Genomic DNA, 70,398 nt, shown 5'->3' on the forward strand with positions numbered 1-70,398 from the left:
CCCTGATAAACACCAATGAAAGGCCCGCAGGATTTGAGCTGCCGTGTAAAGAAGGAAGATGGCTAATAGAAAACAAACAAGCTTTGGCAGTGGTGCAGACCAGTTGTTTAAATAGCGCAAGGTTCCAAATGTTTCTGGTGCAGCCCACCAAACTATTTTCCATCTGTCACAGGCTTTTTTTGTAGCAAGAACTCCTTTGCATATTAGGCCACACACCCTTGCTGTAGCCAATCCTCCAAGAGGTTACAGGGCTCTTCTTACAGGGTCTACTGTAAGCTTCCTCCGTCTTCACTGTGGAAGATGAGAACTTTTTGCCCGCCCCAGAACCACTAATTTTGGAAGGGGTGTTGAAAGACCTGAGTCAGATTGAGGTGACAAAAGAGGAGGTCCTACAACTGATAGATTAAAAACTAATAAGTCACCGGGTCCGGATGGCATACATCCGAGAGTTCTGAAAGAACTCAAAGTTGAACTTGTGGATCTTCTAACAAAAATCTGTAATCTTTCATTGAAATCTGCCTCCGTTCCTGAGGACTGGAAGGTAGCAAATGTCACCCCCATCTTTAAAAAGGGTTCCAGAGGAGATCCGGGAAATTACAGGCCAGTCAGTCTGACTTCAATACCGGGAAAGTTGGTAGAAACCATTATCAAGGACAGAATGAGTAGGCACATTGATGAACACGGGTTATTGAGGAAGACTCAGCATGGGTTCTGCAAGGGAAGATCTTGCCTCACTAACCTGTTACATTTCTTTGAGGGGGTGAACAAACATGTGGACAAAGGCGACCCGATAGATGTTGTTTACCTTGACTTACAGAAAGCTTTTGATAAAGTTCCTCATCAAAGGCTCCTTAGAAAACTTGAGAGTCATGGAGTAAAAGGACAGGTCCTCTTGTGGATCAAAAACTGGCTTAGTAATAGGAAGCAGAGAGTCAGTATAAATGGGCAGTCTTCGCAGTGGAGGACGGTAAGCAGTGGGGTGCCGCAGGGCTTGGTACTGGGTCCCATGCTCTTTAACTTGTTCATAAATGATTTAGAGTTGGGAGTGAGCAGTGAAGTGGCCAAGTTTGCGGATGACACTAAATTGTTCAGGGTGGTGAGAACCAGAGAGGATTGTGAGGAACTCCAAAGGGATCTGTTGAGGCTGGGTGAGTGGGCGTCAACGTGGCAGATGCGGTTCAATGTGGCCAAGTGCAAAGTAATGCACATTGGGGCCAAGAATCCCAGCTACAAATACAAGTTGATGGGGTGTGAACTGGCAGAGACTGACCAAGACAGAGATCTTGGGGTCGTGGTAGATAACTCACTGAAAATGTCAAGACAGTATGCGTCTGCAATAAAAAAGGCCAATGCCATGCTGGGAATTATTAGGAAGGGAATTGAAAACAAATCAGCCAGTATCATAATGCCCCTGTATAAATCGATGGTGCGGTCTCATTTGGAGTACTGTGTGCAGTTCTGGTCGCCGCACCTCAAAAAGGATATTATAGCATTGGAGAAAGTCCAGAGAAGGGCAACTAGAATGATTAAAGGGCTGGAGCACTTTCCCTATGAAGAAAGGTTGAAACGCTTGGGACTCTTTAGCTTGGAGAAATGTCGACTGCGGGGTGACATGATAGAGGTTTACAAGATAATGCATGGGATGGAGAAAGTAGAGAAAGAAGTACTTTTCTCCCTTTCTCACAATACAAGAACTCGTGGGCATTCGATGAAATTGCTGAGCAGAAAGGTTAAAACGGATAAAAGGAAGTACTTCTTCACCCAAAGGGTGATTAACATGTGGAATTCACTGCCACAGGAGGTGGTGGCGGCCACAAGTATAGCCACCTTCAAGAGGGGTTTAGATAAAAATATGGAGCACAGGTCCATCAGTGGCTATTAGCCACAGTGTGTATGTGTGTATATAAAATTTTTTGCCACTGTGTGACACAGAGTGTTGGACTTGATGGGCCGTTGGCCTGATCCAACATGGCTTCTCTTATGTTCTTCAGGAGGACTGGCTACATCAGGGGTGTGTGGCCTAATATGCAAAGGAGTTCCTGCTACAAAAAAAGCCCTGGTCATAGAATGTTAATGTTGTGCTTTCCAGTGAGACATGATGAGCTCTCCCCAGAAATGATTGAGTGGATAGAAAACTTATACATCAGTATTTTGGAGGATCACTCAATCAACCAGCATACCTATTCCATAAACTTGGTTATGTATTTTATATTATATACTTCCTGTGAGTAACTCTGCCATATGATAATAAATGTTTGTGACAATGTATGTCTGTGAACAGCTCTTTCTGTAATAAATTTCCATAACTTAAAAGTATATTTGTTGTATAAAGAAACACAAACAGCATATTTAAGATTGCTACAACAAAGACTCTGATCCAAATTTACAAGCAAAAATTCAGAGCAAGATACGCCAGTTATCAAAGCCTGTTAAATAAAGGAAATATTGTAAGGCTGTTTGATTACTGAGTAAAAATAATATTGTTAATTGGATTTGCATACATCCTTTTTAAAGTTTATACCCCTGGTACGCACATGGCATTACATTCTTTCATATACATGGCCCAGCTTGAAAAAAAAATGACATTTCTGTCAGATTTTGCCCTCATAATAAATGAATTTGACAATCAGAGTTAAGTACTCATATGGTTGCTCCTTATAGGGGCTCTTAGATGCTGTTGAAGAGCCCCACTTTGAGAGAATCTCTACCCACACTCTGAGCATTCAAAGGGCTTCCCCTCTGAATGGCTTCACGGATGCTCTTGAAAATGGCCCCTCTAACTGAACCTCTTCCCACACTAAGCATTCAAAGGGCTTCTGCCCTGTGTGGGTTTGTTGATGCTGTTGAAGAGCACCATTCTTGTTACATCTTGTTCAAAATGCTTCTCCCCTGTATGGGTTAGTTGATCCTGTTGAAGAGCGCTGTTATAACTGAATCTCTTCGCACACTCTGAGCATTCAAAGGGCTTCTCCCCTGTGTGGGTTCTGAGATACTATTGAAGATTGCTACTCTGATTTAATCTCTTTTCACACTCTGAATATTCAAAGAGCTTCTCCACTATGTGGTCTTGATGCTTATGAAAATGTCCACTATGACTGAATTTCTTCCCACACTGAGCATTCAAGGGGCTTCTCCTCCCCTGTATGCGTTTGTTGATGCCACTGAAGATTGCTACTTCCACTCAATCTATTCCCATACTCTAAGCATTCAAAGGGCTTCTCTCCTGTGTGGGTTCGTTGATGCTTTTTAAGAGCGCCGCTCCGACTGAATCTTTTCCCACATTCTGAGCATTCAAGGGGTTTATCCCCGGTGTGGGTTCGTTGATGCCGTTGAAGATTGCTACTGCAAGTGAATCTATTCCCACACTCTAAGCATTCGAAGGGCTTCTCCCCTGTGTGGGTTCGCTGATGCTTTTTAAGAGTGCTACTATGACTGAATCTCTTCCCACACTCTGAACATTCAAAGGGCTTCTCCTCTGTATGGACTTGTTGATGCAGATGAAGATTGCTAATCCGACTGAATCTCCTTCCACACTCTGAGCATTCAAAGGGCTTCTCCCCTTTGTGAGCTTGTTGATGCTGCTGAAGAGTGCTACTCTGACTGAATCTCTTCCCGCACTCTGAGCATTCAAAGGGCTTCTCCCCTGTGTGGGTTCGTTGATGCTGCTGAAGAGTGCTATTTTGACTGAATCTCTTCCCACACTCCGAACATTCAAAAGGCTTCTCCCCTGTGTGAGTTCGTTGATGCCGCTGAAGATTGCTACTGCTGCTGAACCTCTTCCCACAGTCTAAGCATTCAAAAGGCTTCTCCCCTGTATGCGTTTGTTCATGCCGCTGAAGATTGCTACTATGAGTGAATCTCTTCCCACACTCTGAGCATTCAAAAAGGTTCTCCGCTGTGTGGATTCGTTGATGTTGTTGAAGAGTGCTACTATGACTAAATCTCTTCCCACATTCTGAACATTCAAACGGCTTCTCTCCTGTATGGTCTAGTTGATGTAGATGAAAACGTTCAATGTGACTATATCTCTTCCCACACTCTGCACATTCGAAAGGCTTCTCCCCTGTGTGGGTTTGTTGATGCCGCTGAAGATTGCTACTGCGACTAAATCTCTTCCCGCAATCCAAGCATTCAAAAGGCTTCTCCCCTGTATGGGTTCGTTGATGCCGTTGAAGACTGCTACTGTGACTGAAATTCTTTCCACACTCTGAACATTCAAAAGGCTTCTCCCCTGTATGGATTTGTTGATAGTGTTGAGGAGTGCCACTCTGACCAAATCCCTTCACACTCTCTGAGGATTCAAAACGTTTCTCTCCTCTGTGGATCTTTTGGTGCACATTGAATTGTGATCTGTATCTGAAGGACTTTCCACACTGAAAGCATTTATGTTTCTTCATTATACTGTTCTTTTGGAAGTGTACTTTATGCTTTCTTCCATCAGAGAACGCCATTCCAGTCTCTGAGCAGATATACAGCTTTTCTCCTAAGTTAATCCTTTGGTGATGAACAAGATCTGATTTCTCTGAGAAGCTCTCGCCGCCTTCGGAGAACCTGTGAATCATGGTCTTTCCACCCTCCAAAGACTGATGGGTCTTTTTTCCACTGTGCATTTGTAAATAGACATGATATGGGATTTGATCTGAGACATTCATTCTGCACTCCAAGCCCTTGTCTGTTTCCCCCACCATGTGAATGATTTCATGGAAATCTGCTCCTTGGCAAGGGATGCGTCTACCCATCTTCTTGATCATGTGGCTGCCTTTCTGCCTCTGTGGTCTTCCTTGATTCCTAAAGTTTCCCCTCACCTCTTCATTCTTGATTTCATCAGGCGGTAGAAGATGCAGTTCCTCATCCCTCTGATCATTCCCTGTTGGAATAAAGAGATGCGATGAGAATCCATACAAAGAAGGTCTAATCTGCACCTGAAGTTCCATAAAGATTGCAACGATTTCAGTGGTTTCTTCCTGCTGAACACTGAAGCTTCCATTCATATACACACTGAAAGTACATTACACCTCCTGCATCAGAGATGTTTGTTTCAGACTGACCTTTTCTAAGGCTCCCTAATTCTGTGATTTCTTAGACGTGAAATAGGAAAAAATACATTTTTGGATGGAGGTTTGAACTAAAGCCTCCTTTCTGAGTTTAAAAGGCTTTTTATCTCTAAGCAGAGAGCAGTCAAGAGACAACGGGATAATCAAATTCTCTTCCCCTATCCCCTCTGGCTCACACTTTTTAGTCTTAGGTTCTGAATCAAACTTTGCTGGTCATAAAGGTGCACTTGACTCCTTCTTTGTTCTACATTTTTGTCTTAGCTCAGGGAGGATGATCCCAGAGCACATAATTTATGCAGTAGCTCACAGCTTTAATGCCAGTAGCTCACAAAGTAGAATTTTTGCTCACAAGACTCTGCAGCTTAGAGGGAACATTGGTCCTGACCCTCTCAGTGGGCAATTCTTACAAAGGTCCTGACCAGAGAAAGAAAAAAGTCCCTCCAGGTTCTGAGGAAATCCTACATGGTAGGGTGGAAGAGAGCCTGCAGGCTGAGGTAGAACCATTCTGCCAAATGGAGGAAGGACCGTTTTGTGACTGAAGCTGTTTCTGCACTCCAAGCAATTATACAGTTTCTCCTCTAAGGGAAATGCTGTCTGTGAAATGTCATTCATTCTCTGACTGAAGGTCTTTGCAAAGGACACACTTTCATTTCCCTTTTCCCAGTAGTTAATTCTCTGATTCATATGCAGGCCTTTCCTCCCTTTTTTCTGACCGTTCTTCTTCGCAAGGAATGGGCTTATCCCCCTTCTTACCTGAGGGGCTTTCCTCCTGCCACTGTGGTCCATCTCCATCTCCAAAGTTTCCTTCAGCATCTTCATTCTTGACATTTTCCAAAGAGAATCCCTGGAATTCCCCAGCTGTCTCCTCTACATCTGCTGCTTGATTAAAGAAAGAGTTCCCATCAGCACCAAGGCAAGAAGTCAGGTCCTGCTCATGAATGGGTGAGCAATGGGGTGAGCTTGCAGGGAGAGTGGGATATACAGTATGTCACAGAAGTGAGTACATCCCCTCACATTTTGTAAATATTTAGGTATATCTTTTCATTTGACAACACTGAAGAAATGACACTTGGTTACAATGTAAAGTAGTGAGTCTACAGCTTGTATAACAGTGCAAATGTGCTGTCCCCTCAAAATTATGCAAGACACAACCATTAATGTCTAAACTGCTGGCAACAAAAGTGAGTACACCCCTAAGTGATAATGTCCAAATGGGGCCCAAGTAGCCATTTTCCCTCCCTGATGTCATGTGACTTGCTAATGGTACAAGGTATCAGGTGTGAAGGGGGAGCAGGTTATCGCTCTCACTCCCTCATACTGGTCACTGGAAGTTCCACATGGCACCTCATGGCAATGAACTCTCTGAGGATCTGAAAAAATGAATTGTTGCTCTACATAAAGATGGCCTAGGCTATAAGATTGCCAAGACCCTGAACTGAGCTGCAGCATGGTGGCCAAGATCATACAGCGGTTTAACAGGACAGGTTCCACTCAGAGCAGGCCTCGCCATGGTTGACCAAAGAAGTTGAGTGCCAGTGCTCAGCGTCATATCCAGAGGTTGGCTTTGGAAATAGACGTATGAGTGCTGCCAGCATTGCTACAGAGGTTGAAGGGGGGCGGGGTCAGCCTGTCAGTGCTCAGACCATATGCCACGCACTGCATCAAATTGGTCTGCAGGGCTGTTGTCCCAGAAGGAAGCCTCTTCTAAAGATGATGCACAAGAAAGCCCGCAAACGGCTTGCTGCAGACAAGCAGACTGAGGACATGGATTTCTGGAACCATGTCCTGTGGTCCGATGAGACCAAGATAAACTTATTTGGTTCAGATGGTGTCAAGCATGTGTGGTGACAACCAGGTGAGGAGTACAAAGACAAGTGTGTCTTGCCTACAGTCAAGCATGGTGGTGGGAATGTCATGGTCTGGGGCTGCATGAGTGTTGCCGGCACTGGGGAGCTACAGTTCATTGAGGGAACCATGAATGCCACCATGTACTGTGACATACTGAAGCAGAGCATGATCCCCTCCCTTCGGAGACAAGGGCCGCAGGGCAGTATTCCAACATGATAATGACCCCAAACACACCTCCAAAATGACCACTGCCCTGCTAAAGAAGCTGAGGGTAAAGGTGATGGACTGGCCAAGCACGTCTCCAGACCTAAACTCTATTGAGCATCTCTGGGGCATCCTGAAATGGATAGTGGAGGTGCACAAGGTCTCTAACATCCACCAGCTACGTGATGTCATCATGGAGGAGTGGAAGAGGACTCCAGTGGCAACCTGTGAAGCTCTGGTGAACTCTATGCCCAAGAGGGTTAAGGCAGTGCTGGAAAATAATGGTGGCCACACCAGATATTGACACTTTGGGCCCCATTTGGACATTATCACTTAGGGGTATACTCACTTTTGTTGCCAGCAGTTTAGACATTAATGGCTGTGTGTTGCGTAATTTTGAGGGGACAGCACATTTACACTGTCATACAAGCTGTAGACTCACTACTTTACATTGTAGCCAAGTGTCATTTCTTCAGTGTTGTCACATGAAAAGATATACTTAAATATTTACAAAATGTGAGGGGGTGTACTCACTTCTGTGACATACTGTAAATCCAATGAATCAATCAATCCTTGGCCAGATCTTCTTTCCTCTGAAACTCAGCCACTGTCACACCCTATCCCTGCCAGGTCCTCCCGTAGATGATATCATGTTCTGCCTATCCCTCCCCTCCCTCTTGATGTATTCCGAAGTGGCAAAGGTTCGTTCCCCCGCTGTTCCCATTTGATAGTGCCATACGGCTGATTAAATAACAAGAAATTATCAAAACATCCCATCCTGCAGAGTATGTCCTAGATGTGATGAAAGCTTAACTCTCCTCTTACCTGTGTGACTTTCCTCCTGCCACTGCAGTCCATCTCCATCTCCAAAGTTTTCTTCAACATCTTCATTCTTGACATTTTCCAAAGAGAATTCCAGGAATTCCCCAGCTGTCTCCTCTACATCTGCTGCTGTAATAAAGGAGTTTCCATCAGTGCCCAGGCAAGAAGTCAGGCCCTGCTCATGAATGGGTGAGCACAGGGCTTCTTATGTAGAAAAAGCCCAGCAGGAACTCATTTGCATATTAGGCCACACCCCTGACATCACCATTGCTTCACACAAGGCTTTTTTTTTTGAAAAGCCCAACAAGAACTCATTTGCATATTAGGCCACACCCCTGACACCACTATTGTTTCACGCAGGGCTTTTTTCAGAAAAAATCCAGCAGGAACTCATTTGCATATCAGGCCACACACCCAGATTCCAAGCCAGCCAGAACTGCATTCCTGTGTGTTTCTACTAAAAAAAAGCTCTGGGTGAGCAATGGGTGAGCTCGTGGGAAGCGTGGGATATAAATCCAATCAATCAATCAATCCTTGGCCAGATCTTCTTTCCTCTGAAACTCAGCCACTGGTCACACCGTATCCCTGCCAGGTCCTCTCGTAGATGATATCATGTTCTGCCCATCCCCTCCCCACCTCCCTCTTGATGTACTTCAAAGTGGCAAAGGTTCGTTTCCCCACTGTTCCCATTTGATAGTGCCATACAGCTGATTAAATAACAAGAAGTTATCAAAACATCCTGTCCTGCAGTGTCCTTCTAGATGTGATGAGAGCTTAACTCTACTCTTACCTGTGTGGCTTTCCTCTTGCCACTGTAGTCCATCTCCATCGTCTTCTTCAACAACTTCATTCTTGACTTTTTCCAAAGAGAATTCCCGGAATCCCTCAGCAGTTTTCTCTACATCTGCTGCTGGAATACAGAAGGAGCTTCCATCAGCACAAAAAGCCAAGCTAATACCCAGTCAGGCCCTGCTCACAATCTTCTTTCCTGCAAAATTCAGCTGCTGGTCACACCTTTTCCATGGCAGGCCATCCTATAGAGCTGATTTCATATTCTGCCTATCCTGCCCCTCCCCACCCCCCTCTATTTGTACTTCAAGGGTGAAAGTGGCAAATATTCATTCCTCTCCACTTCCCACTTGACATAACGTCCACCTCTTTTGATTCCATGCTCTTAACGATTAAATACAAGAAGTTATCACAATGTTCAGTCCTGCAACTACATGGAAAGTATCCTTCTAGATGTGATGACAGCCTAGAAGGAGCTGGTTTTCAGCCTCCCAAAAATACATGTTTGCTATGGGACAGGTAGAATCCAGGCGCTCACAACGTGAACCCCATCATTTTTGAAGAAATGCCACGTGTTAGGGAGACAAGTAATGACCAATGAGAAAAGCAACCCTGTAGGGTAGGGCCACTAGCATTCAGAGCCATTTTCTTATTATCTTTGAGCCATTCTCTGGGTCTTGACTAATGAGCAGCCATGTCTGAACCATCCAGACATTTCTGCCTTACATAGAAGCACAGAGTCAGCTTCTCTCACTTGAAAAAAATGTATCTTTTGTAAGAGACAGCCAGAAGACTAGCTTTCTAGGCCTCGAGGTCATTTTGTGGTTAACTAAAGGACACAGTAGAAAAAGGCTCTCTGGAAGTCCACTCTAGAGGAACACACAGTGCCGAAAACTCCAGATGTGACTCCAGAAGAGTCTGTCCTGTTCCATCCTCCCCAAACCCTTGCAACACACAGCCAGCATGCGGATACGCATGTGATCAGCCTGACCAGGGTAATGGAATGAAAGTGTGGGGAAGTTAGTTTGGCAGCCCCTTAGAGCAGCACAGCATTGTCATCATTCTCAACCCTCTTCCCTGGGGACAGGGGGAGACAGTGCTGGCCAGCCTCAGAGAAACCCAAGCATTGGGGCACACTGATTGGACAGGTACACCTGGTTTTTTCTCTGTGTGTGTGTGTGTCTATTTTTCTGTGGCAGATGCTTTCCTGCCTCAATGGGGTGGAAGGGACTTAATCCTTGGGAAAGAGTTGTTTTAGGGGAGGGACGGTGGCTCACTGGTAGAGCATCTGCTTGGGAAGCAGAAGGTCCCAGGTTCAATCCCCGGCATCTCCAACTAAAAAGGGTCCAGGCAAAGAGGTATGAAAAACCTCAGCTTGAGACCCTGGAGAGCCGCTGCCAGTCTGAGAAGACCATACTGACTTTGATGGACCAAGGGTCTGATTCAGTATAAGGCAGCTTCATATGTTCATACGTTCACTTGCTTGCTTCTTGGGGAAATAGGAGGTGGCTATGGTGCTTTCTCTATCCTGTTGTGGCTCAACCAAGTGCGCTTCAACGGAGAACTTGACTGTTTACTGGGTTGATAGAGTCAGTGGGAATCTCTTCAATAGCACATGGTCCCTCCCCCTTGGGGTGAGAACTGATCCCCCTTCACTGTGTGGTTTGGCTGAAGCTGGCTTATTTTGGGTTGCAGTTTTAACTGGTGGGACTATCGAGGTAGAACAGCTCCAAAGAGAGTACTCAAACCCATGTCTGCCTAAGGAAGGAAGGAGACCACAGTAGGGAAGGGTTGATGTGCCTTTGGCCTTGTCCAGCAGGGCTGTTCTTAGGTAATCCCTCCCTCCCTGAAATACCCAGTATTTAACAATAGTGTAGCCCCTCGACAGCCACAACTGAACTCAGCCCCAGAAGGAGGGCAGTGAGACATGCCACCGACAGGTTTCAAACTTCTGTGAGACTTGAAATGTGCCCTGTGAACTCTGGAGCTGAAAAGGTTACATCATCCCTGCTGGATCAGAACAAAAAAAAGGGGCCGGAAATCAACACTCAACAACATATCGTCAGGACATCCAGCTCCTAATACTGACAGGATTTCAGCCCAGCAGCTGATAGTCTGGAAACTTTAAGGTACTACTAATGGGGCTCCATGGCATCAGCTGATGCTCTGACTTTACATCCAGGTATTCGGCCTGATGAGACATCAACAGGACATCACTTCCACCCCATTCTCCTTCCTCAACCTCATGGAGGAGGCCAGGCTATGGCCTGTCTTCCTCATTCCAGTATCCTCTTTTTGACTCTGGCCTGCAGAAAGCCCCCGAAAAGCCTTTGAGCATGGTCTGAGAAGCCCAATTACTGGCCTCTGGCAATGCGTTTTCAGAGGTATGCCACCACAGAACATGATTTTGTGTGTGTAAAGGGTGTAAAGTGCCATTAAGTCACAACTGACTTATGGGGACCCCCCAGTTATTCAAGGCAAGAGATGTTCACAGGTTATTCAAGGCAAGAGATGTTCACAGGTGGCATGCCATTGCCTGCCTCTGAGTAGCAACCTGGACGTCTTTGGTGGTCTCCCTTCCAAGGACTAACCAGGGCTGATCTTGGTTAGCTTCTGAGATCTGATGAAATTGGGCTAGTCAGAGCCATTCAATTCATGGAGGTTCCATCTTTCACCACGGCTAATAGCTGCCCCCACTTCTGTCTTTCTTTCCTTTTTTTGAGCCACCTTGAGTCCCTTCCTAATGGAAGGAAAGTGAAATACAAATATTTTAATTAATGTAAACAAGGAATGGAATTGCCTTTCATGAATCTGTCTGCCCCCCCTTCAAGTGAGTGGCCATCCTGTGGAACTACATCTTGTGGCACCCAGAAGTCGAGTGTGCATAGTGAGCTGGAGTATTCAATTTTTCTCCTGCCTCAAACCTTCTACCCAATGACACGAAGCTCCTTTACCACTTGAAAGGGCATCCTGGGCACGCTTTTGGGCATGTGCCCTCAGTCTTTCCTCTGATGGAGCTCCTTCTGCCTCATAGACCTTCACTTCCACTTTTGCAGATGATCCCCAAACCTGAAACAAGTTAGAGAGATTGGTAAGAGGAGAAATGGAACAGGCTGAGGAGATGGATCCTGCCCCACTCCCAGAGTCCTCATTCCTGCACTGACCAGCAGAGCGGGTTCAGTCACAGGGCCATGAATGTGGGTTCAGTCTTCTTCCCAAGCTAGTGAATTTTCTAAAGGTAGAAATATTTGGCAAGGAAGTCTCAGGATAAGGTCACTGCTGGAACTGAGTGGACACTCCCTCACCTGCTCTGCCTGCCTCTTCTCCTCTGCCTGGTTCAGAAGGAAACCTTCAGCCAGGACCACTGCTTGGGAACTGGTCTCTGGCTCCCATCCTCTGACCCAGCACTGCATGTCCTGGGGCAGGATGGCCAGAAACTGCTCCAGAATCACCAGGTCCAGGATCTGCTTCTTGGTGTTCCTTTCTGGTTCCAGCCAGTGGTTGCAAAGTGTATGAAGCTGGCTGCAAACCTCTCGGGGTCCATCAGCTTCACGGTAGCGGAACTGCCGGAAGCATCGGTTACGTGCATCTGCAGTCATCGAATCCTGAGACAAGATCTCTGCCACTCCTCTTTCCCCATATTCCATGCCACTCCCAACCTGGGAGGGATGAGGACTTTTCCTTGATCTCTTGCCTATTCCAGGTCCTTCTTCCATCTCCTTCCCTTTCTCGTGGGTTGCCTCTGACTGTGGAAAGATACCTTTACTCACGTGGCTATGAAGAGGAAGAGAAAAGGAAATCAAAAAGGCAGGAAGAAACCAAAAGACAATAGAGCTACATCACTGACCCTGGTCAAGAGACACCAAAAGATTTGCCCAATGGATCAGAAGGAGTGTCATTGTTGCAGTTTGCAGTTCAGGACTAATGTATATTATATATCAAGCTTTGTTAGATATATCTGTTTGGTCCTTCAGGAAATCATCTGTATTTGGCTCTTCAATAGTCTGCTGTGGATGATACGATTTTGACTTTAAATGACTGGGGAATTAGTCTGTCCTAGGGGATACATTTAAATGAAAACTGGAACCTTGGATAAAGTGACTATTAGTTTCTATTAACTCCTCAATAGGTTGGAAATGTTGGGCAATAGCTCTGTCCAAGCAGCCAGCAGAGGGGTTCTCCAGCCTCCCCACGTCAGGGCAGAGGGGCTGCCTGGATGTAAGGGAGCAGGAGGAGGCAGTGAACCCCCAGGGAAAGGTCAGATGAGGGACTGGAAACACTGGCTCAAATGCATGGCATGTGAAGGAGCCAATTGGCACGAATGATTCTTCTCCTCCTGATCAGACATGGGACTCCTTTCCCTAAGACCTCTCTGTCTGAGAACTCTCCTAAGAGTCCTTAGACATAAACTATCAAAAACTAAAGTTATAGTAATCTGTAAAGGTGTTCCATTTTGTCAGCCAGTTTGGTGTAGTGGTTAAGTGTGTGGACTCTTATCTGGGAGAACCGGGTTTGATTCCCCACTCCTCCACTTGCACCTGCTAGCATGGCCTTGGGTCAGCCATCGTTCTGGCAGTGGTTGTCCTTGAAAGGGCAGCTGCTGTGATCCATAAATCCAATATCATCTTCTTCCTCTTCTTTTGGAATATGGATGGCCATTTAATTGAACAAGTTAACAACGTTAACACATTTCAGTACCTCGGGTTTTTTTCCCTCTTATAATATGTCATACGACTGCTGTGATGAAGTTAGCATCTGTACATTCAGCAGCCCTCTTGAGGTTCTCTGTTGTCTTTTGGCAACTATTTGCCAGCTGCAACTCAGGCATAAAGCCAAGGCAGTTCCATTATTACTATCTGAGGTAACTATTGCCAAAGTTAATGACAAATATGATTCCTGTTTAATTTCCTTTTTGCACTCCATTTCTAGTTTACTAACATATAACTCTGGTCCAGAAATTCAGTTGGAATTTGCAGAACCATCATTAGAAGCTAAAGCCTGGATGGCAACATTCAGTGTTCTTTTGAAGCAGGAACTCCTTTGCATATTAGGCCACCCCTGTTGTAGCCAGTCCTCCAAGAGCTTACAGGGCTGTTAGTACAGGGTCTACTGTAAGCTGCAGGAGGACTGGCCACATCAGGGGTGTGTGGCCTAATACACAAAAGAGATCCTGCTACAAAAAAGCTCTGGAAACATTTATCTTTAGATTAAAATATCTTCGTTCTTCAGAGGAATGTTACTTACACTTATATGTCAAAGATGGCTTTTGGAGTTCTTGGCAAAGATTAGTTGATGATAGATTGCAGAGACTGAGCTTGTCTTTTGTGTCTTTAAAGCAAATGGAATATGCCTCTGCATGTAAATTGATTAAATCCAGGGTGTTACACTTTAATAAATGGAGCACCTGCTGTAAAGCACAAAGGGTATGCTCCTTGTACTATCAGCGTTTCCCCATTCCAAAGACTATGCCTTCATACTATAAATTTTTAACTGTTCCCCGATACAGAATACTCCTCAGATGGATTAAGTGTTTTACCATTGAGGGAGTTAGCAAGCAGGTTCCTAGGCATTCCCTTTTCTGAATGATTTTGCGACTGTAAATCAGAAACTTACTTGGCACTTTTTATTGACTGTAAGAAGTAGGAATTCACTACAGATAAATGGATTATAGTACACATTCAGAAGTGGGGACATATCTCAAAACATGAAGGAGTTACAAAACTTCTAGCTGATACTGATCTGCAGAAATATTTTTATATTATACTTTGTACTTAGTATTTCTAGTTGAGTGTATTATTGAACTGAATTATTTTGTATTATTGGACTGTATTATTCCATACTATATCGAATTTGTTTGGTTATGACCCACTGGTCTGTGAACGTGAAGTATAAAATAAAGAATAAAGGAAAGAATGCCTGGCTGAGAATTTATTTTAATATACAAAACTCAGATCCTATCTCTCTGTCCCCAAAAGGACCACCAATACAGCTAACTAATTTATTTTTATTTTATTATATTAAAACATACATCAAAAATCACACTTTAAAGCCACTGAGAGTCATCAGCTGAGCCCCTGTATTAAGTTTGAGATGGATGCAGCATAACAATAGGGTCTCAGTTCATTACTATAGCATCCCACAATTAAGACGGATATATCTGCCCATCAATCTCCAATTCTGATATATTTATGTTTCCCCCCCTAGAATTAAATCCAACAAATGGTAATCTTTCACACATACTGTGTGGCTCTCGAAGGCCCTACTACCCCATTAGCTGGCTTAGAGAAGGTATTTGTCTCTTTAAATCACTTCTCCAAGCCAAGCCAGTGGGCATCTTGGAGAATGCATTTAAAGTGACTTTCTTTCCACCTCTCCCCCCTCCATCTTCCTTCCTTCAAACATCTGATGTTCATGTCTTGTGGCTCTCAAACATCTAGCATTTATTCTATGTAGCTCTTACGTTAAGCAAGTTTGGCAACCCCTGATATAAACCAAACTTGTTATTCCCGTTTGGTCCTGGAATCTGCTAAACGTCTTCATTACGCTGTGCACTAATTTGCTGCTCACTCTCTCTGCCTACATGAATGGACTGGTGACTTCCATTTCAACGCATCTGAATTAACTGTGAATGCACACGAAAACCTTTGACTAAAACTTTGTTGGTCTTAAGGGTGCCCCTGGACTCGGACTTTGTTCTGCTGCTTCAGACCAACTCGGCTGCCCTCCTGAATTTGGACATGAGAGTTAGCATCCCTCTTTCCCAAAATTTAAGAGCTTATACCTTCCCTCGCTCCGAATATTACCTGTGAGGAGACCTCCCCAGGATCTGGCTGTACGACTTTCCGGCCGCTGTTACCTAGCTGAAGCCCCTCGTGGTCACTACGGCGATCCGGAAGCCAAGCCCTCCCGCACACATCACAAAAACAGGAAAAGAGCCTTTCAACTTCCGCCCTCTTCCTTGTTCGGCCACTCTAGGAAACAAGTCGCTTGGTTTAACTCCTTCAGTGGTAGATGCAAGTGGGCGGTGTGTTGGTCTGAAGCAGTAGAACAAAGTAGGAGTCGAGTTTCACCTTTAAGACCAACAAAGTTTTATTCAGATGATAAGCTTTCGTGTGCTCTAAGCACACTTCATCAGACGAGGAATCAGGTACAGTGAGCAGAGTGACGTATAGCTGGTAGGCAGTGGTTTAGAATAAAAAATAGTACAAATTTAAGATCCAATGACAGAATAGTAAAATTAACAAATTGAACAAACCTTTGATATGGGTAGCATGAGCAAGCAATAAAACAATTCTCACATTTTGACATATTACTGTTTAATCTGGGAAAAATGAATTTATGTGCAAAGAGTGGAATGGATGCAATTAATCCTTTCCACCAGGGATCATTTTCCTGAAGTTCAAGGACCCCTTGGCTGGTCCTGTTGGAGCTCCTGATATCAGAGGGAGAGTTCTACTGGAAGGAAAGGAAAGGCCCCTGTGCAAGCACCAGTGGTTTCCGACTCTGGGGTGACGTTGCGGGGTGGTTTGCCATTGCCTTCCCCAGTCTTCTACATTTTCCCTCCAGCAGACTGGGTATTCATTTTACCAACCTCGGAAAGATGGAAGGCTGAGTCAACCTTGGGCCGCCTACATGATTCCAGCTATCCCTGGAATTGAACTCAGATCGTGAGCAGAGAGTTCAGACCACAGTACTGCTGCTTTACCACTCTGCGCCACGGGGCCCTTAGTTCTACTAGCGCAGTGTATAAATGCTGAGATTGTTGAAGGTTCAGGAACAAAGGAGGAAGGAGCTTCTCTGAGGGCCTCGTGGGCTGGCAAAGGAAGAGTGTATGCCATGTTCTTTTGTATTTTATTTATTTGATTTGATTTATATCCTGCCCTCCCTGCAGGCTCAGGGCGTTCTGAAAAATTACTACAGTGTGGAAGAAAGAAGAGAGACCTGCTCACCACACAAGTATTGCTCTGAGTCAGTGGTAGACTGGCCAGGGTGTCAGCTTGCCCGATGGCCAGTGGGTCCCCTTAAACGTTAGAAAATATGTTTAAAATGTTAAATGACCTTTTAGTAGCTTGAAAATATAATAGAAGTTCCAATATTATTACTGTGATGCAACTAAAATTTACATAGTATTACTATTTAAAGAGGGAAAAAATAAAATCATTTTTGAGGATATTTTATATTTAAGTATATAATAAATAACTTTGATTTGGGTTATGTTAGGCTGACACATACATTATATAGGCTTGAATCTTTACTATTGTGACTGCACAATGAAGCTTAGCTGGGAATCCTAGCCTGGGATCGTGATGTGCAGTCGGTGTCAACTTATTGAGCTATTGCATACATTGCAAAGACAGTAAAAAATTGTCATTGCATCCCAGCTCCTTTTATTTTTCCTCTTAGGCAGTATGTGTGTTTCCCGCATGTGCTATGTATGTATGTTTTAAATCTTTGTCCTTTTTTTTAATAAAATACCTTTCTGGTTATCCAGCCTGGTTTATTTGAGTGTTCTCAGGGAACAAGCTCTGTAAAACATTGGTGGACATCTAGTTACCCCCCATCTTATCGGTCTCCAATTATGCTATTTCCCCCAATAAATTAGGAGACATTCCATTTGGGTAAAATTTTATTCTTATTAAACATGTATTTAAAAAAAATCACCTAGTTAATATGGGGAGAGAGGGAAAGAGCCAGAGCTTCCTTTGCCCAGTTCCCTGGATCCCATGGGAGAATACAAAGAAAGCACCTTTAAGACCAACAAGTGCTAATGTTTTAAGCATATCTGAATTGTTTTTTTAAAAAAAACTTTAGTCGTGTTTTTCTGTGTCCTTTAAAAAGTTTATATCTCTGCTACCTAATCTTAAATAGGTACACACATGGCCTGGCCTGGCAAAGTCTCATTTATGTAATATCCGGCCCTCATGAGTTTGACACCCCTGGCCTAGAGGGCCTGGGGAAGCCTACCTCAATTGGCTAGTAGGCTTACATCTCCCAGGATCCCTTCTCTCCCTCTGATTGGGTGAAAGCAGTTTTGGAAGGAAACTGGCCCGGAGGTGGATGGGACCTGGGAGGAGAGGATAATTAGACCTGACTAGAAAGGGAGGCTGGTTCTCTCTAGGATGCTTAGAGAGAGTTTTTCAAGAGAGTTTTTCTCCTCACCTGGAACTGGGTTGAGTTCACACAATAGAAGCAGGGAATGCTAAGATAGTCGTGTTAGGGTTGTTTGATTTCTACCATCTGTACTGTTTTTCACCATCACACCAAAATTATGGTTTATAACCCACAGTTTGGTTGAGCACTAAGGGTAAAACTGTTGTTGTTGAACTGCTTGGGTCCTCAAGTCTCTTTGGTCACAAATAAAAGATTTTGCTGATAAGGAAGGCACAAGGGTTGGGTGGGTTGCTCTGGGCCCTCCCAGGCAGACTTTACCAGAGTGGTGGCAGCCAGTAGGAAAAAATAAAAAACCCTCTCTGGTGTGACATGAGGTCACACAGAAGTCCAAAGGTCAAATGCCAGAACAACAGAGGCTAGCCCAAATGAGCATAACCTTAAAGGATACTTCCAGGGCAAAAAGTATCCTTAAAGGATACTTCCAGGCTACCATACAGGAGCAAACTGTTTGGCACAGTGCTATATGACTGAGATGAACTTTACTAAGAGACAGATGTGATCCAATCCAGAACTCACTTCCTAAGTAACCAAGGTTGTTAAAAGTACTGTGGTTCTTAAAACTGTTGTTAATAATAGATGTATCTATAAAACATATTTCCATTGATGTGTTCTTGCGGCTCTTAATATAGTGGACTGCATGAAATATGCTTTTGAACTATCTGTTAATGTGTAAAATTTCAGTACAAGCAACCTATATAAAATATCCACCAGTTATTTAAAATTTAAAAAAATAAAAATTCAATTAGAACTATCTGTATATTTAGCATCTACTGTATACTGCCAGTAATATGTACAATATATGTACAAGGTAATTACTAAAGAAAAGTATGCCTTTATTTTGTGAAAGTTTTAGTTACCTTTTTATGTATTTTCTGAAAAGTTTATTTATTTCATATAAAAATTAAATGGTAGCATTATAGTTGTGGGTGGGCCCACATCGTCTCCTGGCAACCAATATTTTTGGACCCAGTTCTCCATTGCACTGAGTCTGGGGTCTTGCTATTATATCATCCATCCAGGATGGCTCACTTGCTTCCATCTCTTAGGTCTCTGTCACGCTGAAAGATGATCCAAAGAGCAGTAATCGCCCTTAGGGTTAATGCATGACTACATGATCTTCTCCAGCCTCATGGCCAGAAGTTCTCAGTCAGGGAAGGGTAGTGTGTGGGCTGCACTCAGGTTGTGGTGGCATTTTATACGGTCTCCTCAAGTGTTTCATACATGATGAAAAGAGGTTGTGTATATTTCACGTTCACATCCCTAGTGGTTCCTATTATTCTGTGTCCCTAAGAAGCTTGAAGGACCTTTTCGCCTGTGTCTTGAGGGGATTTTTACAAAAAATACCCCTCCGCCCTGAGCTTCTGGTGTTGGCCCAGCCTTTATAGTGCCCTCGCTTCCTTGCTTGGCACTCATGGCTGGGGCTCTGCGATGCCCAAGTTTCCACTGGGTGGAGTTGGGAGAGGCAACCAACCCTTTTTGTGCCATTGTGAGTGTGGCGAGAGGGGAATAGCAGACAAGCGATGCCTGCCCCACACTCTGTGGCATGATACCCCATTCAGGTCCACCCCCTACCGTCCCCAGAATTTTCCTGTCCAGAGCTGAAAACTCTCTGCAGGATTTTGACCTGTAGCAAAGACAAGGGTTCACAAAGTAATTCTGAGCAGGTGCGAAAGAAGAAGGCGTGACTATCAAACCCCCAAGAGCAGGGGTTGGGGGAGGTTGCCACCCATGCACATCCCATTGCAGCCCTGGGCGCACGTGTCATTTCTTTATATATATCGGTTCTTCTTCTCCCCAGTGGTGACCCAAAGCGACGTGCGACCTGGTTCTCCCCTTCTCTCTTTTATCTGGGGATGGACTTCGGTGGTGGTGGCGACAATGCCAAAGAGCCCACCCTCCAGACCATCCCTTTTCTCAGCGGAAACTTATCTCTGTAGTCTGGAGATAAACTAGATCACTAGGTGCCACCTGGAGGCTGGCACCCCTAAAATTTGGCAGTACCTAAGTCATCGGGACTCGGGAGCCGGCACTGCAGTGGAGCTTGATCAACCTGAGAAGCCGTGCGTAGTATAAGGGGGTGGGGAAGGGGGAGGAATTGCAAACACCGACATACACAGTTGGCCTGTGAAAGTTACAGGGGGTTAAAAAACCGCATTTTTTTCCTATTTAACCATCCCGTTTTCTGAGTTGGCTGAACAGCACTGGATATTCCGGGAACGCAACCCTGTGCAGAGTTACTCCCGAGCAGCCCCATTGAGCTGCATAGGTGACAGGTTGTCACGGACGGCAGCCCGGCTGAAGTCCGCTGTATCCAGGTCTGAGCGCTGCTCCTGGGAGAAAGGACGAAAAGCATTCTTCATTTGTCTGCAGCACTGAAGGAGTTAACCCAAGCGAGCTGTTTGCTAGAGAGGCCGAGCAAGGAGGGGGGGCGGAAGAGGAAAGGCTCCTGTTCCTGTTTTTTGTTATGTGTGGGGGAGGGGTTGGCTACCGAATCTCCGAAGAGACCCCGAGGGGCTTCAGACAGGTAACAGCGAAGGAAGCTGGGGAGGTTTCCTCACAGGTAAGACACAGTTCGAGGGGGAGGGATAAGCTCTTAAATCTTGGGAAAGCGGGATGCTGGCTCTCATGTATGGATTCAGGTGTTGGTCTGAAGCAGCAGAACAACGTTCCAGTCCAGGGGATCCTTTAAGACCGACGAATGTTCATTCAAAGTATAAGCTTTCGGGTGGAAGTAAATTGCTTCAGATACATTGAAGTGGAAGTTACCAGTCCATACACAAAAGTGTAGGGGGTGAGCATCAAATTAATATGTAACATAATGAAGATGTTTAACAGATTCCAGGACCAGACAGGATTCACAAGCGTAGTTTATATGGTTTATATTGGGTTTAATTCTGGGGAGGGGGGGCATAAATATATCAAAATTGGAGACTGATGGGCAGATGCCTCTCTTTAAATTGTGGAATGCTAAGTTAATTAACAGAGACCCTGTTATGCCCCATCTATCTCCTCTCAAACTTAAATGCAGGGTCTCAATTACTCTCAGGGGCTTTAAATACTTAATTTGTTAGCTGCTTTGGTGGCCCTTGTGGGGACAGAGAGGTGGGATTTGAGTTCTGTAAACTAAACTAAAATTTCAGCCATAGAAGTCTTAGGGAGGTCCAGAAAGGAGTCTGACGCTTGATCAGGAGGGTAGGAATCATTCATGCCAATTGGCTCCTTCATGTGCCATGCATTTTGGCCAGTGTTTCCCCCATCTGATCTTTCCCTGGGTGTTCACTGCCTCCCCCTGCTGCTGTTCATCCAGGCGGCTGCTCTGCTCTGACCTAGAGAGGCGGGACAATCCCTCTGCTGTACTATTGCTTAACATTTCCACCCTGTTGATATATAGGCAGTATAGAAGCCATTAATGGTAACTTTATCAAGGGCTCCAGTTTTCATTGCAATGTAGCTACTAGAATGGACTGGTTCTGGGTCATCTGAAGCCAAGATAATAACATCTGCAACAGATTTTTAAAGAGCGTAATAGAGATGATTTATATTCCTGAAGGATGGAAGAGGCATATCCAACAAAGCTTGATATATAATATAGCACAATGAGATTAATCCTGATCTGCCAATTGCAGCAGTGATGCTCCTTCTGATCCATTGGGCCAGTCCTTTGGTATCTGTTGACCAGGGTTGGTAATGTAGCTCCATTGTCTTTTGATTTCTTTCTGCCTTTTTGATTTCCTTTTCTCTTCATAGCCATGTGAGTGAAGGTATTTTTCCACACTTGGAGGTGACCCAAGAGAAGGAGATGGAAGAGGAGGATCCAGAAGGACCTGGAATGGGCAAGAGATCAAGGGAAAGTCCTCATCCCACCCAGGTTGGGAGTGACATGGAATATTGGGAACAGGCTGTGCCAGAGATCCTGTCTCAGGACACAATGACTGCAGATGCACGCAATCGATGCTTCCGGCAGTTCTGCTACGATGAAGTCGATGGACCCCGTGAGGTTTGCAGTCAGCTCCATGGACTTTGTAACCACTGGCTGGAGCCTGAGAAGCGCACCAAAAAGGAGATCCTGGACCTGGTGATCCTGGAGCAGTTCATGGCCATTCTGCCCCAGGAAATGCAATGCTGGGTCAGAGGATGTGAACCAGAGACCAGTTCCGAGGCAGTGGCCCTGGCGGAAGGTTTCCTCCTGAGCCAGGCGGAGGAAAAAAGACAGGCAGAGCAGGTGAGGGGGTGTCATTCACTCAGTTCCAGCACCAACCTTATCCCAAGGCTTCCCTGTCAGATATTTCTACCATTAGATAATTTACTAGGCTGGGAAGACAGCTGAACCCTGATTCTTGGCCCTATGGTTGAACCTGCTCTGCTGATTGATGCATAGATGAGGAGCCTGGGAATGGGGCAGGATCCAACTCTTCAGCTTCTTCCATTTCTTCTCTTATTAGTGTCTCTTACTTTTGTTTCAGATATGGGGACTAGCTGTAAAGATGGAAGAGAAGTTTTGTGAGGCAGAAAGAGTTCCATCAGAGGAGAGTCAGAGGGCACAGACCCAGAAGCATACCCAAGATATCCTGTCAAGAGGTAAAGGTGCATCCTCTCATTGGGTAGAAAGTTTGGGCAGGAGAAAAAGGAAATACTTCTTGCTATGCAGACTCAATTTCTGGGACTTTGTGCCACAGGATGTAGTGATGGCCAGTCACGTGAAGGGGGAGTAGACGGATTCATAGGAGAGGCAGTTCCATTCTTATTTACACTAAAATATTTTTATTTAACTTTCCTTCCATGCAAGGGTAGGGAATCTTGGCTCTCCAGATGTTTTTTGTCTACAACTCTCATCAGCCCCAGCCATTGGCCATGCTGATTGGGGCTGATGGGAGTTGTAGGCAAAAAACATGTGGAGAGCCAATGTTCCCTACCCCTGCTTAGAGGGACTCAGGGTGCCTCAAAAAAAAAAAAGGAAGACAAATGTGAGTGCAGGTATCAGCCATGGTAAATACAAGGAACCTCCGTGTTCCCCTGAGTTGGATGGCCCTGGCTAGCCCAATCTCATCCGGTCCCAGAAGCTAAGCAAGGTCAGCCCTTGGTTGGGAGAGCACCAAAGAAGTCCAGGGTTGCTATGCAGAGGCAGGCAGTGGCATACCACCCTGTACATCTCTTGGCTTGAATAACTTTGGGGTCCCCATCAGTCAGTTGTGGCTTTACACACACACAAACTCCACTTTCTGAGGCACTGTACCTCTAAAAACTCCTTGCCAGGGGCCAGTAATTGGCTTCTCAGTGCATGCTTAAAGGCTGTTCAGGGGCTTTTGGCAGGCCACAAAGAGAATACTGGACTAGGGAAGACAGGCCATGGCCTGCCACCCCCATGAGGTTTGAGGGTGAAGCATGGGGTGGATGTGATGTCCTATCTGGCCAAATACCCGGATTTGAAGTCAAGAGCATCTGGAGTCCCATTGGTACTACCTTCAACTTTCGAGAAAATCAGGTGTTGTGCAAAAAACCCCACACACATCAGGGTTTGGGACTGGATGTGGTGAATGTATGTTGTTCAACGTGATTTTCAGCCCCTTTTTGTCTCCTTCCAGTCCAGACTGAAGGGCATGTAGGAGGGCTCAGCGGGCAGGAGACTGGCATGCTTGGGTTTTTGTTCTGATCCAGAAGAGATGCTGTAACCTTTGGAGTTCCAGAGAGCACAGGGCACATTTCAAGTTTGACAGAAGTTTGAAATGTGTTGGCAGCATTTCTAAGCCCCCCCACCCCAAGTATCAAGGGTACCTGGTGTTTCTCTTTTAACTGTCTCATAGTTTATTAAAAATCAGTATATGTTTAACAATGTACAGAGTTGAGGCTAAAATTCACCCTTCCAATTTTATCTCTCTTGCAGGCAGAGAAAAGATGTTGTCAAGTTGTCATCTTTGGAGTGGAGTGCAAACGCCGGCTCCCTCTCTGGTCCAGGTAGGGGGGATAAAGGGGGGACAGTTGGATCCTGTTTCTTTCTCAGGGATGTCTTTGTCCCAGCTGTCCAAGCAAGAGAGGCTCTGAAAGCCACTTCCTTCACACATAGCAAGCTCTGCATCCTGTACCCTCCCAGAAGGCCCCCCATCGAGAGTGTCATCTCTGCCTGGAAGGATCTGTGACAAGAGAATCTGCTTTTTCTTTCAGTCTCCCTTTTCCTTTGAGGAGGTGGCTGTGTATTTCACCGTGGCTGAGTGGGCCCTTCTGGATCCAGGCCAAAAAACTCTCTGTAGGGAAGTCATGCTGGAGAACTATGGGAATGTGGCCTCTCTGGGTAAGGATCTTTCCTTGGTGCCATTGGGATGATGTATGAATCAAAATACTGAAAAGCATCATGTGGTTGGGAGGCCTGTCCAGCTACTTGCTCCAACCCCCACTGGGGGGGGGGCTTCAGGACTTGGGCTGGCAGTGAAAGCAACATTCAGCGTGGCTGCTTTGAGCAACCCAATCCCACTGGCTGATCGGGGGCAACTGAGGCCAGTGTTGTGGCCATCCCCCAAGGCAGAGTATTGTAGCCAGTGGCCAAGGTGAGGCTGAGAGACCTTCAGCAAGAATCTGGAAGGGGCCAGATCCCAATTCCCCAGTTGCCAATCTCTACCACATGCCCTTGCCCCAGATGGGATTACTGCCATCTCACCCTGATCAGGAAATGATCCAGGTCCTTTACACTGGTTGGGATTTTGGGCTTGATTTTTACCACACTTCCATCCTTCCAGATGAATTTTCCTTCTTCCCCGTATAAGAATGATCACATTCTGTGTCTCTCTCTGCCAAAGAAGCCAGGAATGTAAGAGGAACTGCAGTGGAGAGAGCTGAAGGCCTTGTGTCTGAAGAACGGCTGGAGAGTTTCTTAGGAAGATCTCAAGAGCCTCTTTCTTTCCCAAATGAGCTGCCTGCTAGTGAGTATCCTTCATGGTTAATCAAGGGAATGAGCAAGGAATAGCATGGGACCTTTTCTCTTCACCTCTAAGTAACTCTTGGTTTGGTAGAATAATCAGGCCCGCTAGGTAAGGAGGGAGGGAGCCTTAAAGGCGCTTTGTATTTCTCCCGTGCAATTGAGGGACCTGGGAAAAGGAATCTCTAGCTTTTTCCCTCCCTCCTCAGGGGATGATGAGGATTCTCAGCCAATGGAGGAAAAATAGAGGCTTTGCTCTGTAGCTCTTGTGCAATTAAGCAAGCCAGGCAAAACAAGCTAAGACTTAGAAGCAATAGAGGGAGGAGGAACCAGATGACAGTGAGTTGTTTGCGGGCATGATAGGAGCCCTCTGGAGGCCGGATCCATCCTGCGGGCCACATGTTTGCCACCGCTGCTCTAGAGTGGACTTCCAGAGGGCCTTTCTGTACTGCAACATTTTGTAACAACAAAATGTCCTTGAGGTCTGGTAAGCCAGTTTTCTGGCTATCTTTTGCTGACCGTAAGATACACTCCTTCCCAGAGAGACAGGCTGACTCTGCGCTTCTCAGAAAGGCAGACATGCCTGGATGATTCCGAGATGGCTCCATATTAGCCAAGGCCCATAGAATAGCTCTGAGGCAGCAAGAAAATGGCTCTGTGTAGGTAGCCCTACACTGCAGAGTTGCTTTTTTCATTGATCATTATTTGCTGCTCTAACAAATGGCACTTCATCAAAAGCCATAGGGTTCCATTATGAACTGCAGAGCTGAATTTGCGAGTTCCTAGCTTCACACTGTGGCATTGCAAAGAGGATTTTTGGGAGGCTGAAAATCAACTTCTCCTTGGCTCGAATCAAATCAGAACAACACTCTCTGTGTAGTTGCAGAACTGGATATTCTGATAACTTTTTGTATTTAATTGTCAGGAGCAGAGAATCAAAGGAACTGCATGACATGTCAAGGGAAGACATCGAGGAAGAAATATTTGCCACTTCCCTCTTTGAAATACATAGGGTGGGGAGGGGAGGGATAGGCAGAATATGAAATCAGCTTTATGGGAGGGCTTGGCAGGGATAAGGTGTGACCAACAGCTGAGTTTTGGAGGAAAGAAAATCTGAACAAGGAATTGCACAGCGATTCCTGAGCAGGGCCTGACTGGTGGCTCAGCTTCTTGCCTGGGTGCTGATGGAAACTCTTTTTTTATTCCAGCAGCAGATGTAAAGGAGACAGCTGGGGAATTCCAGGGATTCTCTTTGAAACATGTCAAGAATGAAAATGCCGAAGGAAACTTTGGAGACAGAAACAGACTACAGAAGCATGAGAAAAGCCACACAGGTAAGAGGAGAGTTAAGCCCATTCCTTGCCAAGGAGGGGATTTCCTTGAAATCCCAGTCCAAGAAGATAGTTGAATCAAAAGAAGGAGGAAGAAAAAGGCCTCTGTGTAAAACAGAGGATCCACTTGAGGGAAAAGGGAAATGCAAAGTCCTTCAGAGAGAATGAATGCCATTTCACAGATGCCAGTTCCCTTTGGGGAGAAACCGTATAATGGTTTAGAGTGCAGAAATAGCTTCAGTCAGAAAACAGTCCTTACTTAATCTGGTGGAACAGTCCTTCTCTGGCCTGCAGTCCCTCTTCCACCCTGCCGTCTAATGTTTTCTCAATAGCTGGAGGGAATTTTTTCTCTCTGGTCAACCACTTCTACTACCTGACCTTTGTAGGAATTGCCCACTGAGAGGGTCAGGACCCCCAGCTTCCATTCCATGTTATGAGGTCCTGTCTCTGCAGCTACTGCCCAGCGCCTGGTTCCTGTGGGGACATCTTACTGCCTTGTGCACCTCTGGGGCTTCTTTTAAAACAGCATATCCCAGATGATGGAGGTCTATGTGGTACCACTGCCAGGATCAAAAATTATAAAGTTTTTTTTTCCTGCTCTAAAGCTTTTATCTGAAGCTTTTCTGTGGTTGAGAATGACAATGCTGTGCTTTTCTAAGAGTCTGCCAAACTAATTTCCCATGCTTTCATTTCATCACCCTGTTCAGGCTGATGAACTATGTTCCCTCTAAGCTGCCTAGTTTTGTGAGCAAAAATTCTACTTTGCGAGCTACTGGCATTAAAGTTGTGAGCTACTGCATAAATTAGTGTGCTCTGGGGTCATCTTTCATGAGCTAAGACAAAAATGTGTGAGCTGGAAGCTAAAGATCTGATCTGTGAGCTAGCTCACGCTAACTCATCTTAGAGGGAATGCTGATGATGATGTGTAATCTGCTGAATTGGTGTGTGTAGCAAGGATATGAGAAGGATGGAACAGGACAGACTCTTCCGGGGTTGCATTTGGAATTTTTAGCACTGTGTTTTTCTAGAGTGGACTTCTAGAGGGACTTTCTCTTCTGTAACATTTTGTAACAACAAAATGACCTTGAGGTCCTGTAAGCCAATCTTCTGACCATAAGATAAACTCCTTTCCAGAAAGACAGGCTGGCTCCGTGCTTCTCAGAAAGGCAGAAATGCCTGGATGATTCAGGCATGGCTGTGTATTTCCCAAGGTCCATAGAATGGCTTAGGGACAGCAAGAAAATGGTTCTGAGTGTCGGTGTCCCTACACTGCATGGTTGCTTTTCTCATTGGCCATTACCTGCTGCCCTAACAAGTGGCATTTCTTCAAAAACCATGGGGGTCCCTTTTGAATGGTAGGGTTCATTTTGTGAGCTCCTGGCGTCTCACTGCCCCATAGCAAACATGTATTTTTGGGAGGCTGAAAACCAACTCCTTTGTGGCTCTCATCAAATCTAGAAGAACACTCTGTATAGTTCCAGGACTGGATATTCTGATAACTACTTGTATTTAATCGTCATGAGCGGGGAATCAAAAGAGCTACAAGTTCTATCAAGTGGGAACAGGGGAATCTTTGCCACTTTCTCCTTTGAGGTACTAACAGAGGGGGGTGGAGAGGGGAGGGATAGGTAGAATATGAAATCAGCTCTGTGGGATGGCCTGCCACAGAAAAGGTGTGACCAGCAGCTGAATTTTTTAGGAAAGAAGATCGTGAGCAGGGCCTGACTGCTGGCTCAGCTTCTTTCCTGGGTACTGGCATTAAAGAAACTCCTCCTTTATTCCAGCAGTAGATTTAGAGACAGCTGGGGAATTCCAGGGATTCTCTTTGAAAAATGTCAAGAATGAAGATGCTGAAGAAAACTTCAGAGATGGATTACGGAGGCAGGAAAGCCACACAGGTAAGACGAGAGTTTAGCCCATTCCTTGCCAAGGAGGAGGTTTCCTTGAAATCCCTGTCCAAGAGAAAAGGTTGGTCAAAAAAACAGGAGGGGGAAAAGGTCTGTGTGGGAACCAGAGAATCCACTCCAGGGAAAAGGGAAATGGAAGTATTGTCTTTGCAAAGACCATCAGTCATAGAATGCACATCATTTCACAGATGCCAGTTTCCCTTAGGGGAGAAACCATATAATTGCTTGAGTGCAGGAAGAGCTTCAGTCAGACAACAGTCCTTATTTCATCTGGCAAAACAGTCCTTCTCTGGCCTGCAATCTGTCTTCCACCCTGCCCTCTATGGTTTTCTCAACAGCTGGAGGGAATTTTTCTCTCTCTGGTCATTTGCCGCCACCATCTGAAATTTGGAAGAATTGCCCCCTAAGTCCTACCTGTACTTACCTCATTTTAGGACCGGCTAAGACTGGATTAAATAACTCCTGGGAACTTCTGAGTAGCAAATCTCTAAACCGTTTGCAGGACACATTTCCCTGCATTTTCCACTACCCAGTGCCTAGTTCCCTTGGGAACAGCTTGCTGCCTTTTGCAGCTCTGAGGCTTCTTTTAAAAAAGCGTGTCCCAGATGGAGGTCTGTGTGGTACAGAGAACCACCACCAGGATCAAAAGTTATAAGGATTTTTCCTGCTATAAAGCTTTTATCTGAAGCTTTTCTATGGTTAAGAATGATGGCAATGCTGTGCTGCTCAGTGGGTGGGATCATACTGAGAATTTGGTGCAGCAGTATGCTGGCTTTTAAAAAGCCGGTCCTCTTTGATGTGTGCCGCAGCAATCACACAGTTCCCGCCTTGTTGCCGGGAGAGACACGGGCCGCACACATCAAAGAGGAGCATTCAGACTTCCTGCCCATGCCGTACACTTGCATCACACGCCCTGACTGTTCAGACAGCTGGGAAATGTGTCCTGCAAACGTTTTAGAGATTTGCTACCTAGAAGTTCCCAGTAGTTATTTAATCCGGTCTTAGCCAGTCCTAAAATGAGGTAAGTACAGGTAGGACTCGGGGGCAGACGTATGCATGCGATTGCACACATTAGATCCAGAGGGGAGGCATGGCTAGGTCAGGCTAAATCTCTCGTGTTATCACACCCAAAGAGTCTTCCAAAGTAACTTCTCCATGCTTACATTCCATCACCCTGGTCAGGTTGATGATATGCATAATCTGCATGCTCGCTGCGCATTGCAAGGGTTTGGGGAGGATGGAACAGGACAGACTCTTCTGGGGTTGCATCTGGAGTTTTTGGTACCGTGTGTTCCTCTAGAGTGGACTTCCAGAGGGCCTGTCTCTTCTGTAACATTTTGTAACAACAAAATGACCTTGAGGCCCAGTAAGCCAGTCTTCTGGCTATTTCTTGCTGACCATAAGATAAATCCCTTTCCAGGGAGACAGACGGACTCTGTGCTTCTCAGAAAGGCAGAGATGTCTGGATGGTTTAGACTTGGCTGTGCATTAGCCAAGGTCCATCGAATGGCTCTGAGGCAGCAAGAAAATGGCTCTGAGTGTAAGTGGCCCTACACTGCAGGGTTGCTTTTCTTAGTGGTCGTTACCTGCTGCCCAAACAAAGGGCATTTCTTCAAAAACCATGGGGGTTCCTTTTCAACTGCAGAGTTCATTTTGTGAGCCCCTGACTTCTCAGTGCTCTATAGCAAACGTATTTTTGGGAGGCTGAAAACCATCTCCTTCTTGACTCCCATCACATCTAGAAGGACACTCTCTGTGTAGTTGCAGGACTGGATATCTTGAGACCTTCTTGTATTTAATCGTCATGAACAGAGAATCAAAAGAGCTGCTGAGTTTTGTAGGAAAGAAGATTGTGAGCAGGGCCTGATTGGTGGCTTGGGTTCTTGCCTGGGCGCTGATGGAAGCTCTTTCTTTATTCTAGCAGCAGATGTAGAGGAGACAGCTGGGGAATTCCAGGGGTTCTCTTTGAGAAATGTAAAGAATGAAGATGCTAAAGGAAATTTTAGACATAGAGACAGACTACAGAAGCACGAGAAAAGCCACTTGGGTAAGAAGGATAAGTCCATTCCTTGCCAAAGGAGTTTTTCTTGAAATCCCAGCTAAAAAAGAAAGGTCAATCAAAAAGAGAAGGAAGAATGACCTCTGTGTGAACCAGAGAATCCACTCCAGGGAAAAGGGAAATGAAAGTGTGGCTTTTGCAAAGACCTTCAGTCAGAGAATGAATATCATTTCACAGATACCAGTTCCCCTAGGGGAGAAACTGTATAATTGCTTGGAGTTTAGAAAGAGCTTCAGTTAGAAAACAGTCCTTACTTAATGTTGTGAAACGGTTCTGGTGTGACCAGCAGTCCCTCTTCCACCCTGCCCTCTGAGGTTTTTTCAAACCTGGAGGGACTTTTTTCTTTGATCTGCTGCTGCCAGCTGACCTTTGTAGATATTGCCACCTGAGAGAAGAGAATGTGTGTCTAGTCAGATGCATCAGGACCCCTGTCACAATCTGTGTCCTGTTGCGGCCTAGAGGGCAGGGAGAAGCCTGCCTAGGAGTTGCTAGTGGGCCTATATCTCCTAGGTCCCCTTCTGTCCCTCTGACTGGTGACAGAGTTTTGGAGGGAAAACTAGCCTAGAGAGGGTGGGACCTGGGAGGGAAAGCATAAAAGACCTGGCTGGAATGGAAGGTTGTTCTCTCTGCTGAGGCGGCCCCGGAGGAGGTCTTAGAGAGATCCCTTACTCAAGGAGGGTGAGTGAATTGTGTGTCTAGTCAAACGGATAAGGACTTTTATTTATTTACACCAACCTTTACTGTTTCTTATTTCATTGTTGCACTAAGTGTCTTTACTTACCACTTATTTTTGAGCACTTATAATAAATTCCTTGTTGTTATTGTTAGACTGTCTGGGTCCTCACATCTTGGTCACGGTAAAAAGGTTTTGCTAATAAGGAAGATGGGTGATTGGGTGGCTCTGGACCCTCCCATGCAGATCCTTACCAGAGTGGTGGCAGCCAGTAGAAGGCCCTTCCTGGTCTCCTGATACGTAGCGACACACATCTGACGTTCCAAGTTCTGAGGCTTTGTCTCTGCATCTCCTGCTCCCCGGCGCCTGGTTACCATGAGCACAAAAGAGCCCCTCCTCCTTTCTCCCAGGAGTCTTATCCTGTCTCTTTTCTCTCCCATTGATGAGGTGAGGCTGGGTCAAAGAAGCTTTTCCTGAAGCCTTTCTGGTTTTTATTCCTCCAGATCTTTGTTCCCTGCTTGGAGGTGGGGGGAGAGAGAACTTGACTGTCCCATTATCTCTTCCCCACTATCTGCTTATAGAGGAAAAACTTTTTGAATTCAGAATGAAGGTTTTGGTGAGTTCAAACCTCCATCCCAAAAACACATTTCTTTATACTTCACCTCTGAGAAGTCACACAGGTGGAGAGCTTTATAAATGGTTAGAGTGCCAAACAAACATCACTGATGAAGGAGGTTTAATGTACTTTGAGAGTGTATACTATTGTACACTGCAGTGTACAGCTGGAAGAAGCCACTGAAGTATTTGAAGTGTGGATGGATCTTTAGGTGCAGATTAGGCTTCCCTGCATGTGTTCTAACATCTCTTTCTTCCAACAGGGGATGATCAGAAGAATGAGGAGGGTGAGGAACTGCCTCTTCTATTGCCTGATGAAATCAAGAATGAAGACGTGAGGAAAGACTTTAGGAATCAAGGAAGACCTAAAAGGCAGAAAGGCAGCCGCATAGCCAAGAGGAGGGGTAAGCCTATCCCTTGCCAAGGAGGGGATTTCCAAGAAGTCATTCATATGGTGGAGGAAAAAGACAAGGGCTTGGAGTGCAAAATGGATGTCTCAGATCAAACCCAATACAATGTTCGTTTTCCAATGCACAGTGCAAAGAAGACTAATGAATGCCTGGAGTGTGGAAAGACCGTGATTCACAGAGCAAAGCTCTGCAGACGTGGAAGTGTACATGCAAGAGAGAAACCTTATAGGTGCTCAGACTGCGGCAAGAGCTTCGCAAGGAAATCACACCTTGTTCAGCACCAAAGGATTCACTCAAGAGAAAAGCTATTTATTTGCTCAGAGACTGGAATGGCATTTTCTGATGAAAGAAAGCGTAATGTATGTTTTCCAAAGGACAGTACAGTGAAGGCACATAAATGCTTTGAATGTGGAAAGTACTTCAAATACAGGTCACTGCTCATTATGCACCAAAAGATCCACACAGGGGAGAAGCCCTTTGAATGCTCGGAGTGTGGGAAGAGATTCGGTCGAATTGGCCATTTTCAACAGCATCAACGAATCCACACAGGGGAGAGGCCCTTTGAATGCTCAGAGTGTGGGAAGAGATTCAGTCACAGTGGCACTCTTCAACAGCATCAACGAACCCACACCGGGGAGAAGCCCTTTGAATGCACAGAGTGTGGGAAGAGATTTGGTCACAGTGGCACTCTTCAACAGCATCAACGAACCCACACAGGGGAGAAGCCCTTTGAATGCTCAGAGTGTGGGAAGAGATTCAGTCACAATAGCACTCTTCAACAGCATCAACGAACCCACACAGGGGAAAAGCCTTTTCAATGCTTAGAGTGTGGAAAGAGATTCAGTCGGAGTAGCAATCTTCAACAGCACCAACGAACCCACACTGGGGAGAAGCCCTTTGAATGCTCAGAGTGTGGGAAGAGATTCAGTCGGAGTGGCACTCTTCAAGAGCATCAACGAACCCACATGGGGAGAGGTCTTCTGAATGCTCAGAATGTGGGAAGAGATTCAGTCACAGTAGCACTTTTCAGCAGCATGACTGAATCCACATGTGGAGAAGCTCTTTGAATGCTCAGAGTGTGGACAGTGATTCTGCCAGAGTGGTGCTCTTCAACAACATCTAAGAACTCAGATAAGGAGAAACCATGTGACTACTTAGCCTAGATTTGTCAAACTCATTTTTCATGAGGACCAAATTGGACTTAAATGTCTCTTTGTCAGACTGAACCATGAAATGTAATGCCAGGTACTAGAGATATGAACTTCAGAAAGGACTGAGGCAGATCCAATTAATGATACTATTTTTTACACAAAATTCACACAGCCTTACAGTATTCCCTTTGTTTAACAGTATTTGATATCTTGTTCTGAATTTTTGCATCTGAATTTGGAGCCAGCGTCTGTGCTTCAGCAATCTTGAGTATGCTATTTAGTTGTTTATATTTAAGGTAAGAATGTACTTTTGATTTATGGATGTTTATTACAGAAAAGAGCTGTTCACAGACGTATGTTGTCCAGGTTATATTTATTGATTTATTGTGTGGCAGAGTTACACACAGGAAGCATATCATAATGTGAAATAAATAACCAAGTTGAAGAAGAAGAATTGCAGATTTATACCCTGCTCTTCTCTCTGAATCAGAGACTCAGAGCGGCTTACAATCTGCTATATCTTCTCCTCCCACAGCAGACACCCTGTGAGGTGGGTGGGGCTGAGAGGGCTCTCACAGCAGCTGCCCATTCAAGGACAACCTCTGCCAGAGCTATGGCTGACCCAAGGCCATTCCAGCAGGTGCAAGTGGAGGAGTGGGGAAAAACCCGGTTCTCCCAGCTAAGATTCCGCGCACTTAACCACTACACAAATTGGCTCTCTTGATACGCCCAATATACAGGCTGATTTCGGTAATCCCCCTAAAGACTAATATCTAAGTTTTCAATCCACTCAAGTCGCATCTGGGGAGAGTTCAATGAACTCCCTCACATCTCCCTGGAAAGCACAACACTCACATTCCTGTGACACATGGGGAACAGTTTGTTGATCTGCACCAAACATGTATTTGGTTCCTGGTATTTTGCCCTGTTTAAACAATTGGTTTGCAGAACTACCAAAGCCTGTTTGTATTCCATTAGCTGTCTTGCATACTTTATGTGGCAAGTCAACTTCTGCGGGCCTTTCATTAGTTTTTATCAGGTTATGGATATTGGGTGTAACTGATTGCTTCCATTTTCGCAGCCGTTTATTCACCAAATCCAAACGTTGTGATTTATGCAGCACAGAGGATAAAGTTTTTGTGTCCAAGTATATCTTGAAGACAACACTTTGCCTTGGTTTTCAGGGTGCTTGTTTTGCAAGTCAGGGATGGATGAGGCAGTCCAAGTCGCTCCAGCAGCAATACATTACATCTCAAGCAGTGTTGCAGAGATGCATGTTGGGCCCCCAGGGTCCCAGCCCCAATACTTCAACACCAAGGCCAGGAGCCCTGCCCCACTACTTACCACCTCCAACTTTTACATTTTATTTCTTACACTTGTCATCACCATCCTCTCTGGCCATCCACCGTTTTGAAGTGCCCAGTCTCACTGCCCTCCAATCCTATCCCAGCTGTCTCTGGAAGCCGAGCCCTGTCCTCCAATCGAACGCTGTCCTCCAGTCCAATGCTGCTGCTGTGCTCTCTCGTGCCTTCCTCTCTTGTGTCTTGCTGGCTGGTAAGCCATCCCCAAGCCAGCAAAGCAAGTGCCACCAGACTCCAAGTGAGACCTGGCTGGAGGGGTTGGGATGCCAGCTTCGTGGCGGGAGCTGGAGATTCGCTGGCATTACTAGAGTTACTGTTGAATCATCCTTAATTTCCACATGCCTGTGTCCCCCATGAAATGAAAAATCCTGGCTGTGGGTGCCCTGCTAAATGAAAAATCCAGCTTTGTGCCCCAATAAGCACAAAAAACCTGGCCCTGCAGAGATGGAAATCAGTATAGAGCAAGTATCAAGAGCTGCATTGTGAAGCTGGGGCAATAGAGCGGCATATTAGTACCTCCAGTGAGTCAGAGGGTGAGGAAGGTTCTTTGGCCTCTGAGGAGGGTCAGAAGTCTTCAGGCATTTCGGAAGTCAGCCAGCGCAAAGTCCATGGCTCATAGGACATAAGAGCAAGTGTGCACGGATGAGGGACGACAGCCACGAGGCTGGGAGAGGTCAAACACCAAGGCCAGCAGGAGGCAAGGATCCCGTGCAACAAGCTTACCAAAGAAATGAAGGTGCTGGTGGGGGGATTCAGTCTGGAGACCTGCGAGACGTGATCAAAGCTTTTATGGATTTACAAATGCAGCAGATTAACTTGAACTGGGTACAAGGCTGGAGTTGGGAGAAAAAGAAATTTTCTGTATTCATATGGACGTTATAAATTCTTAAAATAACATCTGACTGGTTACTTGTATGCTCCTGCCCTGAGAACCAACGAGGTCAGCCCATTGACTTCTTCACATGCTGCAATTCTATCTCAACTCTTCGTGGTGCACCCTGGATAATGCTAAAGAGCTTGAACTTCTGTCTCCAAGACAATCAGGATCTCCTGGTTACACTACACACATGGAAGCAATCAACCAATCAAGCAGTCCTTCTCAGGCGTCCATGAAAAAGGGTGTAGGAGACTACATCCGAATCTGCCAAATGGATATTGAGGGGATAAAGTAAAGGCAGTCCCTTGTGCAAGCACCAGTATTTTCTGACTCTGCGGTGACGTCACATCACGACATTTTCATGGCAGACTTTTTACGGGGTGGTTTGCCATTGCCTTCCCCAGTCATCTACACTTCCCCCAGCAAGCTGGGTACTCGTTTTACCAACCTTGGAAGGATGGAAGGCTGAGTCAACCTGGAGCCGGCTACCTGAGCCCAGCTTCCGCCGGGACTGAACTCAGGTCGTGAGCAGAGAGCTCGGACTGCAGTACTGCAGCTTACCACTCTGCACCCCAGGGATAAGTGACCCTAAATATCAATATTTGTCCCAAAGACAGACAGAATTTTAGAAGCACAAGTCTTAAGGTGGGGGGTAATTTGGACCCTCATACTAGTAAAATTTGCCAGTTCCAACTTCAGAAAGCTTATCCTTCAGCACAGCATCCCTAGTGCTCTTCCTACAATTTGTGGCATCCTTTTATTGGTAGGTGGGGAGCAGTGTGAATGTCCCATTCTGTTGACTGTACTGACTCACTATGTGTCATCATTCTTGAGTACACCCCCTGTTGCAGAGAAACAGTCCATCTCCCCCTTTTCCAGTCCATCTCTCCCCCTGCCCTCCCCCCACTAGTAGTCTTGGAAGAACATACACTTTCTCACTACAATATATCACAACTTTTTTCTCTGTGGCCTTAGAAAGATTTTTGTCTGTGAAGGAGGATTTCTTCCCCACTTAGAGAGGTCCACCCCAAAAGGTACAGATAGAATATAAATTCTGCAAGGAACTGGAGCCACCATCCTCAACACTTGCTCAGTCCGCCACAAAAATTGTGAACTCTCCGCAGATTCACCAGCCCACCTGTCCATGACTGGAACTCCTAAACCAGCCTTTTTCTTCCATCACTTCTGTGTGATTCATTCACACCAATCCACTCTCCTCCAAATCTCAAATCTGATCCCACTCACCACTCCTTTCCTTGCACTTCAGGATCACTTAGAGGCCTGACCTTCCGCAAAGATGCACATAAACCACATGGTTGCTGAGGGTCAAGCATGCAGACTAAGAACCGGGAGACCCAGGTTCGAAAGCCCCACTCTGCCATGGAAGTTGTTGGGTGACTTGGGGCCACTCGTTCTCTCAGCCTAACAGACCCCACACAGTTGTGAGGACAAAAACAAGAGATGAGAATGATCCTTGTCAAATGCTTTGGAACCGCATTCGAAGAGAGAAGCCAGTTACAGATGCCTAGAAAATAAAAATGATCCAACAAAATCTCATGAAGATAGGTCAAGGCTTCTGTTTTCTCTTAACCTCCAACTACACCCATGCTCTAGCATGTCACCCACCCCCAAACATAAACACTCAGCACCTTCACTCCCTGAAAAGCTAGATTTCTGCACTCCCGTGGCTTTCCCACTAGGCACCCCATTGTGTGCATTTCAACCGTTCCCTTCCATGCCCCTCCCTCCAGTCCCTTATGCTCTTCCCCCTAATAACACTTGGGCATTCTCATTTCTGCACTTCCCGTAAGGCCTGTTTCCGTCAGCAACTTCCCTCCCCCCCCAACACACCCCATCACCTTCACACATAATGACTTCCTCTCTTCCTTTCCCTTCCCTTCTCCTAAAGGGCTGCTTCTCTGGCCCTGAGCAGAGAAGGGGAGAGAGACTGGAAGAAAAGAAGAGAATGAATTTATGCCCCACCATTTACTACCCAAAGAAGTCTCAGAGCAGCTCACCATCTCCTGTACCTTCCCCTCCCCACAACACACGCCCTGTGAGTTAGGTGGGGCTGAGAGAGCTCTGAGAGAGTTATGACTGACACAAAGTCACTCCAGTAGTTGAATGTGGAGGAGTCAGGAATCAGACCTGGTTCTTCCAGATAAAGATTCCACACGCTTAACCACCACAACAAACTGGCATATGCACACTGGTGGGGAGGCAGTGTCCTGCCTCTTGGGGGAGGAGGAGAGGGCAGTGGCTGCACATGTGCAGCCTGACCCAACTGAGAGGGAGAGGAATGGGAAGATGGATCCTCCGGCCAGCTGATCCCCCACCCCCACCCCTTTCTTGTTCACAGCTTGGATTAAAGACCTAGAAGAGCTGGATCTGGCTCCTGGATTGTATGTTTCATAGCTTTTCATAACTTCAGGCCTGATAAAGAGTTCTGGTGAGGATAGAAGTTTGCCCAATGTTTTGTGACATGTTGGTTGGTCCCACTACAAAATATTACATGGATTTTGTTCTTGGCATCCAGTCCTCTGTATTTGTTCTCTGACTGCCAGTGCTGGGTTTGGGTTCCCAGAAATCCTACACCGAAGGACATCTCTGGTTACCGTACACAGCATTTCTAGTGAACTCATTCATTATCCTGACCAAATACGCCAGCGGTGGCTAAACTGCGGCTCAGGAGCCGCATGTGGCTCTTTCACATATATTGTGTGGCTCTCTAAGCCCCCACTTCAAGCCCCATCGGCTAGCTTGGAGAAGACATTTGTCTTTTTAAATCACTTCTCTAAGCCAAGCTGACTGGCAGTTTGGACAACACATTTAAAGTTAAAGTTGCTTTCTTTCCACTTCTCCCTCCCCCAACCTTCCTACCTACCTACCTCTGATGTTCATGTCTTATAGCTCTCAAACATCTGGCATTTATTCTGTTTGGCTCTTGTGTTAAGCAAGTTTGGCTGCCCCTGAAATAGTCACTGCATTTTGCTGGTTCACGTGAAGACATGCCGGGATTCTGCCCCAAATGTGTGTGCAAATTATGTGCCGCATGCACCTGCTGAGTGACCTTGGGTCAGCCACAGTTCTCGAAAGCTGTTCTCGCGAGCAGTTTCTCAGAAGAGCTCTCTCAGCCCCACCTACCTCACGGTGTGTCTGTTGTGGGGAGAGGAAGGGAAAGGAGTCTGTAAATGGCTCTGAGACTCCAAGTGAGGGGCAGGGTATAAATCCAATCTCCCCCTCCCCCTCCTCAGAACTTTCATAGCCCCACTTACATCACATAATGTTTATTGTGGGGAGGCGAAAGGAACATGGTTGTAAGACCATTTGAGATTCTGTGAGGTAGAGAAAAGCAGGGTATAAAAACCAGGGGTCGTTTTGTAGAAAAATAGGTGGCGGAGCTCATTAGCATAACTCATTAGCATGCCCCCTCCCGCCAAAAGCAACCCGATGCAAGAAAGGAGAGCCCTGGGCAAGTGAGGTCTGCTTGGGCTGGCTAGAGAGCCAGTCAGCCCAAGCAAGCCTCACTCACCTGGGGCTCTCCTGGGTCACCACCCCACCAGTCAAAAGGCCAGCAAGCCACCCGCTGCCCAAAATCATATAAGAAGTGGAGAAAGGGTGGCACGGGCTTCTCCAGGGGTCAATGAGGGCTGCTGGGGGCGTGGCAAAGCCCCTGGTGGCTGGCTGGCTGCACACTCTTCTAATCCAGGGATTGTTATGCAGCTGCACCTGCTATTCAATGGACAAGGTAGGTGGGGAAGAAGAGGAAGAACCCTTGGAAAGCTTCTGGGACTGTGCTCCTGTGAGCGCCTGCTGAATCCAAGGCCTGATAAAAACCCTACTCTTCTTCCATCTAGTTTTGTCTTCCCATAATGTGACCAAAGTATATTAGCCTGAGTTTGGTCATGCTGCCTTCTAGGGAGAGTTCAGGTGTGATTTGATCTTGAACACACTTACTTGATCTTTTGGTGGTCTGCATCTCCACATATGCAGCATCAAGTGCATTTTCCACATGGCCTTCTAGTTCTCCCTGGAAAAACAGCACACTGGGGGTGGCACATGTATATATAAATGGAATGTCTTTCCCAGTATGCTAACCTTTTTGTGTGTGGGGGGGCAGGTTAGAGAAAAAGGTTTTAGCTTGGAAAATTGGCCTGTATAAAAGCTTTACCTGGAGTTTTAAAAGTTTTTTCTCTCTTGCCAGCTTATACCCAGGGCTTTTTTTGTAGCAGGAACTCCTTTGCATATTAGGCCAAACACCCCTGATGTAGCCAGTCCTCCTGGAGCTTACAGTAGACCCTGTACGAAGAGCCCTGTAAGCTCTTGGAAGATTGGCTACAGCAGGGGTGTGTGGCCTAATATGCAAAGGAGTTCCTGCTACAAAAAAAGCCCGGGATGGGAGACCTTCAAGGAATACCAGGGTTGTGACACAGAAACAGGCAATGGCAAACCACTTCTGAACATCTCTTGCCTTCAAGCCCCACTAGGGGTCGCCAGACTAAAGGTTGACTTGATCGGCAAATTAAAAACAACAACAAAAGAAATGCAAATAGGAGGCCTGTCCAGAATCAATTAAGTGGTCGGTGCACACACACATCCAGCTGGGAAGGTGACATCTAGTAGGGAACAGACTTTTCGAGGCTGAAGATCCTAGATAAACCTTTTCCTGGGGACTTCAGGAAGATCTTCCTTTACCTGACTTACTTTGCCTAGGGAATGAGCAAACAGAGATAATAAAATTTGCACAGAGAGGAGGCTTCTTGGAGGGAGGAGGTCTTTTATCTGAGCTGCTGAAAGTGCCTATCGCCATGTGGGGAACTGCAGGTATGAACAAGGTCACCAGAACCTTTCAGAAAAACTGTAAGATTTAAATTAAGGATCCTGCCTTAGAGTGACATCTAGCGCACGTACAGATGGAGGGACAGTCTGACACGGGCCAGATCCCAGGTTTACTGCTAACAAAAGTATTAGGCCTACAAGAACAGGAATTGAGGGTTTTGGAGAAACTATGGAAATTTCAGTTGGCAGTTTCCGCAGAGAAGCAGCAAAATGGGGGAAAGGAACCAGGGACATGGAGCCAGTCCTGGGGACATGGAGCCAATACGGGAGAGCAAAATAGAGCAGACATGCACACTTATCTGAAGGAATAGTGAGGGGTAATATGGTGTAATGTTTAGAGCAGGGGTGTCAAAAGTGCACCCGAGGGCTGGATCAGGCCCCACAAGGACTCCTATCAGGCCTGCAAGCAACTCATTGTCATCTGTTTCCTCTCTCTCTCGCTGTCTTTTGCATCACAGCTTGCTTTGCCAAGCTTGCTCAATTGCACAGGATCTACAGAGCAAACCCCCTATTTTCTCCATTGGCTGACCTGCAACTTATGTACAAAAGCTTACAATTCCCAGCCATTTCATCTTTTCCTCTGTGTCTTAGACTCAAAGCATTGACCATGAGATTTTTGTAATGACGCCATAAATTAAAAGTAGGTTTGCCACTTACAGACACACCTGGCACACACAGACACACATCACTTACAGACACACACCTGAACAATACCTGAATGGCATACTCAAGATTGCTACAGCACAGACATTGTCTCCAGAATTTGATTCAATAATTCAGAGCAAGAGGTGTCAGTTATCAGAAACTTAAATAAACAATATATTGCAAGAGTGCTAATCTTTTAAGCATGCTTTATTTTAACTTTCTTGTGTTTAGTTGTGTTTGTGTTCTTTATAAAGTTTCTATCTCCGCTACCTGGCGTTACATTTTATGACACACATGGCGCGGCCTGACAAGGTATCATTTATGTCAGATCCAGCCCTCATGGCTAATGAATTTGGCACCACTGATTTAGAGTATCTGGTTTAGGGTCTGGGAGAGATGCAGGTTCAGTTCTCCATTCTGCTTGTGAATCTCACTGGGTGACTTTTGTTCAGTCACTCTCAGCCTAAGAGTATGTTACAAGGAACCGGTGGTAGAGGAAGAATATAATATGGGCGGGGGGGGGGGGGGGGGAGGGAGGGAAATTACTAACTGGAGGCTATGGTGGTGGTGGAGGGGAGATGTCATGATCCTTTATGGAGCCCCATTTAAAACAAAATAACATATTAGCTAGATTTGTGAGGTAGAGGAATTCTACCTCTGTCTGGTGCAAAACCTGGATTAATTAATTTGCATCTCTTTTTTTAAAGGCATTTCCACACAATGTGCTGCCTCCTAGTGGTGGAGCGACTCCCTCTGTCAGAACGAAGCCCAGAACCAGCAGGAAAGCCAAGAGACCCACCATTCTCCCATGTAGAGTTAACTTCCCTCCCCACCCCCTACAGTTTGTAGCCTCCAAAGACATTTGTTCTTGGAATAGCTTCAGCATCTCCCAGCTGCACTCTGTAAAAGAGTCCGCTGTGTTCTGATCCCCCTGCCTCTGTTCCTTGGTGCGTTGCCAACTGGGTGGAAAGTTAGCAGAGGGGTGTGTGTGCTGTAGCCCGGAATCTGGAGACACACAAACCTGCCTTACACACAGGGTTGCCAACTCCAGGTTGGGAAATTCCTGAAGAGCCTGGAGTGGATGGAGTTTGGGGAGGGGCGGGACCTCAGTGGGGTATAATGACCAGGGGTCATTTTGTAGAAAAAGAGGTGCCGGAGCTTATTAGCACAACTCATTTGCATCTGCCACACACCCCTGACATCCCTGGAAGGTGGACTAAATTCTATCAACTCAGCATCTCTCTTAAAATCCTTCGTGAATTATAACGGTCATAATAAAACCTGACTCCCATCATACTTTTAAAATTACCTTTTCCTATGTGGCACAGTGGCATGATGATTTCCATCTGTTTGCTTTTGGTTTTTCCCCCATTTTTTGCGGGGAAAAATATTAGAAAGTTTATTAAGTTTATCAAATCTTAAGAGTTCAGCAAAATTCTCACAGGGGGTTTGACCAATGGAGCCTAGAAGCAATTTTTTGGGGGGAGGGGGTTAAGAAAGAAAGCACACTAAAGTTTAGAGGTTATGGAGCACTACTCCTGCGAGCTCCTGCCCAAAATGAGGCCTGATAATGACATAGATTCCACTTTCCAAAGCAGTCATTTTCTCCATAGTCTAGAGATCACTGGTAATTCAGGGAAATCTCTGGGCACTACCTGAAGGCCAGCAACCCTACTTACACAGAGTCAGAGCACTGGTCTATTCAGGTCAACAATACTGGCGCGTCTCGGCTCTTGAATGCAAAGCGGCTGCTGTTTCCTATCTCAGTCTGCAATCCCTAAAGTATAGTTTGAGCTTGCTAGGTAGCTGGCCCATTTCTCCCACCTCCGCCTTCTTCTGGCGATCCAGCTGCTGTCTCGTCGTTCCACTTTGGGGAGAAAGGCTATTAGAAATGGGCAGTGATTTCCAAATCTGACCTCATGCGCCATCAGCAGTTCTTGTTACCATCAAAAGTTCCATCTCTGATTAATACTCGAGTAATTCCAGGGCCAAACAATCACACACCTATAAAGCATTAGGCGGCAGTCCAATTAGAGTCAGATTATTCATCGCCTATGCCTTTAGTGGAGAATAAAAAATGGTTCTCTCTTATGCTACCAGGGCCAGCCCTGCCACCAGGCAAAATAGGTGATTATCAGGGTGCCGGCCTTTGGAGGGGGCGGGAATTGGATGCAAATTTTCCCCATAATTCATCTTCGAAAACTGGTTTGCAGTGGTGGTGGGGGGAGTACAAGAAGTTAGCCTTGCATATAGGGTTGCCAAGTCCAATTTAAGAAATATCTGGGGACTTTGGGGGTGGAGCCAGGAGACATTGGGGTGGAGTCAAGATCAAGGCTGTGACAAGCATAATTGAACTCCAAAGGGAGTTCTGACCATCACATTTAAAGGGACACCTTTTCAATGCCTTCCTTCCATAGGAAATAATGAAGGATAGGGGCACCTTCTTTTGGGGTTCATAGAATTGGACCCCCTGGTCCAATCGTTTTGAAACTTGGGGGATATTTTGGGGAGAGGCACTAGATGCTGTACTGAAAATTTGGTGCCTCTACCCCAAAATACAGCCCCCCCCAGAGCCCCAGATACCCGCGGATCAATTCTCCATTATTTTCTATGGGAATAAATCTCCATAGGGAATAATAAGAGTTCTCAGCAGACATTTCCCTCCCCTCCCCTCCGCTTTCTGATGACCCTGAAGCGGGAGGAGGGCCTCCAAACTGGGGGATTCCCTGCCCCCCACCTGGGGATTGGCAACCCTACTTGCATAGGGGGCAAGATAGTCTAGGGCTGGCCCTGTTTACTACCCTAGTCGATGAAAGAGAGGATGGCTGAAAATCAGTTGAGTAACAGAAGCAAATCAAATTAAAATATAAGACCGTAACAAGGGTGTCTGGTACCAAGGGCCCGGTAGAACCACCTGGTGGAGTTTTGGACTCCAAGGCTTCTGTCCTTCAGCTGAGAATTCCTAAGGCCTCAGACCTCTGGAGGGGAGGTGGTTTCTGCACTATCAGTCCTCCTCCTCTAGAAACATGGATGCTCTTTTGAATTGGGGTTCTAGGGCCAGATTAACAAATAGGCCAAGTAGGCACTGGTTTATGGGCCTCCGTGCCTTTAGGGGCCCCGAGCAGGCTTCCCCCCGCCCCCAGTTTTCCCTGGTTGTTAATGTTTGTTTTGTGTAATAAAATTGGTTTATTAAAATAGTTGGCTGGCAAAATTCAAAATGTATCAGGAGATAATTTGCAAGGGGCCCCCCAAGCTTTCAACTGCCTAGGGGCCTTCACAGGGTTTAATCCAGTACTGTGGGGTTCCCTCTTATATGTCTCTCCCTGTTTCAGCATCATCCCTTTCTTGGTCCTTGGCATTCCTGTGTTTGGACTCCTCCTTGGCGTGGGTTTTGAAGCCCAAATTTAAACTGCATGCCCCTCCCCACTCCCACCAGGTAGTTCCCTGTTTCAACACCCTCAGGTGCCAGGCCAATCTGCTCTTCTGGGCCAAGTCAAGGGTACTGCGGATGGCCCTCAGCTTGTGTGGTCCTGCCTTCAAGGGAGTTGGCAGCTGCCTCCTTTCCCTTTTCACGATGGGTTATCCATGGGATGAAGACCCCTCTGGGGGCTGTCCCACTGCCTTGTGAAGGCTCCCTGCTCGCTTGGATCGAGGTATACTGCTGGCCTAGAACAGGTCCCTCGGGGACCTCCTGGGGGTCGGTGAAGTCCATACCTGACTCATGGTCTGATAGAGTTGCCAAGTTCAGTTCAAGAAATAGGGGCTTTGGGGGTGGAGCCAGGAGACATTTGGGGTGGATCCAGGAGCAAGATTGTGACAAGCATAATTGAACTCCAAAGGGAGTTCTGTCCATCACATTTAAAGGGACCACATACCTTTTAAATGCCTTCCCTCCACTGGAAATAATGAAGGATAGGGGCACCTTCTTTTGGGGCTCATAGAATTGGACCGCCTGGTCCAATCCTTTTGAAACTTGGAGGGTGTTTTGAGGAGAGGCATGGGATATGCTGAAAATTTGGTGCCTCTGTCTCAAAAAACAGCCCCCCCCGGAGCCCCAGATACTCACGGATCAATTCCTCATTGTATCCTATGGGAATCAGTTTCCATAGGGAATAATGGAGTGCCCAGCAGACATTTCTCCTCCCCCCTGCTTTCTGATGACCCTGAAGAGGGGGGAGGGCCTCCAAACCATGGGATCCCCTGCCCTCACCTGGGGATTGGCAACCCTATGGTCCAAACAAACAGTCCATCTAGTCCAGCATCCTGTTTCACCCACAGGCTAACAAATTACTCTGGAAGGCCACCAACAGGGCATAAAGGCAGGACTGGCCCTAGACTGTCTGATACCCTAGGCAAGACTAACTTCAGGTGCCCCTCCTGCACTGATAACATCACTGTGTCACATGGGGGGGCACCCAATTTGGTGCCCCCAGAAGGCTGGCACCCTAGACAATTGCCTAGTGGCAGGGCTGGCCCTGCATAAAGGATAGGGCTGCCAAACATTGGGACAGTGGGGGGAACCTCCCCCGACGTCGCCGGAGCAATGACGTCACTTGGAAGTGATATCATTGCGCCGGCGATGTCACGTGGCAGCCACTCTAGCCATTTCCAGTAAAACTCTATGGTTTTCCCAGATGCTCTAGCCATTTGGGAGGGAAAACTCTATAGTACAATAAGTACCATAGAGTTTTCCCCTCCTAAATGGCTAGAGCGTCCGGGAAAACTCTAGAGTTTTCCAGGAAATGCCTAGAGTGGCCACCACACAACATCGCCGGTGCAATGACGTCACTCACAGGTGACATCATCGTGCCGCGCGCGCTTTTCATGCGCAAGGTAAGTCCCCCACCAGAGGTTCTGAGGGACTTGGCAACCCTAATAAAGGCCAAGGCCTTCTCCTCATGTTGCCTTGGCAGTCACTGCACTGCACTAATAGACCTGTCCTCCATAATGATGGACCTGTTCTCCGTACAGAACAGCCCAAAGGAGCCTTAAAAATTTGGTTCCACCAAAATATTTACTATTTTAATAGTGAAGTCCACCAGATTTTGGATATTTAAATCCAGTGACTGGAATTGTGAATGGGCAAGACAGTACTTTCTTCCAACCTGAAAAGGACTCCAGCTTTGCAGAAAAGTTTGGGCTTCTAAAAAAAAAATTGTAACGTTAAACCCCACTTGAAAATGATAAAAGGAGTACCTGAAGCTTTAAGAAAAACAGATTCCTTCTGTGGCTGTTGCTAGACAATCAGTCAGGGCTTTTTTGGTAGAAAAAGCCTGGCAGGGACTCATTTGCATATTACGCCACACCCCCTGACACCAAGCTAACCGGAACTGCATTCCTGCTCAATAAAAGCCCTGATCACAATATTCTGACTGGGTTTCAGTGAGTAAAAAAGACAGGTCTCTTTCCAGGCCTATTTGGCCTTTGATGGAGAATTCACTGTGGCCAGGCCTGACCTGGGTTGCCAGATCCAGGCAGGCAAATTCCTGGAGATTTTGTGGTGATGTCTGAGGAGTGTAGGATCTGAAGATGGGAGATGTATGGTATAATGCCACAAAATCCACATCTTTTGTTAAAAGGGTCAGGTAGTTGGTGATGTGAAATACTTCCACCTAGTGCTGTTATGGGGGGAAGAATTTATTTTCCCACGATTCACTCTTTCCATTCTAGGCATTGATTTTTCTGATTCTCTTTCCCTCCCCCTTTAAAAAAGGAGGATTTCTTTTTCATTGCCCTTTGATTTCACTTTGAAGAAAAATCAATGTACCCTTGTGTAACTTAAGCCCTTGAAGTTGTTTTATGTTGCGCACCACAGAGTGTTTCTCTACCAGGAAGACCGGAAAGTCTACCCATCCCTGAGCATCTACAGAGTGAAATTTTGCAGGACCTCTCTTCCTGCTGTGGGAGCGTGTGTTTGTGGGGATAACAGTTCATGTGTAGTTATCTGATTTGAAACCCAAATATCATGGATGGAAACTTGGGAATTAGGGTTGCCAATCCCCAGGTGGGGGCAGGGGATCCCCCGGTTTGGAGACCCTCCCCCGCTTCAGGGTCATCAGAAAGCAGGGGGAGGGGAGGGAAATGTTTGCTGGGAACTCTTTTATTACCTAGGGAGATTTATTCCCATAGAAAATCATGGAGAATTGATCTGCGGGTATCTGAGGCTCTGGGGGGCCTGTTTTGGGGGGTAGAGGCACCAAATTTTCAGTATAGCATCTAGTGCCTCTCCCCAAAATATCCCCCAAGTTTCAAAAAGATTTCAAAAAGATTGGTCCAATTCTATGAGCCCCAAAAGAAGGTACCCCTATCCTTCATTATTTCCTATGGAAGGAAGGCATTGAAAAGGTGTGCCGTCCCTTTAAATGTGATGGCTAGAACTCCTTTGGAGTTCAAGATCTTGGCTCCACCCCTAATATCTCCTGCCGTCCCTTTAAATGTGATCACCAGAACTCCCTTTGGAGTTCAATTATGCTTGTCACAGCCTTGATCTTGGCTCCACCCCTAATGTCTCCTGGCTCCACCCCCAAAGTCCCCAGATATTTCTTAAATTGGACTTGGCAACCCTATTGGGAATACTTGTGGAAGAATTCTATGAAGCTTTCGACGTGTCATAGTATTAAAGAGAACTGTTTTAAAATGATGTATAGATGGTATAGATGGTATATGACTCCTAAAAAATTGGCAAAGATGAACAACAAGATGCCAGATAAATGTTAGAAATGTAAAAAAATGAAGGTTCTTTCTACCATATGTGGTGGACTTGTGAAAGAGCAAAAAAGTATTGGCAGATGATTCAACAAGAAATTTCTAAAATCTTGGGATATGAATATTAGGCCACACCCCCTGATGTCACTATTGTTTCATACAGCTTTTTCGTAGAAAAAGCCCAGCAGAACATATTTTCATCCTGTGCATTCCTGTTAAAAAAAAAAAAAAGCCCCATAGAGAAGAAAAGATGATCAATAGACACACCTGGGAATGACAGGGTTCACTCATCACTCGGGTTGCCAGTTCCAGGTTGGGAAATTCATGGAGATTTTGGGGATCGACCCTGAGGAGGGCAGGGTTTGAGGATGGACTTTGGTGGGGGATATAATGCCACAGAGCCCGCCTCTCAAAGCAGCCATATTCTCCAGCTGAACGGATTCTGTCGCCTGGAGATAAATTGTAATAATCCCAGGAGATCTCTAGTGACTACCTGGAGGCTGGCAACCCCACTTAAAAAAAATGTCAGCATATTTCCTATGCCCTGAACTTTTCCAACAAAGACCCAGGCCCAATTTTTCTCTTGACCATATCTGCAGAGGCTTGGATTTCTTTCTTTCTTTCTTTCTTTCTTTCTTTCTTTCTTTCTTTCTTTCTTTCTTTCTTTCTTTCTTTCTTTCTTTCTTTCTTTCTTTCTTTCTTTCTTTCTTTCTTTCTTTCTTTCTTTCTTTCTTTCTTTCTTTCTTTCTTCCTTCCTTCCTTCCTTCCTTCCTTCCTTCCTTGGTGTATTGGCTCAATTCTTTTTTTCCTCCTGACCCCCCCCCCCCCCCCACTGATTCTTACTGAGGGTCTCTTCATAAAATCTCTTTTCTGCATCTTGGCACCTGTCTCTAGGCAAGAGATCGATTCTGCTGTCTAAAAGAGAGGGGAGGGGAAAGCATGATACGGTGCTCAGATTTGCAGGAGCAAAGACACTTCTGCAGTGGGCGTTGCTCTGGGCCAGTGGATTATCTCATCTCTCTCCCCCCCCCACCCCCCAGCATCCTGCTGTGATGCAAACCCAGTGCCAAGGATCCCTTTGCACTACAATGTACTGATTGTGAATGATTGCTATGGTTTCTTCCTAGACACATTTCTATGCTGTCTCCCCACAGTCCCTGCCATGTAGGGTTCCCAACTTCAGCATGGGAAATTCCTGGAGAGTGGAGGTAGTGCTTGGGGAGGGGGGTGTTTGAGGAGGGGGAAGGAGCTTAGCTGGGATGTCATTTTGTATGCTTTCATATCCTCTATTAGAAAGGTGGGATAGTTGAATTTGGATTGATGGTAAGGGTGCCAACTCTGGGTTGAGAAATACCTGGGGATTTGCGGCGGGGGGGGGGGGGAGCCTAATGAGGGTGGGGTTTGTGGCTCTCTGAAAACATAAGGAGCAATTATCATACGTTGATCCAAGTTGTTGAATGTTGTACTGAGGATCCAGGATAAAACACTGAGAGATAAAGGCTGATGAAGGTCTGAAACCGTGAGGAATCCCGAGCTGTGGTCCCTTACTCTCTCAGAAACAAGCTGTGCTGCAGATTTGAGAACTCCACCCAAGTTGCTGAACATAAGGGAGAACAGCAGGAAGGCAATTGCCTCTGAGGAACTGCACCTTATCATCTTCAAACAGCAGTGAGTGTGGGGGAGTGAAAAGAACTCTTTTTTTCAGCTGCGTTTGTATTATGAGCATTTGTGAAATTAGTATCAGGAGTGGTTTACAAATTACTAATGATGACTACTGTTATGCGTGTATTTTGATACATGTAGGTTGCATATGCACTGTATTGTGTAAGGGTTATCGTTATTCTGGTGTTTTTTCCCTTGAAGAAAATAGCTGTTTTGCAGGGTGGACTCTAATCACAGTGTACCTTGCTGAGGCTCCTCCCCTCCCAAACCCCGCCCTCTCTCGGATCCACCCCCAAAGTCTCCAGGTGCTTTTCAACACAGACCCGGCAACCCTAAACAAACCTGTGGCAATCAGACCAAAATTGTATTAGTTCACTCATCTGAATTAATTCTTTTAGAAATAAGAATTCTGGAGAAAGGGGATCAGGGTAGGGTTGCCAAATCCAACTCAAGAAATATCTGGGGACTTTGGGGGTGGAGCCAGGAGGCTTTGGGAGTGGAGCCAGGAATAAGGGTGTGGCTCTGAATGGAGTTCCGGCCATCACATTTAAAGAGACCACACACCTTTTAAATGCCTTCTCTCTATTTGGAAATAATACCTTCTTCTGGGGCCAATAAAATTGGACCCCCTGGCCCAATCTTTTTGAAACTTGGGGGATATTTTGAGGCGAGTCACCAGATGCTATGCTGAAAATTTTGTGCATCTGCCTTAAAAAACAGCCCCCCTAGAGCCCTGAAGCGGGGCGGGGGGAGGGCCTCCAAACCGGGAGATCCCCTGGCCCCACCTGGGGATTGGCAGTCCTAAATCAGGGCAGAGAATTTCATTGGGTCGGGACTTTTACTGTTTTACTCAAAGCACCTTCGAGAGGAAAGACAGGAAACGGGAACTCGTTGCGGACTGAACAAAGAAAACACCAGACAAACGATGCTACGTTAGAAAACCCCACATTTATTGATCGATCAAATTTTGCTCCATGCGCGGATGAAAGACACGGAGAGGTGGATGGTGACAGCAAAAGAGAGCTGTGGGCAGCGCCCCCTGGAGGCGGTGGAGGGCACGGCCCCAAAAGCACACCCTCCCCTCGCTCCGATTCCCAGGCCGGCTTCTCTTCCAGGCTCTAGAGGCGACCCAACGCCTCCCCCTGCCGGAAGGGGCCCGGCATCCAACACGGGCGACTCTGTAGAGAGTTTCCCGGGCTTTTCAACAGCTCAGCGGGGGAGGCACAGAAAGCAGCGTAGCAGCAGCAATGAGAGAGGTTCCCTAAGCCCCTCAGGGCCGGGGGCATCCTTGTTGGATGTATTTCCGGAGGGTGGCAGCAGCAGGCAGCGTTATTATTGCAGTGTAAGGGACTGTCGGGAGGTGGGTTATAGGAACCAGCTCCCTAGCAGGGCAGGTGCCAGCAGAAACGGGCAGGCGGAGGGACCGCGCCGCCCCAGTGGCCTGTGTAGCGCCCTCGACCCTGCCCAGGTGCCTGCTCCCATCATGCAATGGAAGCGCGCAAAGAGCTAACTGGTTATAAAATTGCCCCTCCTTTCTAATTGGTAGAGGATAAAACGCAGAGCCCCCTCCCTTCCCGGGCGGCCGGTGCCCAGGTCTCAGGAGAAAGATATCCCGGGCGCAGTTCATCCCTCAGCCAGTAGGGAGCAGCACTTCTTGGCGAGGGCATCTACACGCTGCCAGCTGGAGCTAGGGGAGAGAAAGAGAGAAAGGAGGATGGGGGAGAGGAGAAAGAGAGAGGGAGGGATCCCAGCATCCAGGAGCAAAACAACATCCTCCCCTGGGGGCTTCCTGGGTGCCAGGGGAGATACTGCTCTTGGTTGCCATGGCATCGCCATGGAACCCCCCCCTCCGCAGCAACGTCAGCACCTTCCATGGCAACGGGAGGAGGCTGTCTCAGGTAGGGACGCTTCAGCCTCCTTCTTGCCTGTTGCTTCCACAAGAGGGGATGATGGAGAAACAGACATTCCTGAAGTATACATTCAGCCCCCTGCCCTACCCGCATGGACAGACTAGAGAGGGTTGTTTGGCCGGGGGTGGGGTGGGGAGGAGACTTTCTTTGGATCAAGTGGGGGTGGTTAGGGTAGACTGGGTTGCCAACCTCCAGGTGGTGTCTGCAGGTCTCCTGGGATTACAACTGATCTCCAGGTGACAGAGGTCAGTTCACCTGGCTGCTTTATATGGTGAAATCTATGCCATTAGACCCTGTTGAAGTCCCTCCCCTCCCCAAATCCCTCCCCAGGCTTGCCCCCAACACCTCCAGGCATTTCTTGACCTGCAGTTGGCAACCCTTGGGTCACAGACATAAAATGGGTCAGGGCTGAGGTCTTGGCTATGGTTCCACTGGAGTATAGGGACAGGCAGGTCAAGGCATTCCCTACCCCTGTTATCACCTTCCCTCCTGACACCACATCACTTACTGGAGGTCTTGCCTGCTGCCCTGGGATCTGTAAGGCTGTAGAGGGGGAGACACAGAAAGGGCATGAGTGAACCAGAGGAGAGCGGGGAGAGGACCACAACACCCAGGGGTGGGAGGCATGAGTGAGGAACGGGCACACGGGGGGGGGGGAGGGAGTGCTTACCTGGGGTCAGATTTTTTGCACTTGAATTTCTTACCTGCAAAGAGAGAAAGGAGTGAAGATGGAACAGAGAAAGAGCAGAGAGATGTGGGCAGATGGGTGTGTGTCTGAGAGAGAGGGGTCTAGAATTGAGAGGTTTGGGCGATAGTTTATAGATGAGATCCTCATTATCTGAAACATCTCATTCAGCGCTCCTTGATAGGCTTCCCTTCCAGTTTTGTGTATTCTGAGGTGGATGCGCCTCATCTTTATTTCACTGCAGTAAGCCAGTGTGATGTAGTCATTAGTGTTGGGCTACAATCTGGGAGACTCAGGTTCAAATCCCCACTCTACCGTGGCAGCATTCTGAAGGATCTTGCAGTCTCTTAGTCTAGTCTACCTCACAGGAAAGAGCAAGAGTCCAGTGGCAGCTTAAAGACTAAACAAAATTGTGACAAGGTGTGAGCTTTCGGGAGTCACTGCTCACTTCGGCTATAGAAGTAAGCGGTGACTCCCAAAAGCCCCTACTCTGCCACAAATTGTGTTAGTTTCAAGGCGCTACTGGACTCTTGCTCTTTTCTACTGCTAAAGACAAACTAACATGGCTACTGATCTTGATCTACCTCGCAGGGTTGTTGTGAGGATAAAAAGGGGAGGAGAATGTAGCAGGTCCCCATTGGCGAGAAAGGTAGGGTATAAATGAAGTAAATAAATAGTGTTCCTATAGGGATATGGGGTTGAGAGACAGGGTCCGAGAGAAAAAGATAAAGCACTTTGGGGAGGGGCTGTGGCTCAGTGGTAGGGCATGTGCTCGGCATGCAGAGGGTCCCAGGTTCAGTCCCTGGCATCTCCAGTTAAAAAAAGGACTAGGCAGTAGGTGATGGGAAATACCTCCATCTGTGATCCTGGAAATTTGCTGCCAGTCTGAGTTGACAATACTGGCCTTGATGAACCAAGGATCTGATTTAGCATAAAGGCAGCTTTGTGTGTTTACTTGGGAGGAGGGCTTTTCATTTGAGTATTAGGCCTACACGTTTGATGTAGCCAATCCTCGTGGATCTTACAGGGCTCTTATTACAAGACCTACTGTAAGCTCTTGGAAGATTGGCAAAATCAGGAGGTGTGGCCTAATATGCAAAGGAGTTCCTGCTACAAAAAAAGTCCTGAAATCCAGTCTCCCTATGGCAGTGCTGAACCTCCTGGTGAAGTAGTGTGAGAAGCCACCACATAAAAGCATCTCTCTCTCTCTCTCTCACACACACACACACACACACACTCTTTTCCCCAAGGAAACACACCCTTGACTTCTTCTGACAGAGTACATTCCAGGAAACCATGGATATTTCTCAGAAGGAGGTGGAAACTAAGATTCTATGGATGCTGTCTCCTTCAGCCATTATCAGTTTCCACATCCAAGCATTAAGAGTGCCGTACACCTAGATCCTATGTCACTGAGGTCCAGATGAAATAGTTGTCACCAAAGCTTTTTTCGTAGCAGAAACTCCTTTGCATATTAGGTCACACACCTCTGATGTAGCCAATCCTCCTGGAGCTTACAGTAGGCCCTGTACTAAGAGCCCTGTAAACTCTTGGAGGATTGGCTACATCAGGGGTGTGTGGCTTAATATACAAAGGAGTTCCTGCTACAAAGAAACCCCTGGCTATCACTGTCAATTGGAGCCTTGGGACCCCGATGAAATCGCTGGTGCTGTCAACTGGAAGAAGAGTTGGCTTTATACCCTGCTCTTTACTACCTACCTGAAGGAGAGAGTGGCTTACAATCACCTTCCCTTCCTCTCCTCTGTGAGGCAGGTGCAGCTGAGAGAGCTCTGAGAGAACTGTGACTGACCCAAGGTCACCCAGCTGGCTGCATGTGGAGGAGTGGGAAATCAAAACCGGTTCCCCAGATTAGAGTCTGCTTCTCTTAATCACCACAACATGCTGGCTCTGGGGTCCAGATGAAATGGCTGTCACTGTCAATTGGAGACTTGGGGTGCAGATGAGGAAGCAGGTGTTAGGGTCATTTTGGACATGGTTGCGGGGGGGGGGGGGGGGGATACATCCAGAAAAGGACTCACTCAATGCTATCAGGATGCCGAGCACGAACATGCAGATAGCTAAGACCATCCCAATCGTACGCAGTGTGTCATAGTCTGCAGAGAGGAAACAGAGGATGCTCAGAAATAAAGATGCTCCCAGCCAGTCCAGCACCTGACTCCAAACACCATGAAGATCCCCCCCCCCCCACATACACACTACCCTACATGGATCTCCCTCCCCTCGAGTCACACAGTTTCTGCAGCTTCTTGTTCATCCTCCTGTGTCAAAGGTGCAGACGCCTCTGTCTCGTGGGTTGAGGGCCCATTCCAGTCCCAGCAATAGTGCCGGGGCTTCTCCAGCAACACTCACCATAGGTAAAGGGGTCCATTTGGCTGTTGGCATCTGGGGAGAAAGCAGAGAGTCAGGGTGACCAAGCAAACCTATTGGGGACATCCTCTTTTGCTGACTCCAGGTCATGTCTGGTAAGGTTTGCTACAAAACTTCCCCTGAAATGGTCCATTCTCAGTTTACAAAACGAGAGTGTGTAAGCATGCTTTAATGCCACTGATATGAACTATCCCTTCCAAAGGACATCGTTTGGTGTGAGTGGGCTAGAAGGTGGCTCAGCATCAATTCAGAGATCAGATCATTTAGTGGAACCTGCAAAAGTAAGAAACAGGGAGAGCAAATTACAGTTCCTGGGCCTCCTCTCTTGGTTCATCACCAGTCCTTTAACCTGGTCCTACTGCCCAGCTTTTTGGTGGGACACAGCAAGGGCCAGGTCATGGTATTTTTGGCCACAGGTAGCCATTTCCTCCTGGGCAAAGCCTCAGGGCCTGGGCTTGGATCTATCTGTCAGGCTCAGGTGGGAATGCTTTCTATGATGTTGATGGGCAGGGGTGCAATTCTAGCAGGATCTCCTTTGCATATTAGGCCACACCCACCCAATTTAGCCAATCACCCAAGAGCTTACAAAAAAGAGCCTTGTAAGCTCTTGGAGGCTACATCAGGGGTATGTGGCCTAATATGCAAAGGAGCTCCTGCTAGAATTCCACCCCTGACCAGGGCTATTTTTGTAGCAAGAACTCCTTTGCATATTAGGCCACACCCCCTGATGTAGCCAATCCTCCAAGAGCTTACAGGGCTCTTAGTACAGGGCCTACTATAAACTTCAAGAAGATTGACTACATCAGGGGTGTGTGGCCTAATATGCAAAGGAGTTCCTGCTATGAAAAAAACCTGATGATAACAGTACCTGGTACCTTTGAATGGTCCAGGCATGATCTCCATGTTGATGCCTAGCAACCCTTTCAAGCCACCCTGGCCTACATCCAACCCTGTCCTACCATTCCACTGAGCCAAGTTCAAAGCCCTCCTCCAGCCTATGGATCCTCCCTCTTAACTTAAATCGCTCCTCCATTGGAGGAAAAGCAGCTTAAGCTGGGGAAAGTCTCTCTAGGTGGGAGGAAATCCTTGGAGGATGGTTAGATCCGCCACCCTGTCAAAGCTGCTAGGTTTCTGGGAATCCAGCTACAGAAATCCATCTTTCCCATAAAGCATATCTGATCTGAATGTAGTTGGTCATAGTTACAGTTGGGTAACTGGTAATGCTGACTTGCAGGTGGCACATTCAGGAAGGGGAGCCATTGGAAGCACCAGGGTACAGGTTAGCCCCAACACTGTGATGATAAATAATAACATGTAAAGGCTAGTTTAGGGTCAAGTGACCCAATCAGTTCTCTGGAGGGTGCTCAACTCAGCATGTTCCAACCACAGGTTGGTTACTCAACTAGCCACCCAACAGCACAAATACTTAAAGCACCTCCGCTGGTAAAAAGCTGCCAATGCTGATGGGATGAGGCATTACCACTTGTCTTTCTTAAGTTGTCAAGATGTCTGCATCAGCAGTGTCTATTTAATAAGCCGTGTGCAAGTGAGTGATTCCCATGCCATAAAAATGCCATAAAGATAACTGATCACGAAATGAGAAAGTACTAAATCCCACATTTAGCACAGTGTTCATGGACCGCGTTATCCGACAGTCATCAGTCGTGCCTGTAAATCACGCACCAAAGTCATGAAATGGGTTATAAAAGAAATTTTTTACAATGAAATATTCAAGAGGGAGGGGGTGGCAAACGTATTACCTTTCATGGCTTTCTCTTATGAAAAGGCATCATCATAGGCAAAGGTGGTCTTTTATAAACAAAACAATACAATCTTCAAAGAGGCAGGTTGCTTTTAGTATGTATCACTCTAGTAAGCTTCCAGTTTCCATGGCCAAGCTGTTCTTATGCATTGCCTGACCTGGATGGCTGAGGCTAGCCCGATCTCATCCGATCTTGGAACCTAAGCGGGGTTGCCCCAGGTTGATATTTGGACATGAGAGCACCAAGAAAATCCAGGGTGGCTACACAGAGGCAGGCAATGACGAACAACTTCCAGTGATCACAGGGCCTGGCTTGTCACGGTTCTGGGAAAGGGGAGAGGCATTGCTGCATTCTACAGAATTCTGGCTCTCAAGTCCATTTTCCCCCTCTGTGTGTTCAGGTGGAGCTCTTCCAACATGATATTGGATTTATATCCTGCCCTATAATCTGAATCTCTGTGAGGTGGGTGGGGCTGAGAGAGCTCTCACAGAAACTGCCCTTTCAAGGACAACTCTGCAAGAGCTATGGCTAACCCAAGGCCATTCCAGCAGGTGCAAGTGGAGGAGTGTGGAATCAAATCTGGTTCTCCCAGATAAGAGTCCACACACTTAACCACTACACCCAACTGGCTCTCTCATACTTGGCTCAAAGCCAGGGGGCCAAAAGACACATCTTTGGTGAGATGAACAAATGGCGGTGGTGGAAAAATGCTGTCATATGGCTGTTGAGATACAGCAACCCCGGAGGGCTTTCATGGCAAGAGATTTTTTTAAAAGGTATAACTCAGTTTATTGGTTAATAATTGGATTGCATCAAATGCATAATAAAGCCAACATGTGGTCAAAAAAAGAAGAAGCCTACTCTATACATAATTAGGGTGCATTACAAAATAAATAATAAATCAAGCTAATTGAGCGGATAAGATCATTTAAGCAACCAAAAAACATTTTTTTTTTAACCAGGTTTCATTAGATACATTTTAGCCCTAGACAACTTAGCATAAGACTAAAAATGTGAGGTATTCTTCATGGGTTAATGAGGATGAGGCACAGGAGGGAATAAATTTCCAATTCAAGAAGGACTCCGCTTTAGTATCGGTTTTCTTCTCCCGAGTTGTAAGGAAGAAATATGGGAGCCCACCACTTTGTCTAAAAGGAAATACTCCCACAGTTTTGATGCCCAAGTCTGTATGGATGGAGATTCGGTCGTTTTCCATTTTAGTGCAATCGCATTAGAGAGAATCGCAAGAGATGGACAGAGGTGGTTTCCTGTTTCCTGCCTCTGTGTCGTGACCCTGGCCTTCCTTGATGGTCTCCCATCCAAATACTGACCAGGGCTGACCTGGTCCATCCAGTTCAGACTGGCCTGGTTCGTCCAGGTCAGGACCTGACTCATACTAGGGAGATTGGAACAAATCCTCCTGTGGCTTCCTTCAGGCATTCCTGCCCCATGGCGAAGCTTACAGGTGACACTGTTGCCAGAAGCCAACTGCTTAAAGAGTGACAGCTTCGCTGGTATTTGGCAACATTCCTGAGGCTCTGCTTTCAGCCAGCTCCCCCGCCTCATGTGCTGCACTCCCTTTAGTACTCACGGAAATACCTGGGCTCCCGAGCAAAGCTAACATTCTGTAGAATGTGGTGATGTCTTTCTCCTTTCCCAGAACTGTGACAAGCCAGTCCCTGTAAACGCTGGAAGGGATGAGTGGGCAGCATTTTGGCTGTCCTTTTCTTGAAATACAAAGATCCTCTTCACCGAGACCAGTTTCTCTTCTCCCCAGTACTAATGCCGAGGCTGGAGGGAACAACTTTGGAGTGGTGTGCGCAAAACCTATTGCTTTATTTTCAGTTTGGGCTTTCCTGCTCTTTCTATTTAATAGAGATCGATTTTTTTTTGTTCTGTATGTTAGCTGTTTTATTTATTCATCTCCTTTGGTTTTCATGAGAAACTAGGATTGCCAGGCCCCTGGGAGGGTTGGGCTGCCAATTCCAGGATGGGAGATTCCTGGCGATTTGGGAATGGTGCTTGGGAGGATGGGGACCTTGGTGGGATATAATGCCATACAGTCCATCCTCCAAAGCAGCCATTTTCTCCAGAGGAACTGATCTCTGTAATCGGGATGAGCTGTAATTCCAGGAGATCTCCAGGCCCCACCTGGAGGCTGGCATCCTCGTGAGAAGCTGATTTCCAGCTGCTAACATGTCTCTTCCCCATCCCGTCAGGATGGAAATATCAGAAATATCAGAAATTGTAGCTGATGCTTCTTCTAAGCTGCAGAGTCTTGTGAGCAAAAATTCTACTTTGTGAGCTACTGGCATTAAAAGTTGTGAGCCAGCAATTTGGCCATCCTTCCTGAGCTAAGACAAAAATGTGTGAGCTGGAGGCTAAAAAACTGTGAGCTAGCTCACACTAACTCAGCTTAGAGGGAACACAGATTCAAAGGATCTGCCCAATTTTTTTTTTACTTTTTGTAATATTTTATTCATTTCTGCCTCACTTTTCTCCCCAGTGGGGATCCAAAGATGCTTACATCAATCTCCTCTCCTCCATTTCTGTCCTCACAACAACCTTGTATGGGGGGTTAGGCAGAGAATGTCTACTGGTCCCAGGTTTGCCCGGGGGATGGAAGAGTAGGGTTGCCAGATCCAGGTTGGGTCGGGAAACTCCTGGAAATTTGGGGATGGAGCCTGGGGAGGTCCCTCCTGGAAGCTGGCATGCCTAAGTCACCCAGTGACTTTCCACTGCACAAGCTGCCTAACCAAATTTCAGGCAGATGTGAAAATGAGCCAGTTCTTACTTGGAAAGCAGAAAAGAGAGGAGAGGCTGTGGCTCAAGGGCAGAGCATCTGCTTGGCATGATGGGGGAAGTCCCAGATTCAATCCCAGTTTTTAAAAAAAGTAACAGTAGTCCCCTGTGCAAGCACCGAGTCATTACTAACCCATGGGGTGATGTCACATCATGACATTTTCTTGGCAGACTTTTTGTCGCAGGGTGGTTTGCCATTGCCTTCCCCAGTCATCTCCACTTTCCTCTCAGCAAGCTGGGTACTCATTTTACCGACCTTGGAAGTATGGAAGGCTGAATCAACCTTGAGCCAGCTACCTGAACTCAGCTTCCGCTGGGATCGAACTCAGTAGAGCTTGGACTGCAGTGCTGCAGCTTTACCCCTCTGTGCCACGGGGCTCCTCCAGTTAAAAGGGCCAGGCAGTAGGTGATGTGAAGGACTTCTGCTTGAGTACATGGACAGTTGCTGCCAGTCCAGGTAGACTTTGATGACCCAAGGGTCTGGTTCAGTCAAAGGCAGCTTGGAGTGAGAGATCTGACCACTGAAGAAAATCGGCTAGGGGCATATGTAAAGTATAGTTGGGGATTCTTGTGTAGAAGTCCATCTTGTTCACATCAAAAATAGGCAGCGAGGAGGGCTACATCCTGCCCTTTCTGCTGCGCTTTAGAGTACAAGCGGATAATTTTAAATACTTTGAAATAATATTTATACGCTGCCATTTTCATCAAAGCGATCCGCACGATAGCTTACGTCAATTAGCCGGCCAACAAGCAATTAAACACACTTGAAACCAGCCTCAGAAAGAAAAGAGGGGAGGGAGAGGACAACGAGTTTAGAGATAAAAGCCAGAACAAAACATCAGGGAATAAAAAGCTGCTCAATTGCCACTTCAAAAGCTGCCGGCAAGAGTAACAGGGGAACAGAGTGAGTGAGCGCATATAGTTTTTTTCAAGTGGAGGACAATAAATTTATCCCTGAGGTTCAATCAGAGAAGATGGATTCTTGGCAGATTCCTCCTGGGTCCCACAGCAAAAGAGATGACAGATCTCTGAGGTTCACTGACATGGACATCTGCAGCTGTATCACCAACAATTCAGAAAGTAGATCATTATGGGGGTTATCAGGGCTTTTTTTGCATCAGGAACTCCTTTATATATTAGGCCACACACCTCTGATTTAGCCAATCCTCCAAGAGCTTATAGGGCCAACTGTAAACTCCAGGATTGGTTGCATCAGGGGTGTGTGACCTAATATGCAAAGGAGTTCCTGATACAAAAAAGCCCTGGGGGTTATGGTTGCCAACATCCAGGTAGCAGCTGGAGATCTGAGATTACAGTTGATCTCCATCTCCAGGTGACAGAGATCAGTTCTCCAGGAGAATAGGACTGCTTTGGAAGGCGGCCTCTATGGCATTATACCCTGCTGAAGTTCACTCCATTCCATCCCAGTTCTTTAAAGGACAGTTCAAACAGTTTCAAGCTGCTCTAGATTTGTCATGTAGATATAGCTGAAGTCACAGGGCTTTTTTTTTGTAGCAGGAACTCTTTTGCATAGTAGGCCACACTCCCTGATGTAGCCAGTCCTCCTGGAGCTTACAGTAGACCCTGTACTAAGCTCTTGGAGAATGGCTGCATCAGGGGTGTGTGACCTAGTATGCAAAGGAGTTCCTGCCACAAAAAAAGCCCTGGTTGAAGAGAACAGACTTGACATGGAGTTGACAGGAAGACTAGGGTGCAGACAGAAAATTGTAGATCTCTTTTTTTTTTTTTCGGGGGGGGGGGCGTCTCAGGTCTGAGCACCAGTTGGGTCACACTGTGGGGACCCATGGTATTTGCCAATTGCTGGTGGATTTCACCAGCCTGGATCCTACACTGCTGATTGCTAACATTCACAACTAATCTCCCTTCCCTCTCTATAAATAGAACCACCACGTTACCCCAGTTGAACTTACTTTTTCTCTCTCTCCCATGATTATGCTATTCTGGCTCAGGCCTTAAATGTATTTCTCCTATTACTGAGCTCAGCTATCCAGCCTTACATCTCAGAATACCAGAAAGGACTAGAAATTGCTCTGAATTTTTGAGCTCCCCTGGGCAAAGGAGCTCCTTTCTGATCTCTCAGACAGCAGCACAGGATTATTTTTTTTTTGTAGCTGGAACGCCTTTGCATATTAGGCCCTCTTATGTAGCCAATCCTCCAAGAGCTTACAGGGCTCTTATTCCAGGGCCTACCGTAAGCTCTTGGAGGATTGGCTACATCAAAGGTGTGTGGCCTAATATGCAAAGGAGTTCCTGCTACAAAAAAAAGAAAAACCCCTAGTGGGCACCGTGCTGAGGAGCCCTGTCTTGTTGAATGGCCCCTGCAGTTTTTTCAAAAAGCCTTCCCTGTGTGTTTTTTTTAAGCATGAAGATTTTTTTTAAACCTTATTTCCTCTCTTTCCCACTAGTTTTCTACTTGAAAGAAGTTTTCATACAGAAGAATATTAAACATTATACTTCCCTAGTTAGGGTTGGCAGCCTCCAAGTGGGGTGTGTGTGAAGATCTCCCAGAATTATAGCTGGTCTCCAGTCAGATGACAAAATCAGCTCCGCTGGAGAAGGCAGCCGTTAGGGTCTCTACCCTGCTGGGAACCCTCCCTCCCTAAGCCCCTCCCTGACTGGACTCCATCTCTAAACTCTCCAGGAATTTCCCAGAGCTGGCAACCCTAAGCCCAGTCCTGTAGCTGCTTTGCATTTGACCCTCCCATTCCTGCTTGCAGGATTGGATCAAATCCTGTGGAGGCCCCTAGGTCTCGAGGGCCCCCTCACAAATTATCTCAGAGTTTGGAGTGGCTGCCCAACGCCTGCAGCCTGCAGGTACCTTCTTCAAAGCCCCGTTGACAAAGCTGCAGGGGAGAGGCAGAGAGAGGCAAATCTGGCAATGACATTAGCATCAGCCACACCAGGCAATTTGGGCAAAGAGCGGCTCAGTTGCTGGCTGTGTGTGCAGGCTGGGAGGGCTGCAAACAGGGGGGAAACCAGGGGGGGAGCCAGCCCAGGGCCCCTTAAGGTGTGGGGGCCCATAGGCCAGTGCCTACTTGGCCTAATTATTAATCCTGCCCTGCCTGCTTGGTTCTTCTGTTACATGTAAAACCTCTAATCAATCTTGCTTTGGCACTTTTCTCTCTAGATCTACCTCCCTGCCTGCCTCTCCTTCCTGGGCCCTGATCTGTTCTCTCCCATGCCTGTCTCTTTAATGGTTCCTGCAGGCCCGGCACCTGAGTCTCAGCTGTTTAATAGATGAGCTGGCAGCACTTCCAGAATCCCATGGCTGTCTCTTCCCAGTGGTGGCCGGCGAACGCACGGCATCCTATCATCCACTCTATTGCCCCCGTTATGAATTTGCTGTCTGCCAGTAAGCATCGGTCTATTGACGTGGCTTTGCTGAAGGGCTCCAGACGATGGTGAGGGATTTGGCACACAAGAATATACTTTCATGGCTGCAGCTGGCCCCTCTGAATGGGGTTTTTACTAGTGGGTGGGGAATCCCAGAAGTTCTGCATTTTGAGATAGAGAAAGAAACTAGACAGGATCTGAACTCTGTGGTGGTTTCTTTAGACATAATCACAACTGGGAGGGGGAATCTGATGGAGGCTGGATTGAAGGGGGAATTTAGCTAGGGTTGCCAACCTCCAGGTGGTGGCTGGAGATCTTCTGGGATTACAACTGATCTCCGGGAGACAGATTCATTCACTTGGAGAAAATGGCCACTTTGGAAGGTGGACTCTATGGCATTATACCCTGTGAAAGAAGAAGAGATGGTTTTATACCCCACCCATCACCACTTGAAGGAGTCTCAGAGTGGCTTACAATCCTCTTTCCCTTCCTCTCCCTGTCTCTTTAATGGTCCCTGCAGTCCCAGCACCTGGGGCCAGAGTCTCAGCTGTTTAATGGATGAGCTGGCATGAGAGCCAGTTTGGTGTAGTGGTTAAGTGTGCGGACTCTTATCTGGGAGAACTGGGTTTGATTCCCCACTCCTCCACTTGCAGCTGCTGGAATAGCCTTGGGTCAGCCATAGCTCTGGCAGAGGTTGTCCTTGAATGGGCAGCTGCTGTGAGAGCCCTCTCAGCCCCACCCACCTCACAGGGTGTCTGTTGTGGGGGAGGAAGATAAAGGAGATTGTGAGCCGCTCTGAGATTCGGAGTGGAGGGCAGGATATAAATCCAATATCTTCATTTTCTTCTTCCCCACAACAGACACCCTATGAGGTAGGTGGAGGTGAGAGAGCTCTAAGAGAACTGTGATTGACCCTAGGTCACCCAGCTGGCTTCATGTGGAAGAGTCAGGAATCGAGCCCAGTACTCCAGATTAGAGTCCACTGCTGTTAACCACTACGCAAAGGTAACTCTCAACTCTCTTTCCCCCCAAACCCCGCCCTCCTCAGGCTCCACCCTTAAAATCTCCAGGTTTTCCCCAGCCTGGAGCTGGCAACCCTAGGGTTATCATTTTCCTGTGTGTTAGAAGAGGTTTGAAGGGTTGGAGCACCTTTCCTAAGAGAAGAGGCTGAAGTGTCTGGGGTTTTCTTGGTTAGGGAAAAAAAGATGGTGGGCGGTGGTATGGTAGAAGTTTATAAAATTATGGCACAGAGCAGAAATCGTGGACAAAGAGGACTTTTCCTTCCTCTCCCACAATTTTAGATCTTGGAGGGGCATCCCATGAAGTTGATGAGGGACAGATTCAGGACAGATGAAAGGAAACACTTCTTTCCTCAATGACTAATTCAGTTATAGGAATCATGGCCAGTGGGTGCAGAGATAGCCAGGAGCACAAATGGCTCTAAAAGGGAGCTAGAGGAACCTCTCAAGGACCCAAAGTAGCTAACAACATCATTCTCCTCTCCTCCTCCATTTTATCCCCACAACAACGCTGTGGTAGGTGAGGCTGAGAGGGTGTGACTGGCGCAAGGTCACCCAGTCAGCTTCTATGGATTTGAACCTGGGTCTCACTGCTCTGACTCTAACCACTATACAACACTGCCTGTCACTGACATGTTAGAAGTTTTGTGGAAACTAGAGAGGGGCTTAAGCCCACCTCCCTTTCCACACTTGCAAAAAAAAGCAAACTGGGGCATTAAAACAGCCCTGGAGCAAGCTGACCCATGTGACCCCTGCACCAATAGCAGAACTGCAGGGATTCCCCCCCCCCCTCCCCTCCATGGTAGCTGCCCCATCAGGAACTGTCACTCAGGCTGAACAATGCACTTTCAATCCACTTTTAATGCACTTAGCAATCGTCTGCAAGCAAAATCCAATTGCAGAGTGCAATGAAAGTGGATTGAAAGTGCCCTATTCAGCACTTGTGAAAGCACCTGGTAAGTGAAATCACCAAACTGTCCGTGACTTGTAGCAGATTGACAAGGTGGAGCCTCCCCAGTCCCCACTCCCAGCACTTCTTTTTGGTCCCACAAGCCAGTAGGTCCCATCCCCATCTTTTATTTTTTATTTATTTTTTAAATTCACTTTGTTTACATTTCACCCCAGTGGGGACTCAAAGCAGCTTACATCATTTCCCTCTCCTCTGATTTATCTTCACAACAACCCTGTCAGGTAGAGTGTGTGATTGGCCCAAGGTCTCCCCGCAGGTTTCCATGGCATGAGTAGGATTTGAACCTGGATTTGCCCAGATCCTAGTTTCATACTTTAAACCACTGCACCACACTGGGTCTCCTATGTGATCCTTTTTGGTCATCAAATGGGTATCCCATTGTCGATGCCCACCACTACCCCCATCCTATCTAGCCCCATTCACAAGAGACACCGAATGCCTGTGCATCCTGCATGTATCTGCACATTCCCGTTTGTAGGAAAGAGCCAACGTGCATTCACTTAACAGATGAAATCAGGGATCAGTACCTGATAAACGTGACGTTTCCATTGCACATGCTGTACACGCATTGAATCTAACACGAGAATCACTCAAAGGACGTGCAAAGCGAAAACCGAGTGCATGCAGATTGTATGTGCGCTCCCTGTCACTTGTGAACGCAGCTCCTCTCCACAGAGAGGTCTCCTGCCTGTTTGCTCGCTTGATGCAGGATCGGGGGCGTTTGCCTGCTGCAGGGAAGGGACTGCGGATGAATAATGCACACTCCAATGCAGGGGATGGGAGTTGCCATGGAGACAGGCCACCGCATAGCTGGGCGCAGTGTGTGAATCGGCTGCCAGGGCTCCGAGGGGGCAGCTGAGGAGACCAGGATGCTCGGGGAGTCTTTCACACCTGGCTTGCGGCCAACCATCTGCAGGAGGCTTTTCAGGCACTCAGTCTGGCTATGAAACATTACCACAGTTTGCAAGCAGGGGTGTCCGTCTCCCCAAATAGCTATTGGTACCCTGCGATCCTCTCTGTGTCTGTCCGTCCCCCCCCCCCCCTTGCAAAGCATCCTTTGAGACCCTCTTGTTATCCAAGGCCCTTTCGAGAAAGCAAGAAGCCAGGCGCTGAATGAGATGGCTGAATCCATGCAGGTCCAGATCTCCTCTCCTGAGTCAGCAAGATGTTGAGATGGTTCTGGAAGGCGGCCAAAGAAACACCCTGCGGGCGACTGAGAGGCAGGCCCGGGGACAGCCGCAGAGATGGAGGCAGCGATAAAAAAAGGAGTGTCATTTCCCAGAGATGCCTCCTTGCTTGAAAAAGCACAGTCGGGCCAGGACACTCCCCCTGTCACCCCATGTCAAGTCTCATTGCCAAGGCCGCTTGATGGAAGCTGCTGATTCCCGGCAGTGCTGGTAAGGCCCAGCGCACAGATCTTGTGAATGTGCTGACCCTCTTTGCAAGCTGGGAGGGGTAAGGAGGGAATGGCTCCAAGCCCGACCCTCAGGAGTCCTTGAAAACCAGAGCGAGGGGATGGAGATGAGAGCGCAGAAACGCAGCTCTGAGGAAGCAACTGAAGGGGGATAAACCACACCTCAGGCTTTAATGTGGGATTTGCCACCAAAGAAGGTGTACTTTGAGCTAGGCCGCATCTGAGACCTGCCACTTTGTTCCAAATGCAAATTTTTAAAAAATCAAAGAGAGAAAGAGAGAGGGATTCAGAGCATGCACAGAGTGTCTTTCTCTCCTCAGTCATCTTGGCATAGCAGTTAGTATCCAACTAACCAGTTTGGTATAATGGTTAAGTGTGTGAACTCTTATCTGGGAGAACTGGGTTTGATTCCCCACTCCTCCACTTGCAGCTGCTGGAATGGCCTTGGGTCAGCCATAGCTCTCACAGAGCTGTCCTTGAAAGGGTAGCTTCTGGGAGAGCTCTCTCAGCCCCAACTACCTTACAGGATGACTGTTGTAGAGGGGGCACCCTAGTCAGGGCTAACTTCTGCCCCCCCAAACACACTGATAACATCACCAAGTCACATGGAGGGGCCCAATTTGTTACCCCCAGAAGGCTGGTGCACTAGGCAATCACCTAGTTTGCCTACCCTGCCTATACCCCACAAATGTCCAGGGGGTACCTGGCAATCCTAGGGTGACTTTGCACTGAACGCTTAATCTACCTTGCAGGTTGTCATGATGTCAAAATGAAGGAAGGGAGGACAACAGCTTCAGGCTGCCATAGAGCAGGGATGGGGAACCTCCGTCCCGAGGGCCGTATGCGGCCCTCGAGGTCACTTGGTGTGGCCCTCAGGGATTGCTGGGCTGAACCGAGCCATGTGGCAGCCTCTCTAGGGCCTGGCTGGCCAGCGAGGATCATGGGGCCCAGCCACACTGTGCAGCAGCCTCCCCAGGGCCAGGCAGGGATCACAGGGCCCAGATGTACTGTGCAGCAGCCTCCCTGGGGCCTGGCTGGCCAGCCAGAATTGCTGCAGGGCCTGGAAAAGTTACTGTCACAATTCAGTTTGCACTTGATTATCCCAGATGATGTGGCCTAATATGCTAATGAGTGTGTGACCTAATATGCTAATATTAGGGGATGTGGTCTAATATACTACTGAGTTCCTGTGGGGCTTTTTCTACAAAAAAGCCCTGAACCTATGCATTTGCCTAGGGTGGCGGACCGGATGAGTGTGTGTGTGTGTGTGTGCCAGATTAGGCTCTCCCAACATGACTTCAAATAGAAAAACAATTATTTGCATTAATTTTGCTGGCCTGAATCGTTCTCCCTTGGTGGAGCACTGTTTTTTAAGTTGATAATTTATTATGGCCTGCGAATGATGTTATAAATATCCATGTGGCCCTTGGCAGAAAAAAGGTTCCCCACCCCTGCCATAGGGGCAAGAAGGGAAGTAGAAACATCCAAGTAAATAAATAATTAGCCACAGCTGTCATTCACTAGTTAGGCTTGGGGGAGAGGGAAGATCCTCCATGCCGGCGGGTTATCATCACAGACATGTCTACACTGCCGATATGAACTAACCCAAAACAATCAGTATTCCCACCTGGAATCTATGGAACTAGAGGTTTGTGAGGTTGCTTGAGAAGTCTTTCTTAGAAGGCCCTTGCGCCTTTAACGTGAACTACAGTCCCCAGGATTCATTGATCGGTAGCTATGCCCATTGCAATATTGATTTGAATGCATAATTCATGTCCAACCCAGCCTCCTGCTTCAGTCTTAAAAAATTAATTTACTGTATACAGGGCTGGACTGAATCACTGAGTTTGAATTAGAAGGAAAAGGGGAGGGGAGCAAATTCTCCCAATTTTAAATTTCTTGGAAGAATCTGAGTCTCTTAATCCGAACTCTCTACCCCCACAACATCCCCGATTATGCACCCAGCTTGATTTAGGTTGTTCTTTTTAAGGCAAAAAGAAAATATATCGCATCTTTCCCCTGTTAAGATTCATCAGAAAACCTAGGTCTCAGTTCAGAAAACCTAGATCTCAATTTAAAAATCTCCCTATTATGTGGATGATGATTTGATAGTGATTTCACATCTGGATAAAATTTCACTGCTGTTGGTGTTCAGATATGGAGTCAGCCAGGGAAACCAGCTGGTGGTTGTCTAGCCAACTCACTTTAGTGCACTTCAGTTTCTCCATCTGTGAACTGGGAACTGTAATTTACAAGGGTTGCTGTAAAACTCAATGAAGTAAGGCTTGTAAAGTGAGAGAAGAAGTTTGTAATGAGCCGACATTACGTAGCACAACCCTAATTCTGTAAATTCAGGGAAGTGCTAACAAAGACGCCATTTGTCCTACTCGCTATACACAACTGGTCCTGTGTACATTCCAGAGAAGATAAACCCTGTGGAAAAGAGGAGATCCCTTTGGATAGATCCTACAGCACGGGCATAACAGGATGCACACTTCCAGGTGACACAGGGCTCTTCAGAGAGAAGGAAGAGTTCTGTATCACATGTTAGCTTGCAAGCTGTTATGCTAGCAAGCTTTGTGCCGGTAAACAATACTTTAGTTTTCCGGAAACATTTCAGAAAGCCATAGAGAATCACCTTGCACAAATCTCTAGAGAAGGTATACCACAACCAGGCCTCATGAATATGCAATCCTCCAGCATTGCATACGTGTGACACATCTCCTAGGCTTCTCAGGTGGCAAAAATAGCTACAGGAAAGACAAAGGAGAGCAGAGACCAACTACAGGCCTGCAGGCAGGTCTTCACCAAAGTTGAAGGAACTTTCCTTAATCTCTTTTCGTTCTTTTGACTACAGAAGAAATTAGAAGAACGCCCAGTATCCACTGAAATGTACACATTCCCATTTCAATGAATATCTATAGATTCGGTTGTCATTCTAAAGCACTTTAACCACAATTGCAAGTAAGGGTGGAATTCTAGTAGGAGCTTTTTGCATATTAGGCCACACCACCTGATGTAGCCAATCCTCCAAGAGTTTACAAAGCTGTTTTTTGTAAGCTCTTGGAGGATTGGCTACATCAGGGATGTGTGGCCTAATATGCAAAGGAGCTCCTGCTAGAATTCCACCCCTAATTGTAAGAGACCTGAGTCCAAGAATAGTGTTATGGAGAACCAGTGTGGTTGGATTAGCATTCAGGAGACCTGGGTTCAAATCCTCACTTATTCATGAAGATCGTTGGGTGGCCTTGGGCCAGTCCCTGTATCTCAGCCCACCCTACCTCACAGGGTTGTTATGAAAATGAGAGAGAGCTGTGTAGGTCACTCTGAGCTCCTAGAAGGAAGGCAGGAGAAGAATGAGGTGGTGGAAAGGGCCACTAAGTCACAGATGACTCATGGTGACCCCGTGGGTTTTCTAAGGCAAGAGGCATTCAGAAATGCCTGCCTCGGCAGAGGGACCCTGGGCTTTCTTGGTGGTCTCCCATCGAAATGCCAATCAGGGCTGAGACTTTGCTTAGCTTCCGAGGTCTAATAAGATCAAGCTAGCCTGAGCCACTCACGTCTCAGCGGATAAGAATGTACTAGACAGATTAAAAATTTACATACATTAATCTGTATTAATTTTTTAGGCATGAAAAACCCACAACTGTGTTCCCTAGATGTCAACCTTTATATTCACATTGGAATTTCCCCCCCGGCCAATATCCTTGCACCCCCCCCCCCATATTTATGTCCTCCTGGTTTGCCTGAGAAACAGCCCCGTGGCGCAGAGTGGTAAAGCTGCAGTACTGCAGTCCAAGCTCTCTGCTCATGACCTGAGTTTGATCCCAATGGAAGCTGGGTTCAAGTAGCCGGCTCAAGGTTGACAGCCTTCCGTCCTTCCGAGATTGGTAAAATGAATACCCAGCTTGCTGGGGGTGGGGGGGAAGTGTAGATGACTGGGGAAGGCAATGGCAAACCACCCCGTAAAAAGTCTGCTTTGAAAACGTCATGATGCGACGTCACTCCAGAGTCAGAAACGACTGGTGCTTGCACAGGGGACTACCTTTACCTTTTTTTGGTTTGCCTGACCAACCTTGTTGTGTATTATGTCCCTCCAGTGGTCAAGATGAAAGGGCTGCCTCGTCTTTATTCAAGTCCCTACCCATGTTTGGGTATCCTGGGAGAGAAAATGCACCAGGAAAAGATATATAGTGCATTGGATGAAGTTCATCTTCTAATAGACACGTAGCAAATGTGTACTTAAGAGCCACATGCTAGCTCTGTTACTGAACACCCATATATCTGTTTGTAAGAAAGTCAATGTGTGTTCACTTTAGGAATGAAACCTGGGACCAATACCTGGATTGTTGTAGTGGTTAGACTAGAACCTGGAAGATGAAGCTTTGATTCCCCACTTGTGCTATGGAAGTTTACTGGGTGACCCAGGCCTAGTCGCAGAAACTTGACCTAATCTACCTCCCAGGGTTGTTGTGAGGATAAGCTGCTTTGGGTCCCCACTGGGGAAGAACGGCAGAGTGAAATGAAATTTTAAAATGCATGAAGGTGTGATGTCAATATAGAAAGAGAATTACTCAACAGCACATGTATAAAGATCAACCAGGTGCACAATGTGCAAGGATTGTACATGGGTTCACTGTAACTTGTGAAAAAGGATCAAGATGGATAAACATAAGGAGCAGAGGTCCACCAGTGGCTATTAGCCACAAGATATATAGAATCATAGAATCACAGAATCCTAGAGTTGGAAGGGACCTCCAGGGTCATCGAGTCCAACCCCCCTGCACAATGCAGGAAACTCACAAATACCTCCCCCCAAATTCACAGGATCTCCATTGCTGTCAGATGGCCATCTAGCCTCTGTTTAAAAACCTCCGAGAAAGGAGAGCCCACCACCTCTCGAGGAAGCCTGTTCCACTGAAGAACCGCCCTAACGATCAGGAAGTTCTTCCTAATGTTGAGCCGGAAACTCTTCTGATTTAATTTCAACCCACTGGTTCTGGGTCCTACTTTCTGGGGCCACAGAAAACAATTCCACACCATCCTCTATATAGATGGAACAC

At 46.8% G+C, this 70,398-nt stretch overlaps 3 protein-coding genes across 3 annotated transcripts in view; 1 reads left to right on the forward strand and 2 right to left on the reverse strand.

Annotated features, from left to right (window-relative positions):
• Positions 1 to 2,297: 2,297 nt before the first annotated feature.
• LOC132586473 (zinc finger protein 135-like) lies at positions 2,298 to 15,687 on the reverse strand. Its single transcript, XM_060258563.1, has 7 exons — positions 15,521 to 15,687; positions 12,023 to 12,491; positions 11,672 to 11,786; positions 8,719 to 8,838; positions 7,932 to 8,057; positions 5,808 to 5,930; positions 2,298 to 4,867 (listed from the first exon to the last, which is right to left on the reverse strand). Exons 2-7 carry the CDS (start codon positions 12,431 to 12,433, stop codon positions 3,090 to 3,092), a joined length of 2,673 nt encoding a protein of 890 aa, XP_060114546.1. The 5' UTR covers positions 12,434 to 12,491; positions 15,521 to 15,687; the 3' UTR covers positions 2,298 to 3,089.
• A 4,662-nt stretch (positions 15,688 to 20,349) lies between these two features.
• On the forward strand, positions 20,350 to 33,386 carry LOC132586474 (zinc finger protein 773-like). Its single transcript, XM_060258565.1, has 9 exons — positions 20,350 to 20,412; positions 21,636 to 22,110; positions 22,352 to 22,466; positions 23,770 to 23,840; positions 24,048 to 24,174; positions 24,677 to 24,799; positions 26,004 to 26,129; positions 27,911 to 28,024; positions 31,644 to 33,386. Exons 2-9 carry the CDS (start codon positions 21,688 to 21,690, stop codon positions 32,855 to 32,857), a joined length of 2,313 nt encoding a protein of 770 aa, XP_060114548.1. The 5' UTR covers positions 20,350 to 20,412; positions 21,636 to 21,687; the 3' UTR covers positions 32,858 to 33,386.
• A 17,180-nt stretch (positions 33,387 to 50,566) lies between these two features.
• LOC132586492 (FXYD domain-containing ion transport regulator 7-like) overlaps positions 50,567 to 70,398 on the reverse strand; it is a 27,093-nt gene continuing 7,261 nt past the window's right edge. Inside the window, exons 2-6 of the mRNA XM_060258586.1 lie at positions 53,996 to 54,028; positions 53,665 to 53,739; positions 51,611 to 51,644; positions 51,449 to 51,483; positions 50,567 to 50,717 (exon numbers count right to left, since the gene is read on the reverse strand). Of these exons, the coding sequence (XP_060114569.1) occupies positions 50,698 to 50,717; positions 51,449 to 51,483; positions 51,611 to 51,644; positions 53,665 to 53,739; positions 53,996 to 54,028 (197 nt within the window). The 3' untranslated portion in view covers positions 50,567 to 50,697. The remainder of the gene's footprint in view (positions 50,718 to 51,448; positions 51,484 to 51,610; positions 51,645 to 53,664; positions 53,740 to 53,995; positions 54,029 to 70,398) is intronic.

This window comes from Heteronotia binoei, chromosome 17 (assembly GCF_032191835.1).
Source record: "Heteronotia binoei isolate CCM8104 ecotype False Entrance Well chromosome 17, APGP_CSIRO_Hbin_v1, whole genome shotgun sequence".
Taxonomy (NCBI): domain Eukaryota; kingdom Metazoa; phylum Chordata; class Lepidosauria; order Squamata; family Gekkonidae; genus Heteronotia; species Heteronotia binoei.

Bases quoted from the DNA above. Each gene is read 5' to 3' on its own strand.
- LOC132586474 (XM_060258565.1), top strand. From the start codon at position 21,688: ATGGAAGAGGAGGATCCAGAAGGACCTGGAATGGGCAAGAGATCAAGG. The intron at 22,111-22,351 runs GTGAGGGGGTGT...CTTTTGTTTCAG, and splicing joins AAAAAAGACAGGCAGAGCAG to ATATGGGGACTAGCTGTAAA. The intron at 22,467-23,769 runs GTAAAGGTGCAT...TCTCTCTTGCAG, and splicing joins CCAAGATATCCTGTCAAGAG to GCAGAGAAAAGATGTTGTCA.
- LOC132586473 (XM_060258563.1), bottom strand. From the start codon at position 12,433: ATGGAAGAAGGACCTGGAATAGGCAAGAGATCAAGGAAAAGTCCTCAT. The intron at 11,787-12,022 runs GTGAGGGAGTGT...AACTTGTTTCAG, and splicing joins AGAAGAGGCAGGCAGAGCAG to GTTTGGGGATCATCTGCAAA. The intron at 8,839-11,671 runs GTAAAGGAGCTT...TCTGTATTCCAG, and splicing joins CCAGGATGCCCTTTCAAGTG to CAGCAGATGTAGAGAAAACT.